The sequence below is a fragment of the Amblyraja radiata genome, chromosome 39, assembly GCF_010909765.2.
Source record: "Amblyraja radiata isolate CabotCenter1 chromosome 39, sAmbRad1.1.pri, whole genome shotgun sequence".
Taxonomy (NCBI): domain Eukaryota; kingdom Metazoa; phylum Chordata; class Chondrichthyes; order Rajiformes; family Rajidae; genus Amblyraja; species Amblyraja radiata.
This window is the reverse complement of record NC_045994.1, coordinates 17,892,923-17,964,092: the sequence shown is the minus strand read 5'-3', so window position 1 is coordinate 17,964,092 and position 71,170 is coordinate 17,892,923. Positions and strand designations below refer to the sequence as shown.

At 40.9% G+C, this 71,170-nt stretch overlaps 2 protein-coding genes across 3 annotated transcripts; one reads left to right on the top strand and one right to left on the bottom strand.

The window, feature by feature from the left end:
• Positions 1-6,897: 6,897 nt before the first annotated feature.
• On the bottom strand, positions 6,898-11,077 carry il1b (interleukin 1 beta). The gene is made up of 6 exons (XM_033014139.1): positions 10,943-11,077; positions 10,283-10,349; positions 9,700-9,964; positions 9,145-9,309; positions 8,533-8,666; positions 6,898-7,462 (listed from the first exon to the last, which is right to left on the bottom strand). The coding sequence occupies exons 1-6, from the start codon at positions 10,996-10,998 to the stop codon at positions 7,250-7,252; spliced, it is 900 nt and encodes a 299-aa protein (XP_032870030.1). The 5' UTR covers positions 10,999-11,077; the 3' UTR covers positions 6,898-7,249.
• A 28,531-nt stretch (positions 11,078-39,608) lies between these two features.
• Positions 39,609-70,704, top strand: LOC116967505. 2 transcript variants are annotated; one of them, XM_033014137.1, is made up of 16 exons: positions 39,609-39,816; positions 43,611-44,723; positions 49,923-50,034; positions 50,141-50,585; positions 53,704-53,895; positions 55,339-55,419; positions 55,547-55,659; positions 56,659-56,717; positions 58,184-58,273; positions 58,768-58,811; positions 59,512-59,687; positions 61,832-61,902; positions 64,595-64,740; positions 65,724-65,868; positions 67,641-67,784; positions 68,504-69,081. In XM_033014137.1, the coding sequence occupies exons 2-16, from the start codon at positions 43,698-43,700 to the stop codon at positions 68,732-68,734; spliced, it is 3,075 nt and encodes a 1,024-aa protein (XP_032870028.1). In that variant the 5' UTR covers positions 39,609-39,816; positions 43,611-43,697; the 3' UTR covers positions 68,735-69,081. The 2 variants fall into 2 exon arrangements, with proteins under 2 accessions (XP_032870028.1, XP_032870029.1); XM_033014138.1 differs by lacking the exon at positions 39,609-39,816 and adding an exon at positions 70,605-70,704 and having other exon boundaries at positions 68,504-68,647.
• The last annotated feature ends 466 nt before the right edge of the window (positions 70,705-71,170 follow it).

The following is a 71,170-nucleotide window of genomic DNA, read 5'->3' as shown; positions in this document are numbered from 1 at the left end:
TTCTTGGAGTTGAGGACGAGGTTATTATTGGCACACCAGGTTGTCAGGTGCTGGACCTCCTCTCGGTAGGCTGACTCATCGTTGTCACTGATCAGTCCTACCACCGTGGTGTCGTCAGCAAACTTAATGATGGCGTTGGATCCGTACTTAGGGATGCAGTCGTGGGTGAAGAGGGAGTAGAGGAGAGGGCTGAGCACACAGCCCTGTGGCACGCCGGTGTTCAGTGTTATAGTGGTGGAGTTGAGGTTGTTGACCCTAACAGACTGTGGTCTGTTGGTGAGGAAATCCAGTGTCCAGTTGCAGAGGGAGGTGGAGATGCCAAGCCCGCTGAGTTTGGTGATCAAGCTGGCGGGGATGACAGTGTTGAAAGCGGAGCTGAAATCAATGAACAGCAACCTGATGTAGGAGTTGTTGTTGTCCAGGTGGGTCAGGGCAGAGTGTAGGGCCGCCGATATGGCGTCCTCTGTAGACCTGTTGGCCCGGTAGGCAAACTGATGGGGGTCCAGTGTGGGGGGGAGGCTGGCTTTGAGGTGAGCCAAGATCAGCCGCTCAAAGCACTTAGCAATGACAGGGGTGAGTGCCACTGGGCGGAAATCGTTGAGGCTCCCTGTGGCTGACTGTTTGGGCACTGGCACGATGGTTGATGTCTTGAGGCAAGTGGGGACAACACCCTGGGCCAGTGAGTGATTGAAAATGTCGGTAAAGACTCGGGATAGTTGTCCAGCACATGCCCTAAGCACCCGGCCAGGGATGCCATCGGGGCCGGCAGCTTTGCGCTCATTCACCTTGCTCAGTGCATCTTGTACAGCAGAGGTGGAGAGACTGAGGGGTTGTTCATTTGGTGGTGGAGCAACTTTGATGGCTGGGGTTTTGTTATCACGGTCAAAGCGAGCATAGAAATTGTTTAGCTCGTCAGGAAGGGTGGCGTTGTCTGGGGGAGGGGTGTTAACTTTCTGGTAATCGGCAAGGGATTTGATTCCTTGCCACATGCGCCTGGGGTCAGAGTTGTTATGGAAGTGCTCCTCAATCCGCCGTTTGTGATTGAGTTTGGCATTCCTAATTCCCATTTTCAGATTGGCCCTAGAAGAGCTGTATCCCTCAGCGTCGCCAGATCTGAAAGCGGCATCGCGAGCCTTCAGTAGGAGTCTGACCTCCCTGCTCATCCACGGCTTCTGGTTAGGGAAGGTCTTTATTTCTTTGTGTGTAGTGACATTATCGGTGCAGAATTTTATATAGTCCATAACTGTTGAGGTGTATGAGTTGATGTCCACTTGTGAATTGAAGGTGGACTGGGTAGCAAACAGACTCCAGTCTGTCTGCTGAAACTGTCAGGCCAGACCTTCACTGTCCTCGTGGTAGGTTTCACACGTCTGATCAGAGGTGTGTATTTGGGGAGCAGGAACAGAGAGAGGTGGTCAGACTGACCAAGGTGGGGGAGGGGGAGGGCTTTGTAGGCTTCAGTAATATTAGTGTAAACTAAGTCCAGAATATTGTTTCCTCTGGTTGGGCAGGAAACATGCTGATGGAACCTGGGGAGTACAGTTTTGAGGTCGGAGTGGTTGAAATCACCCGCAACAATAAATGCCCCCTCTGGGTGAGCAGATAGAATTTCCCTATAATATACTTTGTGGAAAGTATATTATAGGGAAAGTGCTAGGAAGTAAACTTATTAGATCATTATTTCAAAAATCCAACATAGACACACAGGCCAAATGATTTCCATTGTTTTATGATTCTATAATCATACGGGTGTCAAGTGTTATGGGAAGAAGGCAGGAGAATGGGGTTAGGACGGAGAGATGGAGGCAGTCACGGTGGCAGAGCGGTAGAGTTGCTGCCTTACAGCAAAATGCAGCACCAGAGATCCGGGTTCGATCCCAACTACGGGTGCTGTCTGTATGGAGTTTGTACGTTCTCCCCGTGATCTGAGTGGGTTTTCTCCGAGATCTCCGGTTTCCTCCCACACTCCAAAGGCATACAGGTTTGTAGGTTAATTGGCTTGATTAATTGGCTTGATAAAAACGTAAAATTGTCCAAGTTGGCGATATGCAGAGTACTGCCCTGCTGACTACAAAATTCAGAAGGTTCAGAAGGATAGATCAACCGCGATTGAATGGCCAAATTCTGCTTCTATTACTTATGACCGTATAATTTAGCATAAGACTTGGCACTAGGTGGCACTGCATGCTGCCAAGTGCATCAGGTTAGTGAGTGTAGATTTCAAAAGAACAGATCTTCCCTTCGTAGGAGCAATCCAGTTGGTTTAATTCCCTGTTCTTCACCCATATTCATATGATTGTTATTCTTTGAGTATTTATCCAATATCTTGGATAGAGAACTGGCTGGCAGACAAGAGGCAAAGAGTAGGAGTAAACGGGTCCTTTTCACAATGGCAGGCAGTGACTAGTGGGGTACCGCAAGGCTCAGTGCTGGGACCCCAGCTATTTACAATATATATTAACGATTTGGACGAGGGAATTGAATGCAACATCTCCAAGTTTGCGGATGACACGTAGCTGGGGGGCAGTGTTAGCTGTGAGGAGGATGCTAGGTGGCTGCAAGGTGACTTGGATAGGCTGGGTGAGTGGGCAAATGCATGGCAGATGCAGTATAATGTGGATAAATGTGAAGTTATCCACTTTGGTGGCAAAAACAGGAAAGTAGACTATTATCTGAATGGTGGCCGATTAGGAAAAGGGGAGATGCAACGAGACCTGGGTGTCATGGTACACCAGTCATTAAAAGTAGGCATGCAGGTGCAGCAGGCAGTGAAGAAAGCGAATGGTATGTTAGCATTCATAGCAAAAGGATTTGAGTAGAGGAGCAGGGAGGTTCTACTGCAGTTGTACAGGGTCTTGGTGAGACCACACCTGGAGTATTGCGTACAGTTTTGGTCTCCTAATCTGAGGAAAGACATTCTTGCCATAGAGGGAGTACAGAGAAGGTTCACCAGACTGATTCCTGGGATGTCAGGACTTTCATATGGAGAAAGACTAGATAGACTCGGCTTGTACTCGCTAGAATTTAGAAGATTGAGGGGGGATCTTATAGAAACTTACAAAATTCTTAAGGGGTTGGACAGGCTAGATGCAGGAAGATTGTTCCCGATGTTGGGGAAGTCCAGAACAAGGGGTCACAGTTTAAGGATAAGGGGGAAATCTTTTAGGACTGAGATGAGGAAAACATTTTTCACACAGAGAGTGGTGAATCTCTGGAATTCTCTGCCACAGAAGGTAGTTGAGGCCAGTTCATTGGCTATATTTAAGAGGGAGTTAGATGTGGCCCTTGTGGCTAAAGGGATCAGGGGATATGGAGAGAAGGCAGGTACAGGATACTGAGTTGGATGATCAGCCATGATCATATTGAATGGCGGTGCAGGCTCGAAGGGCCGAATGGCCTACTCCTGCACCTATTTTCTATGTTTCTATCTTAATGAAAGCTCCTATAGAATTTGTGTCCTGAACCATTTCAGACAGTGTATTCCAAATCCTCTTGATGCAGCAAGCATTTTTTCCTGATAATGCTTTTGGATGATTTACCATTTACCTTATGTCTGAGCCATCTCATTTTTAACAGGTTATGAACTTCTCAGCTGAAACAATTTTCCATTCCTTTAATCTATCTAAGCTCTTCATGATTTCAACCATGTATCCAATCTTCAGAATCAATTTCAGCTTCTCCAATAACTGTAATCATTGGAACTATTGAAATGAATTTCATGATAGAATCTGTAAACAAAAGATGGTCATTAAGTCCAGTGAATGTATGGGCAGTTGAAAAAGAGTTTTGCAGCCTAATCCTGTGTACTGACACTGATTCAATAGCCCAGGCCAGGCTCTTCACAGCCCATACTTACGTAAAGGCATTGAGCCCTATGTAATAAACAAGAGGAAGCTAACTGAGCCGCAGAGTGTATTTCACCATTCAATGATATCAAAAATCATCCCATCTTTAGCTCCATCAACACTTTCCCCACTCACGCCTAACATCAATTGATTCCCTTGTAGTTCTACCATTTCATTCTCTGCCTTTAATATGTTCAGTTATTCTACATCCACAGCTCTGCTAGAAAATCCCAGTCACAAATGTGAGAGAAGAAACTCCTCCTCATCCCTGACTTAAATGAGGAATTCATTGTTCTGAAAGTATGACCTTTGCTCTCAGTAGCCTCAATAATGGTATCTGCTTGTACAACCCTTTCAGCCAATGAGCTGCAGCCACCTCTACGTGACAAGTGTTTTCCCCATTATTAATCCTTGGAGTGAATACTTTAATTCTCTGCCCACTGATTTTGGACTCATTCTCAAGATGCATATAATTTTATACATTTCAATTGGACCCTACCTTGCACTTCTCCTTTCTGAAGAAGGTAATTCCAGAAAACTAATTTTCCCCTCAGATTATGTTTTTTCAATCGGGCCAGTTTTCAGCAGGGTGGCATTGTGTCACAGCAAGTAGTGTTGCTGCTATCTGGCTTCAGTGACTCAGGTTTGATCCTGATGTCAGATCTGTGTGTATGGAGTTTCCATATTCTTCGTGTGACCACATAGAATTCCCCAGGGTGCTCAGGTTTTCTCCCACATCCTAATGATACACTGCTAGTTCTTAATTGCCATTGATCCTCAGATCAGTCGCTGATTAGAAATATTAGATCATACAATTCAGAAGGTTCACTCAGCAAGTGAAAATTAAAAAAAGACTGCAATTTTGACAAAGGATTTTATGGGGATCTTGCCAGGACTCGAGGGCCTGAGCTGTAAGGAGAGGTTGAGCAGGTTAGGACTTTATTCCTTGAAGTGCAAGAGAATGGGAGGTGATCTTATAAAGGTGTACAAAATCATGAGGCAGGTACTATTGCATTGTTTAGGAAACATTTAGGCAGGTAAATGGATAGGATAGGCTGAGAGGGATATGGTCCAAACGCAGGCAGGTGGGACTAGTGTAGAAGGGACTAGTTGGTTGACGTGGGTCGGTTGGGCCTAATGTCCTGTTTCCACACACTATGACTCTGATCTCTGACCTGAATAATTGCTTTTCTTCCCAAAAATGCAGCCTAACCAGCTGAATGTTTCCAGTATTTTCGGTGTTGCAGGAGGTTAACTCCATGATAGCAATCTTCTTGCAGACTATTACTTGCCTTTATACGTAGTTATCTGCAGATGTTGGTTTAAACGGAATATACTTTTAATTTTTCTATTATGTGATAATTATTTTAATCCCCTGACTATTGCAGTCTCTCCTTTGATCCCGAGGGCCATGAATGAAAGGATCACATCACATTTGTTGTCTCTTCAGGTAGTATATAAATAAAATATAGTATAAAATCATAATTTAATACTATATATGAATAAGATAATTACTGTCAATTAACCACAGAATATACAGTGGTATGCCTGTCTATTGTCATCCAAATTGTTAATGTCCATGGGAAACAGCATGAGTACCAGCACCCAACCCTGTAACACACCATTGGTCACGGGCCTCCAATCAGAAAAAACAACCTTCCACAACTACACTTTGACTCTTTCTTTCAAGTCAATTTTGAATTGAATTGGCCAGCTCGCCTTGGATGGGGAAGAGCTCTGAGTTTATCAGCACTTTTAAAAGTTCTGAAATGTCGTAGACAATCTGACTGGAGAATGCAGACAACATAAATTGTCTAGAGGTAAATCTTGTTTGTCAATGGAAAGGACATTTTCTTCAGAGCCTCTACAATTGCTGACCTGATTTTGTAAAGTTCCCATGATTATTTAAGTCTGGACTTCAGGTTTGAGCAAGTTAATATTTCTTTATGTTCCTATAAAACTGAAATACATAACTAAATATTAAGATATGATTAATTATTTTCCTTAGTGTGAGGATTATATGATTTTGTGTCTGATTGACACTGTTTGAGTAAGCGCAGTTGGATATGTATCTGTACAGTCAGGTTATACAATAAATAATAGAATTTAACTAACATTTCTTGTATTTCACTTTCAATAGCTATCTGTCTCTCTCCACCACTGACCTTTTTAATTCTTCACCGTTTACTATATTCCAAGTTTGTTGGCAGTAGATTTCAAAATCAATTCCTGCATTTATGAAACCTTGATCTTTCAAGGTTTGAGAATGCACATAAATATGAATGAGAATATATGTTTGGTTTTATGCTTCACATGCTTAAATATGTATGTCAGATTGATAACTAAAATGAAAAACCTTCATTTATAAAGGTTGGCCATATTTAATTAACTTCACTGACTAGTAGGTTGTAAATACTTATGTACTTGTAAATACATTCACTGAAAAGTATTAATTTACTTATAAATCATCTTGCATTTTTCTTTATTATAACAATGACGAACTTTAATTATTTTTCTGGGTTGTGTAATGCTTTTGGGCATCCCTAGGCCATGAATATAGGGCGATGATAAGGGGCAGGCATCCTGCATATATTTAATGGCAGCAAACTGAAACAGACCAATATTAGGCCGGCATATTGGCGCAACGGTAGTGTTGCTGCCCTACAGCGCTAGAGACCCAGGTTCAATCCTGACAATGGGTACTGTCTGAACCGAGTTTGCACATTCTCCCTGTGACCATGTGGATTTTCTCCGGGTGCTCCAGTTTCCTCCCACATTCCAAAGACTTACGGGTTTTTAGGTTAATTGGCTTCTGTAAATTGCCCCTAGTGTGTAGGATAGAACTAGTGTACGTGTGATTGTTGGTTGGCATGGACTCGGTGGGCCCAGGACCTGTTTTAACGCTGTATCTCTCGTTTCGTTTAAATTCAACGTGTCAGTGGAAATACTGAAACATGGTTTGGCAATGGGAGAGCTTATTGGACAACAGGACTACGAGTGCTTCACCTTTTTCACTGTTAATTTACAGAAATGTATGAAATGAAGTAAACTATTTGTTTGAAAAGAACATTATTTATTCAACCCAGGAAAGGTTTTCTCCAGTACAGTAATGAATTAAATAATAATAACAATTTAAATAGTAATAAAATATTGAACGTTTATAATAATTAGTTACAAGTTACAAGACACAGCACCATATTTTCATTAATATTTAACTCCAAATAATAAAAAGTAAAACAGGAACAAATATTGCTACCTGTACATCTCAGTAATTTGAAGACAACTCTATCAGTGATAAATCGTATCAATGGTAAATGTAAAAGTCTGTACTCAGTACATACACACACTCTCTAAACCAACAATTCCTGATTTCGGTTCTAAACTGCACAGAGATCAAAATTGCCTCATTTAGTTGTGAAGATCGTGATTCTCTTGTGGTGCTCTTTCACATCCATTTCAACTGGCTGTTTATTCTTATGGGAGGTGCTGATGTACCACCCACGGTACATAGCCGATTCAAACTCAAAGGTGTGGCCAGCATTCGAAATCTTCTTGAAGAACACAAAGCGAAGCAGGTCAGTGGCACAACTGATATTGTGCAGAGTCTGATCCCATTTCTGTGCAAATAAATGGCAAAAATAAATTTAAACAAATTTGTATTTCAAATTTGAAAACTGCAAATAATATTATTTCAATTCCTGTTGACCACACAGAGCAGATTTACCTAGAGCAGATACGTGCCAGTTACATATGTCTCCATTCACCCCTAATATTGCCAAATCTTTTAGTGTTTATATCCTTCTTGTGGAATTCTGCTCTGTGGAGGGCTGGTACACTGTTCAGGCTCCTCATCATTTAACTATATGCAAATTCATAAATTGCTTGCAGTTCAATTTTGGAACTATGCTGACCTGGCTAACCTTGGCTAGGAAGGGGACATACACCTCAGGATTTCAGGATTGGAACAAAGGTGAGGATTGTGAGGATTCAGTAGTGAATCACACTCCAATCTCCCAACAATCCTGTGAAAAGCTTTTTGGTGCATTAGGTAAGGATGAGCTCTTGGGAGAATGTGTTTTTGCAATTGTTCTTATACCAGTGAGAGAGAGAGAGAGAGGCCATTCGGACCATGGAATGGTCCCATTTCCCACTTATTTCTCTGTAGCCTGTTCTCTTTTACCTCCCTCCTGCCATCCATCTACACTGGGGGCAATTTACGGTAGCCAAATTATCTTTGGGATATGGGAGGAATCCAGAGTACTTGAGGAAACTCATGCCAATACTGGAGGGTGGGCAGTCCTTTGGAATGGAAGTTGTTCAAGGGGATTACAGGTGTGCTGAAAGTTATGTGAAGACATTTCACTGAGGCTGTGGAACTAGAATATAAGGGAGGGTACACAAAATTGCTGGGGAAACTCAGCGGGCGCAGCAGCATCTATGGAGCGAAGGAAATAGGCGACGTTTCGGGCCGAAACCCTTCTTATAAGGGACTTTGGTGTACATTTGGAAACCTATGTTTCCAAATCCAGAGTGAGGGAATCATTACAAAACATGGATCAAATAACTAAACTAAACAGTTTGTAGAAAGTACGAGGACAGGGTGGAAGGAGAAGCAAATTCTGCAGAAAGCAATGATAAGGGGCTGTATAACTATCAGTTAAACGTGTGCACATGTGTGATCTCTTACCTCCACCTTCATCCTGGGACTGTCCTGTGGCCCAGTGCAAGAGACAAACAGATTCTCATTGTTGATTCCCAGAACAACTGGCAAATGATTATTTTCACTGGTAGTCGCCTTGTAGTACCTCACATTGAGTGTTACTGTAAGCAAAAGGAAGAATATTTTAGCACTGTAACCAAAATGCATAAATGTTCATGTTGATAAAAGTACTGCAATACAGTTTTTCAGGGTAAATGCTTTAACAAGATCATAACCAAGCCATCTATGGCCATGGGGTCAAGGTTAGACAAATAGCTAATTTCCACAACAGGGGACAGAGACTATCCAAGCTCTTGTAACTGCTCCTGACCCAGTTGTCCTGCAGGTATGCATATTTTGGCTTGGCTTCGTATGCCACTCATGTTAGACTAGCATGACAATACTGGAAGATACATGATCCTGTGAAGAAGTGTTCCAGACAAGGATCAGCACATGTCCAGGATCAAAAGTGAAGGAAAATTGAAGATAATTCCTTCTCCTGTGAGGTGTTCTCTTCCATTCACCTTAATATCTTTACGATTTTTATACTTTTTTCCAATCTTCCCTTACTTTCCCCACTCTGTTATATGCTTTACTCACCTTCATCATTTGGCTGCTGCAAGAACATGGCCGTGAGCTGGAGGTTGTCTGACAACTTCAGGGATTTGTCGTGATCATCCATCACCTGTTGACACTCACTCTGCATGAACCTGTAAGAACCGACTGCCATTTCAGTATCTTCGTAGCTGGTGTAGTTGATAGCTTCTGTTGGCACAATTCAGAATGAGTTATTTACAATTCAGAATGAGTTATTTACAAATTAACAGAGTTTAAACTGGAATAAAATCTTGGACCATAATGTTTCCTTATGAATTGTTCTTTGGATATTGGCAGCTGGAAAATCTGTGTTTATTGACTCTTTTCGATGACTCTATCGATGGTCTTTCTACTCAGATCTTTAGGACAAGGCATTGGCTGCGTTTGGTAGGTAATCTCACGACACTGAATGAGCAACAGTTAGAATTCCGTGTCAACAGAACCACTGGGATTAACAGCAAAATGCCAGCTTTCAGACTAAACAGTAAACACATTGCTGTCAGTTGTAACCAATTACTGCTAACAGAATGGTAACACCAGAAAGAAAATTCAACTCACCTTCTATGAGTACATTGAAGTTCCCGAGCAAGTCGGTATCCTGAAAGCAACTGGCCTCACTGCCCAAGCCATCTCGCCATGGCTGCCTCAGCTTTTTCTTGAATCTTTCAACAGCAAGGGCTAACATGACGGCTTTTTCCAGAGTGAACTTGGCAGAGCTGGCTGCGGTAATGGATGAAGATTTCCCTGTGATTTTCAATTGGTAACTCTCTGCCAGGAAACTGGCAGGTTTCGACTCCATTGATAAACTTTTTTGAAATGGGGTCTGCAAAATGAGAAACCAACATTAAATCACTCAGTGGCTACAGTATTGGAGAACAATGCTAGAGGGACTGATAGTTCGATGTAGCATAATAGATACCCAGGGAGCTCTACAACCTCAGACAGGTGGGCCAAACATCAGGCAGGTTTAAGAATTGAAGCTCTGCGTTTATTTATTTTGAAGTTCCTAACGTCATACTTTATCATCATGAATTCTGGTCATCCCTAGCAGCTGAATATTTGTCGATTTAAGTTTGCTCTAATTTTAACAAAGTGAAATAATTCCCCAAAATATATTCTGGTGTAATCTCAAATGTCTTACCTTGACACGTGGGCAAGAAGTAGGAGAAGTGAGATGAAAATCCACACTATGCTGGTAATGCAACGTTCTGTGGACAGAAGAATTGTTACAATCATTTTATGCGGAAAAGGGTAAATGGAAGTTCTAGCAGATGGTGAACAATAAACACTTCACGTGGTATAAGCATTTGGCCCATACTTTTATCTTAAAAGTACTCAATCTTGTGTTAATGGTATAATCTCTCAGCATTAAGATCCATGCTAACCACCACCAATACTTCTCAGCTAAACATCTATGCCATAAATCAGAAAATGTATCTAAGAAATCTTTACAGGTGTCTTCATATTCAGTGTGAATATCGCCACATTTGATAATGGATATGCAAGTAAATCTCTTTGTTTAACTGTAACATAGACCCTGCCATACATTTAACCCAAGGTCCACTTCCCTCTCAAATATTGCAGAGACGATTGAAACTAGATTATTTCTTCAAATGGTATTTCTATTTTTTCACGATAAGAAAATCATTCTGTAGGTTGTTTTGGCCAGGGATCTGACATATCTAGCAGTTGTAAACATATCTATAATTCAAAAAGAGCTCCACTGTGATAATGCAGCTTGGGTTTAATGTTAAGTAAAATATGTTAAGTAAAATTACTGTGGAGAAAACTGTGGTCTCACCTCAGGGATTCACTCTCAGCCATTGGAATAGATATGGTTCCAACCTCAGTCCGCATTTTCACGAAGCTCTCCGAAGTAATATCAGACTACAACCAAAAGATTGTCAGGATAGTTCTGCTAGAGTTCTGAATGGTGGTGTGCTGACAAACAGCCTCCAGCCCTTATTTAAAGCGCATTCGTCTCCATATGCTCCTCCCTCTAGGGTGTGTCCCTGTGGCTGGAAATTTTATGATTGCACGTATTTGAAAGTTTTCCTTGTCCTTCCTCAGCTTGTTAACCGTGCCAAAATTACAATGCTGTCGTGGAGTTTTTAACATTTCAATCAAAATCGTATTACTGATGCTATGCTGCAAAAGTATTACAAATAAATCTCCATTCTATATATTTATTATTGATTATATCTCTGCATCAGCAATTTGATACTGTTACATAATTATCTTGAGACCGAGAACTACATTGGTATGGTGACAATGCTGGAGAATGTGTCTTGTTACAGACCTGATATGCGGCTCTCTATCCAGCCTGGTCTATTTCAATTGTATGCCAAAAGTAGCCAGTGCTAGTTTCCCCCCTAAAGCCACCAATCTGCTGAACATTACATCTTTTTTCCAGATTTTTGGAATTTTTTGCTCTGTATCCAAACCATCTCAAAGCCAGTGGCTGCAGATCAATAAATTGAGCTGTGCTTGTGATGAATGTGATTTGTTCCATGAAGAAGTGATGTCTCGGGTAGGAGGACACTGCATGTAGGCAAGAATGAATGTGGATAGTTATATGGGACAAGGAGGTTTCATGAATATTTCCATGCTCAATAATGGCAAGCCCAAGTGTTTAGAATTATTATTAAGTTCCCAGTCAACTATGCATCTCAGCTTCCTTATAAGGTCCAATATTCAGCCATTAAAAAGTTGAATTTGAAATGTAAGAGTGATAGCTTTTGACGGTATGAAAATATGCCATATAACAGGTTGATCATTAAAGTGAAACCTATGGGATACAAAGGAGAGAAAGAAATTAGATCTAAAATTAGATTCAAATCCCCCCAAAATTTGGATTCAATTCGTGTCTAGTGGCAGGAAGCAAAGAGTAAAAGTTAACGGGTATTTTTGTAGCTGGAAAACTGCTCCCTCTAGGGTTCCACAGGGCTAAGAAAAGTGCCTTACATTGGACAATATTTATAAATGATTTAAAAATAGAGGCATGATCAATAATTTGCACTTGACAGAACATTTGATTGTGTGGAGGAAAGATTTATACTGCAACAAACTGGATGGTCTGGTCAGTTGGACAGAAAGATGGAAAAGGGAATTTTAAGTCGGAGAAGTGTGAGGTGGCAGGTGCAACGTGATAAGAGAATATACAGTCAATGTGAGGATACTAAGTGGAGTGAAGGAAAAATACCTGAGTTTCATTATAAGTACCATATTTCATTGTAAAAGTAAGAACTTCATTGTTCTGGTCGCAGTGCATTTGACAATTCAATTCTCTTGACTTGACACGACTCTTGGTGTCAATGCTCATCACGTTTAAACTGTACTCGGATGTGTTGTTGAAGAGCCATAACCTACAAGGCCATTGACCAGTCCTGGGAGGTGGGATTATGTTGGGAAACTGCTCTCAACTGGCACATAAAGAGCTTGATCAGGGGCCCACCCTAAACACTTGCTCTACCTTCAGTGGGTTAGTGTACCATCAACTTTAAAAATGTGCCTCAGCAATTATTCAAGGCTCCTTTGGATCTTCTTGCGTATGGTGTGCACAGTCAAAAATTGTAGGTTGACGTTTTATTTGATCTTGTTTCTGCACGTCTGGTTGATTGCATTAATCGAAACAGGGTGGACCACGTGAAGGTTGCAATCTCCCACCCCCCTTTGGATCTGAAAGCACTGCACAAAAGATGGTGGAAGTAGATTTAGTAGCAACATTTTCAAAGCAAAATTTGGAAAATCTCAAGAGAAACTACAGTGCCCTCCATAATGTTTGGGACAAAGACTCATCATTTATTTATTTGCCTCTGTATTCCGCAATTTGAGATTTGTAATAGAAAAAAAAACACGTGGTTAAAGTGCACATTGTCAGATTTTATTAAAGGGTATTTTTTATACATTTTGGTTTTGCCATGTAGAAATTACATAAGAAAATAAAGAAGCAGGACTGTTAGACGAACTGTTTAATTTATATCCAAATACAGAAAAATTAATAGCCTATATATATAACATCATTTTGGATAAGGAGAATCCAATAACGGAAATATATCGTCAAGCATGGGAAAATGAAATGGGATTGGCTATAACAAAAGAAAACTGGGAAGAAAGTCTACAACGAATACACCGATGTTCATTAAACGCCAGACATATATTGATACAATTTAAAGTATTATATAGGTTACATTATTCGAAAACTAAATTAAATAGTATTTTTCCGAATCTCTCCGCTATTTGTGATAAGTGCAAGAAAGCAGAGGCAAATTTAATACATAGTTTCGTTACATGTCCTAAATTGAATTATTACTGGACAGAAATTTTTAAAGTTATTTCTGAAGTCATCAAAGTTAAATTGGACCCTAACCCAAAGCTAATAATATTTGGAATTCCGGATTTACATCTATCACTTACAGTAAATCAAAGAAATTTCTTTGATTACTGTTTGATAATTGGGAAAAAAATCATATTGAAATTTTGGAAGGGAACATTATCCCCCACAACCAAAATGTGGGCAACAGAGATGATGGAGACGTTACATCTGGAAAGAATTAGATTTGTCCTATTGGACAAGTTTAATTCTTTTGAACAGATATGGTCTCCATATATACAGTATTTAGAGAAGTAGCTGTTCTTGGCAACACAGCTCGGCGTGCACCCTGCGGGATTTGGTGAGAATAATTCATTTTTATATTGGAATTAACAGATATGTCTTTATTGATACTATCACTTGTAGTAGTGTTATTAACAATACATATTGTGGTTTTTCAAATTTTTTTTTTTTTTTTTTTCGTTTCTCTTTTCTTTCTTATATATAATCAAATTATTATTTAATCACTCTCTTAATGATTTATAACTGTTCTATTCTTTTTCTATCATTATTTCTAAAAAAAATAGTAGATAAGTATTACTAGTGTTTTACTTAATGCAAATTGAATTAATTTGATATAAAGTTGTTTGAAGCATTGTAATTGATTACCTTTAATAAAAAAATATATTAAAAAAAGAAAAAAAAAAGAAATTACAGCTGTGTTTATACATAGTCCCCCCATTTCAGGGCACCATAATGTTTGGGACATATGGCTTCACAAGCGTTTGTAATTGCTCAGGTGTGTTTAAATGCCTCCTTAACGCAGGTATAAGGGAGCTCTCAGCATCTAATCTTTCCTCCAGTCTTTTCACCACCTTTGGAAACTTTTATTGCTGTTTATCAACATGAGTTGTGCCAATGAAAGTCAAATAATCCATTATGAGACTGAGAAATAAGAATAAAACTGTTAGAGACAACAGCCAAACCTTGGGTTTACCAAAATCAACTGTTTGGATCATCATTAAGAAGAAAGAGCACTGGTGTGCTTACGAATTGCAAAGGGACTGGCAGGCCAAGGAAGACCTCCACAGCTGATGACAGAAGCATTCTCTCTATTATAAAGAAAAATCCCCCAAACACCTGTCTGACAGATCAGAAACATTCTTCAGGAGTCGGGTGTGGATTTGTCAATTACCACTGTCTGCAGAAGACTTCATGAACAGAAATACAGAGACTACACTGCAAGATGCAAACCACTGGTTAGCTGCAAAAATAGGATGGCCGGGTTACAGTTTGCCAGGAAGTACTTAAAATAGCAACCACAGTTCTGGAAAAAAGGTCTTGTGGACAGATGAGATGAAGATTAACTTGTATCAGAGTGATGGCAAGAGCAAAGTATGGAGGAGAGAAGGAACTACCCAAGATCCAAAGCATACCACCTCAACTGTGAAACACGGTGTTGGGGTGTTATGGCCTGGGCATGTATGGCTGCTGAAGGTATTGGTTCACTTATCTTCATTGATGATACAATTGCTAATGGTAGTAGCATAATGCAGTTTGAAGTGTATAAACACATCCTATCTGCTCAAGTTCAAACAAATGCATTAAAACTCATTGGCTGGTGGTTCATTCTACAGCAGGGCAATGATCCCAAACAAACTGATAAAGCAACAAAGGAGTTTTTCAAAGCTCAAATATGGTTAATTCTTGAGTGGTCAAGTCAATCACCCGATCTGAACCCAATTGAGCATGCCTTTTATATGCTGAAGCGAAAACTGAAGGGGACTAGCCCCCAAAGAAGCATAAGCTAAAGAAGGCTGCAATGCAGGCCTGGCAGAGCATCACCAGAGAAGACATCCAGCAACTGGTCATGTCTGAACTATTGAGTAAAGTATGTAAATGCATAAGATAATTTTGCCTCGGGTGCACATTTATGTTTTCATTGTCCAGGAATGTATCGTGATATCAAACAGCTGGGACCCCACCTTAAAACACGCCCAGACAAACTTCCTCTCCCATTTCATGAAGTGGGCTGGGGAAACGTGTAATGCTCAGTATTGAACGTCATCTTTGGACTCTGACTGTAATTTGATGCAATGTTTTCAGCTGAAATTCTTTCATGTGATCATGAAAGTGAACAATCTAGAACAATCAAAACCCACCTTCAGAACACCAAAGCCAAGGTCAACACTCGCAACAACATCCTGCGCAAACTGGTAAACTCAAAGTGGGGCGCTGATCCACCAACCATCCGTGCAACTACCCTAGCCCTGTGCTTCTCCACAGCTGAATACGCGTGCTCAAGCTGGAGCTGCTCCCACCACACCAAACTGGTTGACACAGCCCTCAACGACACCTGCCGCATTATCACGGGATGCATAAAGACAACGCCAGACCCGTGCCTCTACGCCCTAGCTGGAATTGCCCCCCCCCATATCAGACGATCCATCGTCGCCCAAGACGAGTGGAGAGCACAGGAGATCGATACCAGGCACCCCCTGCACGGACACACAGCACCTCCACCCCGACTGAAATCCAGAGCCAGTTTCTTGCAGACAGTCCCACCTCTCCAGACAACCAAAGAAACAGCAAGGACCAACATCTGGAAAGATGAATGGAACCAGCTCAACGCACGAGCCCACGACTGGATGGAGAGAGGAATCACTCCGACTGAATGCCTCGCCAGCGGGCACGACCTCCCATGGCCAACCTGGAAGACCCTCAACAGATTACGAGTGGAGCAGGGGAGGTGCAAAGCACTTATGAAAGCATGGAACTACCAGGCAGAAGACACATGCAGCTGTGGAGCAGTACAGACAATGTCCCACCTACTGGAGTGTGACGACGCCCCCCCAGTGCAGCCCCCAGGACCTGGCTGTACCGACCCGACCAGCTGTGACCTGCGCCAGATACTGGCAGAAATACATCTGAGATTGCAATGGACTCGAAGAAGAAGAAGTGAACAATACAAACGAAATTCAGGATGTAGTGACATATCAGTTCACTATCTCAGCAACTGCATTCACAGTAAACATTGCGAGCTCACAATGAACACGGGAGTACTTAGACTGAATTGGACAGGGTGATGATGTAAAACAGGAGCAGTGGCATACAGGGATTCTGAAGTTCCTCTCGGGTAATACTCAGGCTTGCATATTACTCTTCAGTGACTGAGCTTCTATGTGATAACTATGAAATAAGCCACTAGAAAGCTTCTGGACCTCAAGTGTTATTCTTGTTCACATACACAAATTACTGTAGGGACCATGCTCTCCAAACTGCTGAAAGTATAGGAAAGACTGGAAAACATGGAACCCAGGAAGAAAGATTAAGGGGCAACATTCATTTTTATCAGAAATAAAACTTGCAGAACACCAGATTACCATTGCAGAGTAGGTGGATATGGTGAAGTTCTTGGATCCAAGAATCAGAGGAGGCCATTGGTTCTGACTCAAGTTTGATGCCTGTCTGAAAACTTTACACCCAATGAATCTGGTTTTGGATTCTACCAAGACGATACAATATAAAATTTTGTGATGCAGATTTTGTAAAGGATACACAACTCAATAAAGGTTTAGAAAAACCACAAATCTGTGAGATACAGCAAGTAGACCCATTGTGTCACAGCTCCAGAGACCTGGGTTTAATCCTGACCTTCTGCTGTTTGTGGGAAGTTTGCACATTCTCCCTGTGAATGCATGGGTTTCCATCCCCAAGACATGTGGTATGCAGGTTAATTGGTCACCGTAAATTGCCCTGACTTTGTTGGTGAGTCACAGAATCTAGGGAAGCAACCGATGACATAAGATGGCGGCGGCAGCGGAATAAGGAAACAAAGATGCTTGTAAATGGATCAGGTTCTTACCTCCTGAGTCAATGAGTCTAGATCAAGGCGTCGGTGGAGTGGGTCGCTACAGATCCTGCAGCAGCCGGGAGCTCGATTGGATCTAAAAGGCTGAGCGCACAGATTGGACATGACCAGCTGTGACATGGAGTGATGGTGCAGCGGTAGAGGATACCATCAACTTTGCTTGGCCAGGCCGAACCTCCAATTATGGCAGGACAGCAGGCCTTTACAGCCAACTTAAGAACTCTACATTTACAACTTGGACTTGAATCATGAAGAATGGTGCTAAAAATAGCGACTGTTGTATACAGTCTCAGTGTGCTATTCCTATACACTTGTACTTGACTAAGTTTGTGCTTACGGATGGTAATACTTTTACTGAACTGTATACAAAAACAGAATCACTTTCCTGTGACAATAAACTACCATACAATACAATAACCTACCAATGCGGTGTTTGGTATTTAGTATGAATGGTGTTTGGTGGATGTTGTAGACTTGATGGACATGTTTCTGTGCTGTATCTCTGTATGACATCCTCAAGAATCTGATACAATCTGAGACTAAAGCTGAACACTTTTTTTAAGACAGTCAATACATCAGATTTCTTCACCTTCGGCACAGATTGGTATTTAGTATGGAAGTATTCCAGAACATTCCTTCCCCTTTTATGTTTCACATTTTTTTATTCTGAGACAATTTTTACTGTTAATCTGGCTGGAGATAGGTCTTAGATTGGAACTGGCATTGCATAATTGAGTATTACTGAAACAAGGGGTATATCTGGAACTCAGTTGTTTGGGTAAGATTTCCCATATGTGTTCTCATTACTTCCCAATGGTGAAATAATTGTCTGTTCAGCACAATAATAGATAGAAAATGGAGCAGGGCAGTGTTTGATTATTATTCCTGATGTGGTAAAGATCAGATAATTGATTTCATATTGTTTACCTGATAACAGTAAAAAATATCTCTTCAAATGTAACCCAAAATGATGGAGTGATTCTATGTTTTTGCATGTGGCCTCAATCTAGTTTCTAATGTGCAAGTTTTTGCCTAACGTCAATAATTTACAGTTTCACACAGTTGGGTATCAGGATGACTGTAATGATGAAAAACAGAATGTCCACTGGAGCAGTATTCTCTGCTCTGAATTTCCCCGTTCACAGTCAATGGTATGGCTGAGTGCCCAACCATCAATACCCCATGGGTCTTTATTGACCAGAAACTCAACTGTAAAGGCATATAAATACCATGACAATAAGGTATCTGTTGCAAATGATTTACATATTCACCCAAGACCATTCCACTATTTTCCGTGCACACATCAGGAGCAGGACAGATTACTCTCCATGTGCGGTACCAACACCTTCAAACAGACTCAGCAGTATCCAGATGAAAGCTTGACTGGGACCACATCACCACCCGAAAATTCCTTTCACCGCCAGTGTACAATGGTTGCAGTTTGTTCCTTTTACAAAATGCATTGTTGTTACTCCCAACAGCAAAAAAACCCAGAGGAAAAACACTCGGCATTGTCGCATCCGCTGAGGAAAATAAAAACAGTTAACATTTCAGATGACACATCAGGAGCTCTGTTTCTCTTTATACAGCACATCCCAAGCCCTTGAATTCTGCTATCAGGAAAGCTGTTCTACTCCATATCTCACAAAATATTAGTTTTGGTTGAGAGATATAGAGTGGAAACAGGCCCTTCGGCCCACGGAATCCACTCCGACCTGCACACTGATTCTACTCTACACACTTGGTACAATTCACGGAAGCCATTAACCTACAAACCTGCACGTCTTTGGAATGTGGGAGGAAACTGGAGCACTCTAAGAAAACCCACGCAGTCACAGGGAGAACATACAAACTCTGTACAGACTGCCCCTATACTCAGAATCGAACCCGGGTCTCTGGTGCTGTGAGGCAGCAACTCTACCATGGCACCACCGTGCTGTCCAATATGTCGCCATAGGTTTAATTCCTGAAACTCCCTGGCCAACAGCATTGTGGGAGCAACTTCACTAGAAGCTCACCACCACTTTCCCAAGGATGTGGATGAGCAGTAAATATACTAGATCCAATGTGTATAAGATCCTGAGTGGTATAGGTAGGGTAAATGTAGAGTGTTTTACCCCGAGTGGGGCCATCAAGAACCAGAGGACATAGGTTTAAGGTAAGGGGGGAAAGATTTAATTGGAACCTGATGGGAAACCTTTTTGTACAAAGGGTGGTAGGTATATGGAACAAGCTGCCATATGAGGCAGTTGAGATGGGTACCATCACAAGGTTTAAAAGACATTTGGATGGGTACATGGATAGGATAGGTTTAGTGGATTATGGGTGAAACTCAGGCTGGTGGGACTGGTATAGATGGGACATATTGGTTGGCATAGGCAAGTTGGGCTGAAGGGCCTGTTTCTATAGTACATGACTCTATGAATGTATGGGCACTGGAAAATCCGCAAATGCAAATAAAACTGCTCCGTTTTCTCCCAGAAACTATTAGTCATTGAAAAGGTTTGGGTAAAATAGTTTAATAACGTGAGATAATCTGATGTTTTAATCATGCAGAATAGACGAAACACAGGGTTCGTTACTTCCAAGAGTCATGTGAATTAAGAACTGAAACCAGAGCAAACTTTGAAACAAGGAAGCGGTTGGGCGCTTTGGAAATTTTTGGTCAAACTGTTCAGTCCAAATTCCATTTCATTTCAAAGGTAATTTAATGAAGTACCGTCAGATTATAGCCCTTTCACGTTATGCCAATGTATAACCACACACATTTGCTTGTAACTTGTCGGGTGTTTGTTCCTTTTCTGTGGTCCTTGATTCTCCGCACTTTTCCTTTGATTCATCTAGAGTTGCTCGATCATTATGTTCAATGACTGCAGTTCACTGAAAGCAAAGTGGTTTGCCTTATAAGGAAAACTGATAGAAACAAGATGAGAATTATTTTATTTCACTAATACTCTGAGAGTATCATAGTATCAGTAATTGGACTTTACCACCTTTTCTGACAAGACTTTAGCTTTATTAAACAAGTTCATGCAGTTTGCTAATTTAGCATGCTTAACCAACTGGTTGAACATAGGAAAACAAGCAGGGCATAGTGCATGGTAAATCAGTATACAATGATGAGAAGAGTATTAGTATCATAAATGATTTATGTTGACCTGGAGTTGCACTAAGAAATATTCATCACTTTTTACCAGGTTCATTCTACATGGGGGATTCATATCGGTTAAAATGATGAAGAATGCAAAAGATTCTACATTACAGATATCAGATTAAGGTTAGAATTTAAATACTGGCCATCAGATGTAGTCTGCCAAAGTTCAGTAAACGCATACAAATAGGTTTTTCAAGCATCTGCTATAGAGTGCAAACTCATTGGGAGATACATAATAGTTTGTATTATTGGAATAGTCCCATGCCCCCATGGTTTTAGAACCGTCAGATTATAATCCCTTCAAACTATGCTTTCATATTTCCACAAATTATTCTTTCCTCTATGCTTATACTTTTTCTCTTGTTTCTCTATTTTATTCATATTTCTGGGAGTCATTGATTAATACAATGTGGAAACAGGCCCTTCAGCCCAACTCGCCCACACCGGCCAACAATGTCCCAGCTACACTATAATAATAATAATAATAATTGATGGGATTTATATAGCGCCTTTCTAATATTCAAGGCGCTTTACATCGCATTATTCATTCACTCCTCAGTCACACTCGGTGGTGGTAAGCTACTTCTGTAGCCACAGCTGCCCTGGGGCAGACTGACGGAAGCGTGGCTGCCAATCTGCGCCTACGGCCCCTCCAACCACCACCAATCACTCACACACATTCACACACAGGCAAAGGTGGGTGAAGTGTCTTGCCCAAGGACACAACGACAGTATGCACTCCAAGCGGGATTCGAACCGGCTACCTTCCGGTTGCCAGCCGAACACTTAGCCCATTGTGCCATCTAGTCCCACTTGCCTGCGCTTGGTCCATAACCCTCCAAACCTGTCTTATCCATGTACCTGTCCAACTGTTTCTTAAACAATGGGATAGTCCCAGCCCCAACTACCTCCTCTGGCAGCTTCTTCCATACACCCACCACCCTCTGTATGAAAAAGTTACCTCTCGGATTCCTATTAATTCTTTTCCCCTTCACCTTGAACCTATGTCTTCAGGTCCTCAATTTCCCTACTCTGGGTAAAAGACTGTGCATCTATCCGATCTATTCCTCTCATGATTTTGTATACCTCTAGAAGATCTTCCCTCATCCTCCACGCTCCATGGAATAGAGACCCAGCCTACTCAACCTCTCGCTATGGCTCACACCCTCTTGTCCTGGCAACATCCTCGTTATTTTTTTCTGAACCCTTTCAAGCTTGATAATATCTTTCCTACAACATGGTGCCCAGAACTGAACACGCTTCTCTCTAATATCCAGATTTTGCTAAATCATTATGTTCCATCTCTGCTACTCACCAAAATCAACAAAGGTGACTTCTAAAAAGGACATAAAGTGCTGGATTAATTCACTGGGTCAGGCAACATCTTTGTCGTTTAATTTAGTTTTGAGATACAGCGCGGAAATAGGCCCTTAGCCCCCCCGAGTCCACACCGAAAGCGATCCCCGCACATTAACGCTTCCCTGCTCATACTGGGGACAGATGTTGAGAATGCTATGATGTGACTCATCTACTGACTACCCAAAGACTATCTTCCAACAATAAAATGTAAATCACTTGGAATATTCCCATCTTACGAATGAATGTGACTGAATAATATCAAAGATACCTAAAAGCAACCAGGAAGAAAGTAGCCTCATGACTGCCATGTCACTCCCGTTCACAGTGGCTGCATTATTTGGATCATTATTTCAGCACATTTGTTAGGATCTACCTAATGCACAGTCACCAAGGCCTGTTTATGAACTCATCCCAAATTCACTACCTCTACCACCTGGAATTAAAACACCTGGTGTTTTCCTGGGACACAGCCCAGTCCAGTTAAGGGTTTGGACACGCTAGAGGCAGGACACATGTTCCCGATGTTGGGGGAGTCCAGAACCAGGGGCCACAGTTTAAGAATAAGGAGTAAGCCATTTAGAACGGAGACGAGGAAACACTTTTTCTCACAGAGAGTGGTGAGTCTGTGGAATTCTCTGCCTCAGAGGGCGGTGGAGGCAGGTTCTCTGGATGCTTTCAAGAGAGAGCTAGATAGGGCTCTTAAAAATAGCGGAGTCAGGGGATATGGGGAGAAGGCAGGAACGGGGTACTGATTGGGGATGATCAGCCATGATCACATTGAATGGCGGTGCTGGCTCGAAGGACCGAATGGCCTCCTCCTGCACCTATTGTCTACTGTCCATCACGCAAACCAATCTCCTTTCCATTGACTCCATTTACACTTCTTGTTGCCACGGGAAAGCCACCAGCATAATCACTGAGCAGTCTCACCCCGGTTACTCCATCTTCTCCACTCCCATCAGGCAAGAGGTACAAAAGTTTGAAAACGCATACCTCTGGATTCAGGGACAATTTCTTCCCAGCTGCAATCTGGCAACTGAACCGTCCTCTCACCAACTAGAGAACGGTCCTGACCTCCCATCTACCTCATTGGAGACCTTATAACTACCTTTACTGGACTTTAACCGACGCTAAATATTATACCTTTTATCTAAGCCAAACTAAACCAGGAGGCAGATGGAATAAGGATTGGCCTGCAAGTGCCTTCCAGGTCAGACATCCTCTTGACATGGAGATATTCTTTCATCAACAGTGGGCGAGAAACATACTTATCACCTGCCTAATTGTGCGAGTCCCCGTGTCACATAAATTGCAGCAGTTCAGGAAGAGATTGCAATGAAGACAGGATATGTCAATGACGTCCCACATTCTGTGAGGGAATAAAAAACATCACATCCTACCAAATGAATCCTTCACCTCAGGCACTGTTATTTCATCACATCCCCCTGCCATTCACTTATTAATGAGCTCGTGCAAAGAGATCATGTAATAATATTCACCACACCTGTGTGTATTGAACACTGTTGCAAATTGCACATTTACATAATATTTTGTACACTTTGGCATCTTTTCTCCCATGCCAAAATGTTGCACAAACAGCCAGCCATTCCCAAATGTAACTGCTCTTTCATCTCAACCCTAACTCTTCTGATTTATGAGAAGCTATTGGCTTAACCATATACTAAAACCTCTACCCCACTAATGTATGCTCACAGAATTCTGACGTTTCTCTTGATTTTATGACTATTTTTAATTTTAATGTTTGTTCTTTGTCTGTAATCCCTAAAGCATAATTTTTCATTATTGTTCTATTCTGTCCCTTTTCCTTGTTTAAGAACTGTTATTTAACTTGAAAATCAAGAAAAACTGCAAATGAAAATCTGAAATAAAGAACAGGAAATGCAAGAAGAAGTCAGTATCTATTGAAAGATCTTATGACCACCCTACTATGGATCTGGTGGAAATTGAACCCACTTGCATATTGCAGTTCCTCAGTGTTCCAGCATTGGTGTCAAGTGTGGCATAGAAAAGGAAGTGCTCTTTTCTGCACCACTTCTTCAATCTTGTGACAATCAAATCTTTTAGAAAAAGAGATTCTGTACAAATGAAAATAAAAGTTGAAAATGCTGGAAACACTCAACTGTTCAGGCATATTTAAAATTAAAACATTAACTCTGTTTCTCTTTCTGTACATGCTGCCCATCCAGTCACATCTATCCATGTCTTCAAGAGAGAGTCATACGTCTCGAAAAGTAGTTTAGAGATACAGCGCAGAAACAGGCCCTTCGGCCCACTGGGTCTGCCGCACATTAACACTATCCTACACACACTAGGGACAATTTTTACATTTACCAAGCCAATTAACCTACATAACTGTATGTATTTGGAGTGTGAGAGGAAACCGAAGATCTCAGACAAAAAACCCACGTAGGTCACGGGGAGAACGTACAAACTCCGTACAGACAGCACCCGTAGTCGGGATCGAACCCGGGTCTCCGGCGCTGTAAGGCAGCAACTCTACTGCTGCGCCACTGTGCCGCGATGGTGAAATGATACATTGAACTTCTTACTTGCAGCAGCACATCAAGTTTGTAAGCACGATAGAGTCATAGAGTGATAAAGTGTGGAAACAGGCCCTTCGGTCCAACTTGCCAATGCCAACCAACTAAACTAAACTAAACTAAACTAAACTAAACTAAACTCCGCCATCTAAACTAGTCTCGTATGCCTGCTTTTGGCCCATATTCCTCTAAACCTACCCTATCCATGCACCTGTATAAATGTTTCTAAAACGTTGCAATAGTACCTGCCCCAACTACCTCCACCAGCAGCTTGTTCCATACACCTTGGTGTAAAAAGGTCACCCCTCAGGATCCCATTAAATTTTTCCCCACTCACCTTAAACCTATGTCCTCTGGTTCTAGATTCCAAGTACTTAGGAGATAACAAACAAAAAACAAGTTCAATAAAATAAAAAATATATATAATGCAAAACAAAGTACAAAGTCACTTGTGTATAACCAAGATAGTTTGGAGTTTAGTTGGAATTCGTAGTATTCAGTAGGGTGATGGTTGAATGAAAGAAGCTGTTGGTCAACCCACGACATTAGTTACAATTCTCTACCTTCTTCCCGATGGCAAGAGGAAATGAAAGCATGGCCATGGTGGTGTGGGTCTTTCAGACGCAGGCTGCCTTTTAGAGTTCAAGTGAGTTTATTGTCATGTGTCCCTGTATAGGACAATGAAATTCTTGCTTTGCTTCAGCACACAAACATAGTAGGCATTTACTACAAAACAGATCAGTGTGTCCATATACCATAATATAAATATATACACACATGAATAAATAAACTGATAAAGTGCAAATAACAGAAAATGGGTTATTAATAATCAGAGTTTTGTCCGAGCCAGGTTTAATAGCCTGATGGCTGTGGGGAAGTAGCTATTCCTGAACCTGGTTGTTGCAGTCTTCAGGCTCCTGTACCTTCTACCTGAAGGTAGCAGGGAGATGAGTGTGTGGCCGGGATGGTGTGGGACTTTGATGATACTGCCAGCCTTTTTGAGGCAGCGACTGCGATAAATCCCCTCGATGGAAGGAAGGTCAGAGCCGATGATGGACTGGGCAGTGTTTACTACTTGTGATTTTTCTCCGTGTTGCATCTCCCCCCCCCCTTTGCGGCCTACAACGTGGAGTGGTGGGTGCAGCCTTTCCGAGAGACCGGGCCGGAGCATGGAGCCGCGGGTGCGGTGCGGCGCGGACATACCATCGCGGAGCCTGCGATCTTTTGCCAATTGTCTATTGTGTATTGCCAAAGATTGCCAGTGTTAGTGCTCCAACCGCGAGGCCTGTGGACTTTAACACCGTGAAGCAGCGGTCGCCGGTAAGATGCGGCCGACTCAGGTGCTCCATGCCGCCAAGTGCTCTGATTAGTTCCAAAGTCAGAGTTTCGATCATCCCGACGAGAGGGCCTGAACAGTGGACCATCGGCAACGGCCCTGTTCAAAGGCCTCGACCACGGGTGAACAAAGGAGGAAGATGACTGAACTTTATTGCCTTCCATCACAGTGAGGAATGTGGATTCCACTGTGGTGGATGTTTAAGTTAAACTTTATTGTATTTCTGCTTTTTACTTAGTATGTAATTGCTGTATGGTAACTCACTGTACCTTAATTGGAGCATGTGACAATTGAATTGATTCTTGAATCTTGAAGCCTGACCTGCTGAGTTACTCCAGCATTTATTTATTTTTTATTTTTTTGTTTGTAAAGCAGCATCTGCAGTTCTTTGTGTCTTCTGGAGTCATGTCTTGATGAGTTATGTGCATCATCCCAGGCAGGAATATTAGTGGTCACGGAGCACTGAAGTTGTGTCAAATAATGTCATGATCTACCTTCTCTGCATACTTCCATTGATCTTATAGAATGAATGGCTAGTTTAATGGTTGGCTAATGGCCTCATTAACATGTTATACAGGTGACTCATGCGACTACTGACCATTTCAGAGCTCACATGATGCTTATGTGTCCAACTTCACCTCCATGGTGTAGCCAGCTGTCAAATATGTGGATGTCAGTTATAGCAGCCATTACACTATATGAGATTTTAGTCTACGTTTTGCATAATGAAATGGAAATGAGTTAGAATTCAATTGAACATTGGGTATGACATTAAGATTTCATGCATATTGAGGGTTGACTTCAGAAGGTATCAAAATACAGTACATAGTTGTATTTTTTAAATATTATGGAATGGTGAGGATGTGCAACTGGAACAGAAGCAAAGGTACACAAAAATGCTCAGCGGGTGCAACAGCATCTGTGGAGCGAAGGAGATAGGCAACGTTTCGGGCCGAAACCCTTCTTCAGACGCAAGCTGGGGCAGATCAGCCATGATAGTACTGAATGCGGGCCTGCTCCTGCTCCCATTTTGTTGCCTATAAAATCTGCATTTTAAGAATCTGGGTAATTCCAGTAGTTTTGAAACAGTTCTTGATAGGAAGGGGATTTGACGGTTAGAGATGAAGACACAAAGGGAATTTGTATCACAGCTCAAATGGTACAAACAAGCAGCTTACTGATGGATTAATCACTTGTTTTTGATGGTAGGGTGAGCAGTTAACCTCCTTTGACAAAACAAATCAAAAGGAAGTGAAACCCATGTAAAGTCCACTGCAAAGCATCAAGAAATGAGGTTTGCCTCTCACATCCTCATTTTCTGCCCAACTCAGGATACTTCTTCAACGCAACTTTTGAATGTTATTGTAAAAAATTGATTCACCTTAAATAGAGGCATGTCATCAGTTGCACAATAAAAATAATAATTTCCATTTCATTATGCAAATGTAAAAACTTATGGAAAATTCTAGACATTTAAAATGAAACATAAAATACTGGAAAAACATGAGCCAGGTCGTGTTTTGTGGAGAGAGAAAGTTAACAGTTTAGATCTGAAATATTAATTTTGAATCCCACCGCTGCTGTTGTATGTTGTGCTGAACATTCCCAGCACCTTCTGGTTTTATTTTTAAACAAAGTGAACAAAGCTAAACATAGTGCTCTTTAATTTCTTATATGAGCAGTTGATTCAAATTTTTATCAAGGAGGAATTACAGGAGGAAAGTGAGGTGTTGAGATTTAGGCAGGAAATTCCACAGTTCCATCTTGGGTGAACTGATTAATATAGTGGCAGTCAGGTTCCTAGAACTGGGGGAGTGAAGATAACTTACAGAGTTGTAAGCCTGGACGTTATTAGAGAGATACGGTCAGGTTAGGCCAAAGAGGGATTTGGAATCAAGGACAAACATTTTTAAATAGTTAAATTGCAGCTCATGAAGGCCGTAACCGCGAGCAGAGGTGATGATGGTGATCAGAAACAACAGTGTTCTGAAGATGTCAAGTTGTTGAACGATAGAACTGGGGACGATTGCCAGGAGGACATTGGGATAATCAAGAGGAAACAAAGACATGGATTAAAGCTTCAGCAGCCAATGAGCTGTGGCAACCACAGGGCCAGAGTGGAAAAAAGTGTCACCATGAAAAGGTGGTCTGAAGCTCCAGGCAAGGCAAGAAGAATCCAAATAAGAGTTGCAGAAGGTGGGCAGGGATTTAAATAATTGTTTCAAGGTCTGTAACGGTATAATAACAGGTTTCAATGATTCAGATTAAGGACGGAGGAAGAAAATTCAGACAATATAAAATTTAAAGCACAAGAAGTAATTGAAGCAACGTTAAAGCACCAACCAATGACAGAGAAGATAGCAATACAACTTCAGTTAAAGCAACAATGAAAACTCAAATAAATGGCAGCAGAAAATAGCAAATAAACACTAAATCTCATATGTCTTTAAAAGTTTCATAGATGAGGCCCTCACTCGTGTCTCCTCAGTACACCACAGCTCCGCCCTTGCTCCCTCTCCCCCTAGTCGCAACAGAGACAGAGACCCCCTAGTGCTTACCTTCCACAATAATCATTCAGATATTGTACTTTCATTTTTCTACACTTAGCTCATCTGCCTTATTCAATAGTTCAATGTGCTTTATTGTCACATGTGCGATGTGCAGTGTGCGATGTTGCCATACCATCCCGATTAATAATTGATCTTCTTCAGTAATTAAGTAGATCAAACACACGGATTTTGTACCTGAGTAGGATATATTGGGCAGAAACTTTCCTTCCCCTTAAACTGATGGCAGAGAATATGGATTCAATTGAATTTTCTGCAAGAAGATTCAATCTCAGAATTAAGAGGAAGTAAATGGAAAACATAGGAAGGCAAGCTGTGACAGCAATTTAAAACGCCTACGAGTTACAACATTGCAATTAGGACAAGAGATTATTGATGTAGTGAGCTATGTAATCTTTATTGACATCTTTATTGTATAATTAGAATGATGTGTCGAGTTGGAGCAACTCATATACAGTGAAACTGAACTCAGAAACGGGAAAATTACTCAGGATGTTTTGGTAGCATACGTAACATCCACAGCCTTCATTTTATGACAAAGACCGAGAACTTTAGTCATGTTATGCCAGTTTCTTAGGCTTAAAACAGGGCAAGAAATGCATTTACCCGATCTATTCCACTTATGATTTTGTACACATCTTTAAGGACACCCTTCATCCGTCTGCGCTCCACAGAATAGAGTCTGCTGGTATTTTATATCATCTGCTAGCTCAATGAAGAAGTTCACCTCCCCCCTACACATGAAACACAAAGAGAAAAAGCTTCAAAATCAAATGCTACAACATGGGCCAGCGGGTAGAGTCCTGCCACACAGCGTCAGAGACCTGGGTTCCACCCTGACCTTGGGTGCTGTCTATGTGGAGTTTGCACTTTCTCCCCGTGACCGCGTATTTTTCCTCCATGTGCTATGGTTTACTCACACATCCCAAAGATGTGCAGGTTTGTAGGTTCTTTATTTCTCAATTTAAAAAAATGCTGTATTTTTCAATTAAAAAAAAGGCTGGCATGCAGTGTCCCCCTTCCTCGTGTACATCAGCTGTGGATCAGTCGGGCTCGGACAGTGAATTCTCCAGACTGACATACACCACTGATTCCACTGCCTGCCATTTGAGCTTGATTTGTTCCTGGAAGATCTGCTGGAATAGAAGTAAGTATTGCCTCGAGAGTGCTGGTTCAACCTTCTGATGCCAGCTGTTGGGCTAGGCCTGGTACATTCTAATTCACGGGATATTAGTAAACTACCTGGGGGTTTACAATAATTTGGTACCAGCTCACTCATGGCAAGATTAACCAGCTTTTATTGTTAAGATAGACTGGTAGGCCCTATAAAATTGTAGTCAACAATATTCACCAGGCATGACAGCCAGAGGCTGCAGTGAATTGTTCGATCAGCTCAGAAGGTTGTTGGCTGCAACCTTCCCCCCATTGACGAACTACACTGCAAGGGCCAGGAAGCGAGCGGGTAGGATCATCTCTGACCCCTCTCACCCTGGCCACAAACTCTTTTGAAGCACTTCACTCTGGAAGGCGACTCCGGGCTGTCAAAGCTGCCACAGCCAGACATAAAAACAGCTTTTATCCACGAGCAGTAGCTCTACTCAATAACCAAATGTAGCCTCCTTTTGCTCTGGTATTTCATTTCATTTACATGTTTAAACTATAATGCTTTATTTTTAATGTTTTATGTTTTATTCTTAATTGTTTATTGTATGTCATGTTGTTACTTGCGAGCGGAGCACCAAGGCAAATTCCTTGTATGTGAACATACTTGGCCAATAAACTTATCCATTCATTCTTTCATTGACTAACTTCAGAAGGAATGAGAATAACACTACACATCAGCTGTTTAACAAGAGGTTAATTATTGTCACTATATTGCTCAATAGAAGGGCTTTCCACATTTATTGTCATGTTTTTTAATATCCTGTTCTCTCCACATCCTCTGGAAATACATCACATGCAGCTCATATTATCTTCCTAGCAGGCTTTGGCGATCCGCCCAAATATTCTCTGGTGATGAAATCAATCTGTTTAATTGTAAGAGAGTCATAAGAGACAGCAGGCTAATCATAAGATCCGTCACAATGCATTGGTAGCTGAACACATTGTTTGTAAAGTGTAATAACTGTACAGATAGGAGCCCATGTAACTCTGATAGGCCCATGTACTTTAATAATCAGCACCGAATGACCAACGAGTGGAATGTGACATCTAGAAAATCATTGCTACTCACCAGGCTGTTGCTCAATGATGAAGCAAATTGCACCTGGAGCAGTTCAATGTATGTCTTAGGACAGCTTGTGGCAAGAGGGCAGTGGATTGGATAGAGAATGGTGGGGATGATACAGAGATGGAGGTGAAACAAAATCAGAAGGTTTCAGAGGATGCACGAAGAATCTTTCGGCTCGCTCCAATTAGGATCAAATTGCTGGTGGTATCACCATTACACAAAAAGTCAGAGAAGTCAGGCGGAGGATTCAAAAAAGCAGAAAACCCTAAAACATGAAGAAATGTAGAATAATAAATGTGCGATGTCAAACAGCAAGTGCACATCACAAAACAGCGAGTTAATGTGGGGAAAAAACAGAGAACAACTGACTGAAGTACAAAAATCACACGTTGCAGAGTAGCAAACATCGACTGCAGACACAAGTACAGCACAACCACATTGTGCAAACCAGGAACTAATACATAGAATACAGACACAGTGCAAACAAGTGAATAACACATAGAACAGCAAGAAAGGGATGAGTTGACCAGGGAGTTTCAGAGGGAACGGTTTCTGTGGAAGGCAGAAAGGGGTGGAGATGGGAAGATGTGGCCAGTAGTGGGATCCCGTTGGAGGTGGTGAAAATGTTGGAGGATTATATGCTGTATGCGACGGCTGATGGGGTGGAAGGTGGGGAGAAGGGGCACTCTGTCCTTGTTGCGAATGGGGAGGGGGAGTAGGAGCGGAGCTGTGGGATATCGAGGAGACCCTTGTGAGAGCTTCATCTATAATGGAAGATGGGAACCCCCGTTTCCTAAAGAATGAGGACATCTCCGATGCCCTGGTATGGGACACCTCATCCTGGGCGCAGATGCGGCGTAGACGGAGAAATTGGGAGCAGGGGATAGTGTCTTTACAGGAAGCAGGGTGAGAAGAAGTGTAGTCAAGATAACTACGGGAGTCAGTAGCTTTGTAGTAAATGTCGGTGAATGTCATGGTGAAACCAAAATGTATAAAAATACCCTTTAATAAAATCTGACAATGTGCACTTTAACCACATGTCATTTTTTAATGACAAATCTCAAATTGTGGAGACTAAATAAATAAATGATGGGTCTTTGTCCCAAACATTATGGAAGGCATTGTACATTTATTAGTTTCTGCCTCCACAACTCTTTCAAGCTGTCAGGTTTCAACCCCGCTCTGATTTATTCAGTGAAAACGATTTCTTCCTTCTAACTAACAATTCTATGTGCCCTAGTTATCACCCTACCAAGGAAAACATGTCCCTCCTGTCCGGACTTACAGTTATGATGAGAAGACAGTCTCTCATCATAACTGTAAGTCTCGTATCCTTCATTATCCTCATAAATCTCTGCTTTCTCTCTGGAACTATCTCACCCTTCCTGTCGTGTTGTGAGTAGGACGACAGAAACTAATTGTGGCCCAATGAACAATTAATACAGGCTCAACATGACCCTAATCTTATTTCCAATGTCTTTCCCAACAAAAATCCCTGATGTAAATGCTGAAATGGAATTGGTTAATGGTCGTGCCAATGGAATTTGCATGAAGATGGAAACTGAACCCATGTGTCACGACGATACTCTTTCATAAAAGGGTTTAAATTGCAATCTCAATTCTTCCCACAATTGCTGTATATGTAAAAATAATGAATGGGATTGATACTATGTGGGATAGTGATTAGGTTTTAGGGGAGGGATGGGGGAGGACAATGTGCTGAGAAGTGGGAAGGTTTGAGCAGAGTCTCCAATTCTGCATCCTCTCATATTCAATCAAAAATGAAATAGTGAGGGGTCAGAACCCAGGATATCAAGAGATATCGAGGATTGGATTTTAATAAATGGTGGCTTATGTCATGTTTAGAAAGTTTAAAACTGGAGGTGCCTTCCAGCAATGTAGAATGTGCAGGTGTATAACAGAAAAAAAGTACAAATAAGGACAAAGAGGGCTGCACACAAGAGTATTGGTGGTTATGATAAGGAAAATTCCAAAACATTTTATGTATATTAAGGGCAAGAGAGTAACCAGGAAAAGTACAGAGCCATTAGAGACTCACAAAGGAGCCAGAGAACACAGGCTTAATTAAATACTTGCTGGTTTTTATTCACTAAGAAGAAGGCCATTGTGGCTGGAGGATTTAAAGTTAGGGAAATGTTACAATCAATTCCCATCAAAAATTAGGAGGTTTACAATTGATGTTTTAGCAAGTTTAAACGTGAATAAATCCCAGCATTTAATGAGATGTATTACAGGCTGTTATGGGAGGTAATGGAGAGAATGCTGTAGTTTTGAGAAAAGGAGGCAGAGAGTGATGGTGTAGGATTAATTTTGTGAACTTTGGATCACAACAGGGAGTGGTGTTTGGATCTTAATAGTTTGTTATGTACATTAATGTCTTGGATGTAAATGTAGGAGTTCTAATTAATAACTTTGTAAATGGCATGAAGATTGTTGATGCTGCTGACAATGAGGAGAGTAGTCGTGGGTTAAAGAATGGTAGACACAAATTGCTGGAGTAACTCCGTAGAAGGAATAGGTGACGTTTCGGGTCGAGACCCTTCTTCAGCTAGGTTAAAGAATTATTGATTGATAAAATGAACAGTGCAATGACAAGTAGAATTTAATCCTGGTAAGTGTAAGGTGATGCAGGAGGACTAATAAGGGTAAGGGATGAATGTCAGGGTATTGGGACATGGTGAAACAAAAGGACACTGATTTAAGGATTCCTGAAGGTGGCAGCAGAGGTTGTTAAGATGGTAAAGAGCGTGTGTGGGATATTTGCCTTCATTAGCCGTGGCAGAGAATATAACACCAAAAGGAAATGGGATTAAAGTATAACAATGCCTGATGGATGGTGGGGGTAGGAGGGGGACTGAAGGGCTCATTTCTGTGATGAATACTGATTTGTTCATTAATAAATTCTTTGTATTTACTTAGCTCACATTATTTATTTATTACTCAATGATTTCACTGCTGCACTCTGCTGGAGAGTAGTTTGGGGCAGATCGTTGTATTCTCCTTGCTTATATTTACTGCAACCCACGTTCTCATCACCTGAACTGCTGAGTTCTTCCAGCATTGTACATTTTGTCCTGGTTGTGCCCACATCAGGCATCCCAGGATAACATGGTCTCAACTCTGCTGAAATGTTCCAAGTGAGTCTTGCCCAGGAAGTGTCATCATCAGCTGCAGCCTCCACAATGAGCTACGTTGGAATCGCATGTGTGACTCATGGCAGGATGTGCCTGCTGGAGTTACTCAACTGACATGATTTGACACTGGAATGAATGCAAATGCAATGTATGTTACAGTTATGTAGAGAGACTGCCTTGTCTGACGTGACTGTAATTATGAGAGGGTGGACAGGAAGGACATGTTTTCCTTGGTAGGGTGATAACTAGGGCACATAGAATTGTTAGAAGTATATCGATTTCCAATCACGTAAAACAGAGGGGAAATACCGTGAAGCAATTTCTACGCAAATGAAGTTATGTCTCGATTTATCATCTGTGGCTTATACCTACCTCAACATTACTTTCAATTGTTGCCTTCTCTGATGCTTGGGTAACTTTAGTTAATTCCAACCAAGCAAACTCACATTATGGTCACAAGCTCTGTTATTTAAGAAGTGTACAAATGTGTAACACAACAGCAGAAAGAAAAAGGATTTCAAACCGAAAAGTCATCTATTCCTTTTCTCCAAAGATGCTGGCTGACCTGCTGAGTTACTCCAGCATTTTGTGTATATCTTCGGTATTAATCAGCATCTGCAGTTCCTTCCTACACATTTTGTCTGCTCCACAGCAGAAATATTCCATTTATCACTGAATAGGTGTCCAATCTATTGGTGTGCAGAAATAAGAACTCATATCTACATGTGAAGGAATGCGTGACGTTTCGGGTCGAGACCCTTCTTCAAACTGGTTAGAGATAAGGGAAACGAGAGATATAGACGGTAATGTGGAGATATAAAGAACAATGAATTAAAGATAGGCAAAAAAGTAACAATGATGAAGGAAACAGGCCATTGTTAGCTGTTTGTAGGGTGAAAATGAGAAGCTAATGGGACTTGGGTGGGGGAGGCATAGAGAGAGAAGGAATGCCGGGGCTACCTGAAGTGAGAGAAATCAATATTCATATCAATATTCAGTCTGAAGAAGGGTCTCGACTCAAAACATTACCCATTCCTTCTCTCCAGAGATGCTGCCTCACCCACTTAGTTACTCTAGCATCTTGTGTCTACCTTCAATATTTATACCACTGGGCTGTAAGCTGCCCAAGTGAAATATGAAATGCTGCTATATCTTCTTCTTATCGAGTCCACATCATAAGATTTGAAATTGTTCAGCCGGAGCTGAACACACTTCTCGGCATCTGCAGACAATGGCGTCTTGAGCTTCTTGTACTTGTGCGTAGTGATGGAAAGATTAGTGGAAACATGGCTGCAACTTGAACACTCTTTCCTTGACCTCTGCTGTTATATAAAAGTAATATAAAAGCAACGATGTAATGCTGAGGCCTTATAGGGAATTGGTCAGGCCACATTTGGATAATTGTGAGCAGTTTTGGGTCTAATATCTGAGGAAGGACCTGCTGCCGTTGGAGAGGGACCAGAGGAAGTTTACGGCAATGGTCCCGGGGATGATTGGTTTAACGTATGAGGAATGTTTGATGGCTCTGGGTTTGTACTCGCTGAAGGATAAGAGGGGAATCTCACTCTCAGACCCTCGTCGGAGAGAGGACGATCTCTCATTTCTCTTATGAAGAAGTTCTCCTCTCTCGGTTGAAGTGTAAATCATGACGGTGGGGGTTACATTTTGAGACTGTTGGTGGAGATTAACTTTTGTTTAGTTGAGGTGGGTGGGATAAAGTTGTTTATTGGGGGTGAGGTCTTAAGTTTCAATTGTTGAGTGAGAGGCTCAGGTTTGGTGGATGCCTCGAGTTTGTATCGTTGTGAGATGGTTCCTGAACTGTGGTCACTGGGGGGCAAGAGGCAGTCACAGAAACAGCTCTTCCGCCCATCATTATACTTATCTATACAACTCCCATTTACCTGCATTTGCTCCATAGCTTTCTATACATTAGTGTCATAGAGCCATACTACATAGAAATAGGCCCTTCAGCCCAACTTGTCCATGCTGACCAAAATGCACCATCTAAGCTAGTCTCATTCGCCCATGTTTCACCCTTATCTCTAAATTATTCCTATCCATAACCTGTTCAAGTGTCTTTCAAATGTTGTTCTTATACCTGTCTCAAATCCTCCATCTGGCAGCTTGTTCCACATAAACACCACCATCTGTGTGGAAAAATTGCACTTCAGGTTCCTACTAAATCTTTCCCTCTCACCGACTCCAGTTCTTGATTTTCCAGATGCTTCTTACATGTTATGAGACTATCTCCCTCACTGCATTGGGCAATGTATTCAAGGCTCCAACCACTATATGGACCACAACATAAATCCCTCTCAGGTCCTCTCTAAACCTCCTGCCTCATGCTATATCTTAGCCTTGTTTTAGACAGTCCTAAAAAGTGGTTCTCACTCTAGATTCCTACTTTTTCCCTTATCTATCCCAATTTTAATTTTGTATCCCCGAATAACATTAGGATTATTGAGGTGTCCTTTGTACTGTGGGGTGGGTTAGATAGTTGTGTGTGCGGTTGTGGTTTCTGAATCGTGAGGGAGAGTTGATTTGTGTCATTGCTGGTGGGGACCAGAGGCTGAGCTGTTGGCAGTGAAGGCTTGCCAATGTGATTTGCTGTGGATGGTGCCAGGAGCCACTGGGTTTGAGTCATTTGGCATAAGAACGTTATTGCGATCAGTTAGTTGGGGGTGAGTGGTGCATAAAAAATGAAGTTTTAATAATTAGGGTGGGGGCTGGAGTTTATATGACTGTCAGTGGGGATTGTCTTTTTTATAGAACCAAGGAACTGCAGATGCTGGTTTATACCAAAGATAGACACAAAGTGCTGGAGTAACTCAGCGGGTCAGGCAGCAACCCTGGAGAAAATGGATGGGTGATGTTTTGGGTCAGACACGGCTGACGAAGGGTCCCGACTCGAAACATCACTCATCCTTTTTCTCCAGAGATGCTGCCTGACCCGCTGAGTTACTCCAGCACTCTGTGAAACGTCACCTATCCATGTTCTCCACAGATGCTGCCTGACCCGCTGAGTTACTCCAGCACTCTGTGAAACGTCACCTATCCATGTTCTCCACAGATGCTGCCTGACCCGCTGAGTTACTCCAGCACTCTGTGAAACGTCACCTATCCATGTTCTCCACAGATGCTGCCTGACCCGCTGAGTTACTCCAGCACTCTGTGAAACGTCACCTATCCATGTTCTCCACAGATGCTGCCTGACCCGCTGAGTTACTCCAGCACTCTGTGAAACGTCACCTATCCATGTTCTCCACAGATGCTGCCTGACCCGCTGAGTTACTCCAGCACTCTGTGAAACGTCACCTATCCATGTTCTCCACAGATGCTGCCTGACCCGCTGAGTTACTCCAGCACTCTGTGACTATATTTGTCATTTGTATAATTGTGGACACTGATGTACAAATCAGAGAATTCCTGAAGGTGGCAGCAGATCTAAATAAGACGGTAAAGAAAGCATATTGGATATTTGCTTTCATTATCCAGGGCCCAGAATAAAGAGTCGAATCCCTAGCCACATGCACGTACACTGAGATACAGGTACAATTAAAATCTTGCTTGCAGCAGCATCATAGCAACATAGATTCAGACAAACATATGAGAACATAAATTATGTATAAAGCACACGTTCAAATTCTGCTAGACAGTAAAAAGAAATAAGGACTTCCGCAAAAAATATCATGTTAGTAGTACAACAGCATACATGTCCATGGTAGTACATAGTGCCATACAGCACGGAAACAGGCCCTTCAGCCCAACTCATCCATGCTGACCAAAATGCCCCATCTAAGCTAGTCCTATTTGTCTGTATTTTACCCATATCCCTCCCCATGCACCTGTCCAAATGTTTTATAAATGTTATTATTGTAACTGCCTCAACTACCTTCTTTAGCAGATCATTCCATATACTCACTACCCCTCAGGACCCTACTAAATCTTTCCTCTCTCAGCTTAAACTGTGGTCAATAATGTTCCATTGTCCAGGTAGGATTACACTTATGCAGGTTGATTCAAGAACCTGATAATTGTGTAAAGTAGCTGCTCTTGAACATGCTGGTATGGAACCGAAAACTAGAGGGCATATTTTTAAGGCGAGAAGGGAAAGTTTTAAATTGGACTGGAGCCATACCCCCTGAAAACTCCTCACAAATGGCATTGGTTATCAGGACTGGACAACACTCACCATCATTCCCCAACTAATCAATAGTAGCCCAACTCACTGCACAGTCCACTACTCACAGCATATGTGGCAGAAACTGTCTCCCCACTCAAAGATCCTAAGATAGACACAAAATGCTGGAGTAACTCAGCGGGACAGGCAGCATCTCTGGAGAGAAGGAATGGGTGACGTTTCAGGTCGAGACCCTTCGAAGCCTCACCCTTTCCTTCTCTCCAGAGATGCTGCCTGTCTCGCTGAGTTACTGCAGCATTATGTTTCTAGCTTCAATATAAACCAGCATCTGCAGTTCCTACCTACAAAGATATTCCTGTCTGTCTTCAACTAAATCTATTGGCATAACGCTCTATCTCCTTCTCTGTCATATGTTCATAGGTAAGGGAATTGAGTCGGGAAGTCATTTTGCAGCTTTCTAGGACATTGATCAGGTTGTATATGGAGTATTGTGTGTAGTTCTGGTTTCCCCGTTGATGTGGAGGCTTTGGAGAGGGGGCAGAGGTGCTTTACAGAATGTTTCTTGGATTAGAGAGGATGAACTCGAAAGAGAGATTGCACAAATTTGGACTATTTTTTCTAGAGCATCGGAGGCTGACAGGAGGTGTAATAGAAGTATATCAAATGATGAGAGGCATGAACGTTCTTCCCATGGTGGAAGTGTCAAAGAATAGAGGGCAAAGCTGTAAGGTGACATTTAAGGAGATGTGCAGGGCAAGTTGTTTTTTTACACAGAGAATGGTGGGTGCATGGGAATGTGCTGTCAGAGGAGGTTGATAATGAAAGTAGCATTTAGGAGGCTGTGGATATGCAGGGATATGGACTATGTCCAGACAGAGGAGATTAGGTTAACTTGGCATCATGTCTGGCACAGACAGTATCAGCCGAAGGGCCTGTTTCTGTACTGTGCTGTTCCAAGGTTCCGATGATAGTAATGTGGACACTGGGTCCAGGCTAAGTGAAAGTGGCAGATTTTAAGGAGTTAATAGGAGCTAGAAATTACAGTAGGAAATTTCCATAGCATGGTCATCGATTTAATTATGTGAAAACTGAAGTTCCAACAAAGAATCCAACCATAAAATATTAATTTTCATTTCTCTTTTCAAGTACTGATGCAATTCCTAAGTTTTTATTTCACATTTTTACTGGCTAAATTTAAAATAAAGTACGACCACAGGACCTATCATTTGCAACAATCATCCATTCAGAATTGCACCCAAAATTACGATTCTTACATATTTAAATATCTGCAAAACAGTAACAAGATGAACTATTCTGCACAATATTTGGCACTAGGTTTGAAAGAGTTAAATGCTGAGTTGACATGTCAGCTCCAGGCAAATGATGATTCCAGGCTGATTCATTTAAATACATTTTGTTTGAAGTAGTGTAATGTTCTACTGCAGCAGGTGTTGGATTGTCAGAGTTGCATTCACTCTCCTATGTCTTTCATACAAGGGCATTTGATCATATCAGGACAACGGAAGCCTTTTAGATTGTCACTGCTGGTAAGAACCATTTTTAAATGGGGGAGCCGCAGAATTGTTTAGGAGAATGTACGTGCTCTGGAGCATAGATTGAAGGACAACACATAACACAGCATTTCACCCGTTCAAATTTCCCTTTGAATCTCCTCTTCCTGGTAGTTGTTCAGCAGCAGAAATAAATCATTTTAACTTTCCTTTATCTTTATTGGTTACTGTGGATCCTCCCACTTCACTCATTTTCTGTCAAACGTTGAACTTGCGGAAGGAAGTGAGCATGTGTCAACTTGAGCAGAGGCTTTGAAGAAAATAGAGTTTGTTGGAAAATATGACAGAATAAAAAGCTCTTGTGTCCTAACTCAGGCCACCCCCACCACCCCACCCACCCCCCACCCACGCCCCCTGTGGACAACAACACTGGCCAACTTCTCAAGGAACTGGCTTCATTCACAGGCAGTGACATATGGTAAGTTCACAAACTTTACTTCAAACCTGATCGAATCAGTGAGTTCATGCAAAAGCAAGGCCTGTTTGCTATAGTTGGTTTAGTTGTCTTGCTTATTTTAGGAAGTCTCAGCTTAAATACTCTTTGTGGAGTCTGTATCAATGTTAATAAAACATATCTCATCCAATTCCTTGTGGACCGAACACAGATGACGCTAGATGTAAAAATAGAATTCATTTGTGTTCAAGTTGGCTTATTGCAAACAGAGAGGTATTCTCCACGCCACTTTTCACCAAGCATGTGGGTTAATCCTTTGAGACAGGTGGTCCCTATGTACAGGTGCCATGTCAGGAGGCTGAATGTATGCAGGCTCAGGCTCAGTAAATCCCCGTGTAACACAGTCAGAACTGAAACAAGTCCTTGCCATTCAAGTACTTCTCAAACACATAATGGTCAAATATTATGTCTTAATTACAGAGCACAGTCCAGTTTCTGTCTGGGATTCTCAGTTAAATGTTTTCTGTGTTTCTTAAAATTCTCAAGCATAAAGACAACGCTATCAAACTAAAAATGACGTTATTAAATCAGACATTTAATTAATATTTTGATACAATGATTAGAAATGACCATTGTATAAAAAACATTTCACCTTTTCTTCAGACCGAGAAAATATAACTAACACAGTAACCAATAACCAACTTTATCTTTACTGCATTTGCAATCCAAGTGCAATCTTAACTTGTTCTGGTATTAATGGCGATATTGAAACAATGCACAGAAATGGAGGTTACCTTCAACAGGAAGAGAAATTATACCTTGTCAACACCAAACGTGAGGATATATGTGGTGGAGACTGAAAATAAGTTTTTTTATAATTTCCTATCATTTATAAAGGGGTGTTATTTTAGATTATTTTATATTGTGGGAAGTGATGTTATTACTAGTACTCTTGCAATTTTTTACCTTGTTAGAGGAACTTGCAAGAAAGCCACGGTACCTCAACAATGGGAAGTTTATTACCCCTGTTTCTAAAACAGGTCCACAGAATCAATCAAGTGAGCAGCACTTTTACTTCTAATGTCAGAATCATGAAGTCAGAGACACTCAGCACGGAAACAGGCACTTCGGCCCAATTCATCCATGCTGATCAAGTTTGATTATTCAGCTCATTTCATGTGCCTCAGCTTGGCACATACTCCCCTAAACCTTCCTGCCCATTGCTACTGATAATACAAGCAAAGGCCCAAATACCCTACATTCATTGAATCTTCATAAAGCATTAACTTTACGTACTTGTATCAGCAATATTCTTTCTCTAATTTACAATTATATTATTGATCAATAAGATTAACTAAAATTAAAATATAACCCCAACTAAACACAATATTGAGAATATAAATATTAGTGGTAAGTACAAAGATAACATAAAAGTCAGAACTCTTAAAATAAAACTTAGGGGGATTATTTAATAGGGGGTATTATAATTTTTGAGGAGATGAAAACTGAAAGGCAATTCCACAGACTGATGAATCAGTAACAAGGCAGAGACTGAGTTAACAATAAATAAACAACAGTTAGTAGAATTTGCTCTAGAGGGACAGAATGTTTCATCATAAAATGCTATTGCAGCAAAGGTTGACGTCATTTGAACAAAAACTGGATAAATACTTGAAATGAAAGAATACCGAAAGGTAAGGGGCAAGGGCAGGGAGATAGGATGAGAGCAGAGCTCACCAGGTGAAGAAGGTGCAAGGAATTCTGTGCTGTAAGCTTTATCGACATTATTTGAATTCCTGAAGGAAATGGATGATATAATATTTTTATTTGAGCATTCCGTACCACAATTAAATTAAATATTCTGTAGCTTGTTGTATTTTTAATTTACTACAACTTTACACTATCTAGCACTAACTCTGTCTGATAAAAGATAAAAACTGTTCAATACAATATCAACAAGATGAACCAGGTCAGATATGGTCTTAATACCTCAGGTCCAATGTTGCCTTTCTGTCATCTGTACTTGTATTTCTTAACTGAGCATTTAATATTATTACAAATCATTCATCAACAAAGATGTTACCATTCCCTTAAAGCATACAAGATTTCTATATTGCAATTTTGATTGCATTTCTAAAATACTTAATTGTCAGGACATCAGACCAACCTAAGGCTGTGAAATATATTATGTAAATTTATGCAAGTTATTATTTTAAGTTAAAAGATATATATTTTTAGTTATTTTTGGGCGGCACGTTGGCGCAGCGGTAGAGTTGCTGCCTTACAGCGCTTGCAGTGCCGGAGACCCAGGTTCGATCCTGACTACGGGTGCTGTCTGTACGGAGTTTGTACATTCTCCCGGTGACTGCATGGGTTTTCTCTGAGATCTTCGGTTTCCTCCCACACTCCATAGACGTGCAGGTATGTAGGTTAATTGGCTTGGTGTATGCGTAAATTGTCCCCAGTAGTAGGATAGTGTTAATGTGCGGGGGTCGCTGGTCGGTGCAGACTCTGGGCCGAAGGGCCTGTTTCCGCAACGTATCTCTAAATGAACTAAACTAGCTTAGTTTATTGTCACGTATACCGTGGTACAGTGAAAAGCTTTTGTCAGATGCTATCCAGTCAGCAGAAAGGCATCTACTTTTACCTCACTATTTTACTGGCATTATTGATCTCCACATTCTTTGTGACTTCTTTCTGTGCAGTTTGGGCCCAGCCTGCAGTCAAATGCTGGAACTCATTTTGTGCTTGTCATACATTAATTTTTAAATTAAAATATTCAACGACTGGTGTAAAATGTGTTTGAAGGAGCAGATGTTTAGATGCTGATGAGTTGGCACTAAGCTTTGTGGTCCACCTATTTAACACTAGACAGAAAGTCACTTAATATGTACCATTTACTGAGCAAATAAATAAAATAGCTGTGTGTCCTCCCAAGGCTATTTTCATCAGATTATATATAGGTACAAACAGTCATTGCCTTAAGAAGGGAGTTATTTAATCACAAGGTCAGGAAAAATGTGGCCTTTATCTTGAATTGCACTAAATAGAACAAGTTTAAACTCAAATTTCATGCACGAAAGACTCATACAACAATATGATAGTTGTCCTTTATCATTCTTCTCATAGAATGATAGATCTTTAAAGTAATTCAGCCCACCTTATCCACGCCGATCAAGTTGACATATTGGGCTTGTGCCATTTGCTCATTGTCCATTAAACCCCTTTTATCCATAGATTTGTTCAAACATCATAACAGCTAAATTCCAAATATGCAATGAAAAAGTTGCCACTGATGTCCCTCTTAAATCTTACCCCACTGAATAATGAAAGGCCTCACTAGAGTAGATGTGGAGGGGATGTTTCCACTAGGCCCAGCGGGCACAGTCTCAGAATAAAAAGACGTAAAGAAAGAAGGTGTGAGGAAGAGGGTGGTGAATCTGTGGATTCAACACCATAGATGGCTGTAGAGGCCGTCCTTGGGTATCTTTGAAGCAGAGATTGACTAGATCATGATTAATAAGGGGTCAAAGGTTACGGGGAGAAAGCAGGAGAATGGGGTTGAGAGGGAAAGATAGATCACCCAAGGTTGAATGGCGGAGTCGACTCGATGAGCCGAATTAAGTTTTAGAACCCTGCACCCTCAGAATCCTCTGAGCTTCCATTTTAACCACACTTTATTATGCAGATCTTATTACTAGAACCTGTGCAAAATCTTAAAATGTGAGAATGTTTGGCAGAATTTATGCAACTATAATTCAGGACAAATTGAAACATTTACCAGTCATTTTGCAATCATTCAAATTATTTTTTTACAGATCATCATGGCAAATAGCTGACTACAACTTTGAGGAATCCATTGAAATTAGAACGGATCTGTTGTAACTTCTCTTTAATATTTGAAGATGGATCATTTTGATTTCCTGATTGACATGGAACAAACATCCTGCTCAAAAGGTTTAGACGCTGCAGAAGGCGATGACAACATTGAAGAAGACAATGGAATCAGTGCAGAAGATGTAGCTCCTCTCCATAGCGATAACTCTGACTTATTAAGGATTTCAGAGCCAAATACACAAGATGACAATACAGTCTTTGCAAGAAACCTATTACAGATCTCAGCCAATCTGGGTAATGAAATGGAGCAAGGTAACATCAGATATGCGGAGGATGTTGATGAAGAACATAAAACTCATAATGTTATTGCCGAAGGTTCATTCTTGAGTTTTAGTTTGGAAAACAAAAGCACATTTGCCTCGAATGAGAATTTAGATTCAGGACAAACTGAAACATTTTCTACTGAGCTAACAAATATGGCGTTTATTGAGGATGTAGACAAATTAGATGCTTCTAATCGATCAGAAAGCGCAAGTTCATTGGAAAGTAATGGATCTACACCATGGGTGCAAGCAATATTACTGACCAAAAGGACCAATGAAACAGGAAACTGTGCTGAGGAAAGTACTGAATATCTATTTAATAAATCTGATGGGATGACGATTGAGAGTCCTGGTCTGTCGGAGCCTTTAACGCCCTCTGTCCATGAAGAAATGCCGAGGGATAAATCTGAAGATTTCGCCCAGGTATCTGATGCAGCCACAACCCCTGATGAAATTATTATGGATCCATCAGATGTTGTTTTTTTGCAACAAGATGTGTGGCATCAGAACCAAGCATTTATTCCAATTTTGACCACAGATATTGCCACAACTGAGGAGGAGTTGGGTGAAAGCAGTAACGCTGATCCAGTGGTAATGCCCATGAACTGTGAGCCATCTAGCAGTGAACTGAAAATCCATATGGTCGAGGAAGTAATTGCAGAGAGTTGCAGTGCAATAAGCATAGAGGATTCTGTATCCACGTTACCCTCATACATTCCTTCAGTGCACAAGGAGCTTGTGGGATGGAATAACCAACTAACGGAGAGTGAGGTAATGGAATCTTTTTATAATTGGAGACACAAAGATGGACATTGAGCACAAATATAAGCATGAGTGACAGTCCACCTGAACAACTGCTCCTCAAACTTTGGAGTTTACGCTTTTATGAATTGGTAATTTAGATTTATCATTGGTGGATTGAGTATTAGTAGGTGACTGAAAATTATCCTCTGCTGGCGCCAGAGTTGGTGCTAGTGACAGACTGTGTCAGGGGCTGGTGTCGGGAGAGACTGTGTCAGGGGCTGGTGTCGGGAGAGACTGTGTCAGGGGTCTCTGCCGGGGAGAGATGGTCGTCCAGGTCGATTGTTGAGGGTGTTTACGGTTGAGCACGGACGACGTGGGAGTCGGTGGACGTGACGCTGGGAACAATAGAGGCCCCAGTGTGAGGGGATGGCTGTGAAGGGGGGAAGGGGGTCAAGGGTTGACCTGGCACAGGATACTTTGTAATTTTGTCAACGCCCTTTATGTGGTGGCTATTTGCATACCTTGGTATGCAAGCAAACAATTTCACTGTGACTTGTCACATGTGACAATAAAGTATTCAATTCAATTCAACTGCACCAGGGGTCAGTCCTGGGAGAAACTGTACCAGTGGGCATGCAGGGAGAAACTGTACATGCAGGCATGCAGGGAGAAACTGTACCAAGGGTTGGTGCTGGGAGCATCTGTCAGTGTTGGGGTTCTGTGACATCTGAACAATGCTGTACTTATTTGTCAGAAAACAAAAAATTGTGCTAATTTCTGGCAGCGTGTGTTTGGGGCTACAAGCTCATGTTAGTGTGGATTTGTAGCAGCACAAAGCGGTCTGTACTGGGTTCAGGCAGCAGCCAGTGTTGCACGGTTTTGCGGTAGCCTGATAGTGGGACTAGCATTTGACAACAGCCACTTGAATAATCTCCCCAATAAACTGCAAAAGCCCCGAGACCACAGCATGAACCTGGACACCATCTGTCAGAAGCATATCCAACGCAGCAAGAGTGAATATGGACATGATTCTCACACCAGCAGCTTCTGAATCAAACAGGCAGATAATCCCTAATGAACAAGCTGTCAAAGATCCATAATTGTGAGTTTCTTACCATTTGAGAAGTCCCAGACTACCCAGACCCTGTGGGTATTTTCAATGCTCTCTGTTACTGGCTATGCGTTACTCTTACACATTTATAGAACTTTAAACTGCACTTACTGAATTTTATGCAACTTTGTTAAGATCATAATATGCCTTTGCTTTGGACGCTGCTGCAGAGGTAGCTGGCACCCATTTGGAGGGAAGATTTTAGATTTGCTGACCAATACCCCAAACCTGCTCATCACAAACTCCAGTTAGTGAATTGTTCATTATTTATCTCTTTATTGATAATTCAGAATGGAACATTTTGTCAAACAAATCATTTAAAGTGTTCTGATCAGCTTATGTCTTGGAAAATGTAGTGGTAAGCTCTACAGACTGGTCGAGCAGGTTTGGTTGATTTCAACCCCTTGATAGTTTCCATTTTGTAATATTCTAACCACATTGCTCATGTTCAATTCTTTACTTCCTTACTTCTTCAGTTCTTATTTGTCAGCCAAGGGCAAAATGGAGAAATAGATGCAGGAAATGATTGAGAATGGAGATGCAACGGTGAATCTACATCAATGTAAAACCACAGAGGCAGTGCATTTTAGTCTCAACATCATAGGAAGGATGTTGAGGTGTTATCGAGAACACAGAACAGAGATAATACTGAGGAAAGATTAATGCAAAGGAAACCTTGAAACCTTGGGTGATCATCACTGACACAGATTATGGGGAGTTCAAGTAGTGAAAGATTATGAAAGAAGAATTTTGAAATAATGAAGGGGTGATAAATATAGACCGTTGAGGCTGGAGGATCAGGAATAAAAATAATAGATGAATCAGAACTGCAGAAGGTGAGAGGTCTTGAATACATATTTTGTGTTTGAAGGAGAGATATCAGTATCTAAGGATGAACTGAATAGATAATAGGTAGCCATGAAGTAGAATGGGTGATAGAATTAGATCTCCAACTTGTAAAACACCATCCAAGACTTAATGGACTGGGTAACCTGTTTTTGTTATTTTAAAACTTTCGGCTTCTTTGTAAATAGGCTGACTATTTCTATTTCACTATAGTCACTAGTTACAATGACTATTTCCATTTATATAGAGTTTTTAATGTTGCAAAGCTGCTCAGCAGATGTGAAGTATTCACATGCATTCTCTGGCTCCATGTCGTTTGTCCCTTTGTCGACGTGCCTCTTACTCTTTTCATGGTTAGTCTCTTTCTCTTAATGTACATAAAATACTTGCGTATTTTCCCTAATCTTGTCTGCCAGTGTTAATCCATAACCCTCTTTGCCTCCTAATTTAATTTACAAGTACCCCCTCCCTGTACCATAAATGTTTCTCCACTCCTGTCGGGCCTCCCCAGTCTACAGGTGGTTGAGTGAAGGCACAGAGTTTGATCAAAGCTCATTGTGGTCAAAAATAACATCAAGCTGCTCCCAATCTGTTTCTGGCTAAAGAAATGTTGCAAAAACGTTGAATATTCTGAGATTATTCTGAAGGGAGCAGATGATTAAAACAAATAGTTCTTCATGTTGTGGTTTGTCAATGAGAATATTTACAGCAGAGGTCTACGAGGCGAGAGGTTTATAAACCACTGACTAGAAATCAGAGTTAATCCTGAACATGTGCTTGCAGCATTGTCACGCAATCTGATCCTTCACAAAAAGTAATCTATTTGGCCAAAATACGTTGAAAAGTGACGAGAGGGTTACATTTACAATGTGCTTGTTAAAAATAGGATCTGTGGCGTTGTTAACAGGAATAGACTCAATTGCATGCAGTTTATAATAAGTTAGTTTTAAAGCACATTCTATGTGGCAACCTGACACCAGTGTGAAGGAGAAAGAGGATCCAGGAGAGATGGAGAGGTTCCCCAGATTTGATTGATTGATACTTTATTGTCATGTGTACTTGGCACAGTGAGATTCTTTGTTTGCACACAGAACAAGTAGGCAAGAGTTGTCACGTAAGGAGCGCCTACTAAGTTACTAAAGTATTCAAAAAGTACTCTTCCTCCTCCCACCCCCCAGTCCCTCATGCCGGGTCCCACTTTGTTCTTGCTGGCCCCTTTAGTGAAATATAAACTTTGGTGAGCGTTTGATCGCTGGGAGAAACACCAGGGTGGCGGCCCTGTTCACTAGGGGAAGGGAGGGACAGGAAATCCACTGGGGCCCCTGTAGGAAGTGGCCCCAGCATCTCCTCCAGACTCGAGAATCCTCACTCATTCCATCACAGACAAATTTCACATCCTCACAAGATAGATCAACTACAAAAAAAGCAGTTTGGAGTGAGACATTTCAGAAACTGGATCAGCTATTTTTAATTTGTGTATTATGATTATAGGTGGTCCTATATTAAAAAAAAGAATGGGAAAGATTCAGTCTGAAGAAGGGTCTGGACCCGAAACGTCACCCATTCCTTCTCTCCAGAGATGCTGCCTGTCCCACTGAGTCCCACTGAGTTACTCCAGCTTTTTATGTTTAAATCAGTGTTGTGTGTAATTTATGCCAAATAAATATGCTGGGTTTAGAATGTTATCATCGTGAAGGATGTATTTGAAGGAATTGAAGGAATTGTGTAACTGTGATCCAGAAACCACTAAGCACCATAAACCACAGTTTAGAGCAGTCTTGCTCAACATTGTAGGTAAACAGGTTGGAGTGAGATTTCACCCTTGGGTGTTGATATTTGGCCTCTCAGTATCTCAGCATTGAGTGTTTTGTTCTTTAACTATATTTGTAAAGAAGTGACAAAATGTAACATTTGATCAAACACAAATCATCGGTTCATTTTACATAAAGATCTTGCTGGTAAAATACACCATGGGTTAGTGTTTGTTTGCACAGAACGTGACCAATTAAAGCCAATGAGAAACGAGAAACGGGAACAGGCAGACCACATGGCGGTAGGTTATGCCTGAACATTTCTGCTTTTGTTGCCAAAATATACTTTAAAAGCACATATTTCATGTAATGAAAACCTCGACTGGCCTGTTTTCCTATTTAAGAGATAATATGCGTCAGAAAATAGCAATTAAAGCATAAAGTACCAAATTACATTTATTTAAAAAAAGGGAAATGCTCAGCAGGTTGGGCAGCATCTGTAAAGAGGGAACCAGTTAAAGTTTTATCAGAACTAGGGAGAGAGTAAACTTTATTTTTACGGAGCTGAAAAGGTGGAAGAGAGATGGATAGAATGAAGGAAATATTTCTATTAAGGTGAGACCAGATGGCTCTCGAACTAGTCAGAAGCAAATATGCTTCTGGGTTTAAGATAGGCCATCACTTGCAAGATTGCAGATCTTCAGGAAGAACAGAATAATTTCAAACATGGTTGGAAATGTTACAAACTCTCATTTCCTCAGAAATAATGTTATTTATCCTATTGATTCTTCATGCCCTCCAAGACGTGAATCAGTCAGTGATTAAAATTACCCCCACCTTCCACCTGCTCAGGCAGGAAATCAACTCATCTGTGCCATTCTCTAACGGAAACTCGCCTTGAGTCAATAATCCCAATCTGCCCATTCTTAGAACCAATTCTTACTTTGTGTCTTAGCTAAGTATGGATCATATTTAAAGCTATATTTAAGAGGGAGTTAGATGTGGCCCTTGTGGCTAAAGGGATCAGGGGGTATGGAGAGAAGGCAGGTACAGGATACTGAGTTGGATGATCAGCCATGATCATATTGAATGGCGGTGCAGGCTCGAAGGGCCAAATGGCCTACTCCTGCACCTATTTTCTATGTATCTATGTATCATATAACTAGACAATTAAGTGAAATGTATCTGCAAGTGTCCTGGTGGAAACTCGTTTCACCAGGAGATAAAGGAAAACAATCCAAAGTCCTCCCCCCACTCCCACCCCCACATAGTGGCCAGAGTCAGCCCTGTACAACAGCACAGATAGATGATCCACCTGGGTCATTCCAGGTCTTTGTGGTTCAGTTCACTAAATTATCAGAGCCTTCTCTAAATATTTATGTCAATTGACACCTTACTCTTTTACAACAGTTGATCGATTGTCCATAAAGAGAACATGTACAGCACAGGATTCAGGAGCTTGTTAAGTCACAGATACAACTTGGTCACATGTAACTGATGGCCTTTTCTCTTGTGTAGGACTCCAGCTACTTATCATTTGGAAATCAATCACCCTCCAAAGAGGTGAAAATAACAAGCAATGAAGAATCCTTGCCCAATTATTTCAATGCCAAGGAAGCATTCTTTCCTGGTAAGTATTTGCATCCCACCCCGCTGGTTCTTATTTTTTCATCTGAACTGTTTTCATACTCCTTGTTCTTCCCAGCAGCCTGTAATTATTTCTCTGTTCTCTCCAGATATAAAAGAGACCACCGGGACCAGCTGCATCACAGCGATCTCTGAAGCAGTGCTTTTCTCTGACAATCAGCATACATCAATGATAGAAACTTTCAGGGATCACATAGATGATGTCTACCAAGAACAAGAAGCTTCTACTGAGACAGAAAACGCCAGCCAGACGTGGAACTCAGTGAATACCAAATCATCATTCCGCGATTGCCAGGTAATGAACCAAGCAGCTCCTATGACCGATCAGGAGATATGGAGCGAAACCATGAACAATCATACAGTGTTGCACATAGACCAAGAACATTTGGAATGCACAATAACTGGAAAGAAAGGACCAATTAATAACATCTATGATAATGTTGATCCAAACATTGAAGGGATGGAACTGAGTGACTCACCTCGACAACTGGAGAAAGATGAGAATGAAGAAATCACAGACCTGGTCATTGAAAAGTAAGTACATTCTCACTCAAGCTGACTTGTATAGCACGGCAGCACTTAGCAATGCTGGATAATTAGTGATCAGCACAAAATAATTACCTTTTACTATTGTGAAATGAGCTGAGTAACAAACAATATATGTCTGAAGGTATGTATAATTTAACATAAATTATAACCATAAATTGAGAATGTATAACAGTACATAATAGAAGGAGGATACAAGATGCTGGAGTAACTCAGCGGGACAGGTAGGATCTCTGGAGAGAAGGAATGGGTGATGTTTCGGGTCGAGACTCTTCTTCATAGAACTTATGATTACTCAACCCAAAACGTCACCCATTCCTTTTGACAAAGATGCTGCCTGTCCCGCTGAGTTACTCCAGAATGTTGTGTATACCTTTGGTTTAAACCAGCATCTGCAGTTCCTTCCAACACATAATAGATGGAAATCATTTCACCCACTGGGTCTATCCCAGCTCTTTGTGAGTTAGATTCATGTAATTGCACTTTATTTTTCTCCATTAAATATCAATCTAAATGTATTTTGTGGGCTTCACTGAATCTGAGTCCATCAACCTATTTGATATTGGATTCTAACTTGTTGCAGAAGAGTTTCCTGACAAGTTTCTAGTTCTGTTAGATAAGGACTTGTCCAAAAATGGAACTAGTTATTGCTCAGACAAGTACAAATCTGCTGACATAGCCATGCACTCAAAACCACAATGATCAGCCAAAGCCTCAAACTCCTCCATCATCTTGACTGATGGGATACAGACAAGAGGAGGTACCATCTCCTCTATTAACATTCTTGCAGCACTGATCAGAAAAGGCACACACAGTGTGGTTATAAGAGCAGGTCGGGGCAGGTGTTCTACAGTGAATGATTAATCTCCTAACTTGGCAATGTTTGTCAAACATTGATATACTATGTTATGGAATACTCTCCAATTGGCAGCACTCAAGTCTGGCAACATCTAGATAAAAGAGTCCAGTTGATTAGCACCCTATCCACTATTTCAAACAATCATTCCATCTATCACTGTTGTACCATGAACTGCAGTGTGCAATTTCCACAAAATAAACTGCAGCAGCTCACCAAAGCTTGATGGATGCCACACAATAAATGTCCAACCTCTATGACACAGAAGACAAATTATAACACCTGCAGGATTGCAGCTTCCCACATCACATATCAGTGTGACCAAGAATACAATGCCATCCCTTCACCATCATTTGGACCAAAGGTTGAGTTCTCAACATAGTGGTAATAGCTCTTAAAGATAGCAGAGTCAGGGGATATGGAGGGAAGGCAGGAACGGGGTACTGATTGTGGATGATCAGCCATGATCACATTGAATGGTTCGAAGGGCCAAATGGCCTACTCCTGCACCTATTGTCTACTATCTATTGTCTATAATATCTTCATCACATGGTTTGCATTGTTGAAGAAAGTGGCTCAATGTCATGTTCTCAAGGATAATAGGAGATAGGCATATAGACATTGGCATTAGTCCAATTCACACATGTCCAACGAAAGGAAAAAATCTTTACCTCAAATAATATTCAGTACTCCTGTTTATCGATGCAAATAGACCAACGATATATTTTAGTTTTGTTTTATTCTTAAAAGTTACTTTTATGATTTATCTTTAATTGAGCTTCATGAAAAATTATGCTGTGTTTTATTTTTAAGGCCATTTGGCTACCACCCACTCTTCACCGAACAAAATTTCCTCAGCAATGCTGCAAGTTGCATATTGAATTATCTGGCTTTGCATTTAAAACAGCCAGGATTTCCTAAATCTGAAGCAATTACAGTATGCAATGTCCTATCTATCTATTGCCCTGCTGGCACCTGTATGCTCAGCTGCTTGTCCAGTTGTTGCTTTCTAGCCTTACTGCCCCTCCTCACCTCTCCTCCCCAACAGCTTTGAAGTCATTACTTGTTTCTTGGGCATAGAAATCTTAAGATCATAGCAGCGGCTTCCACATAACCTTTATATGGAAGCTTTTGGGCACTATTCTCATGTTGGTGTTGTGCCATTTATCTTGCTCTCATTGATCTTGCTGCCAGAGAAAACAGTGAGGTTTCCTATTAATTTGCTTGACTGCATCTAGTGCAATCAGTAGGTAGCCAGCCACAAAGCTGCAAAGGTCCAAGCTTCTACAACTGCTTGGACTTCTGTTACTACTCAGATTTTAAAAAGCTGTGGTATTCCTGTTAATAGTATTTGGCACGTGATGCCAGATGTCATGCAAGGATATGTGACTCACTGTGTAGTTATTCCGTTTTCAATCTTAAAATATTTGATGATCTAATTACAATGCTATTTTGTATCAATAAAATAGTCGTCATAGATGTCACTTTTAACAAGTATAATACAGCAACGATTTACAAAAACAGCAATTAAAGCAGTTGCTTCACTCTGCTCTGGTCAGCTGTTCTTTTAGAACGCTGCCAAAGGCAAATTCACTTCAGGGCCAGCCTTCGTGTCAGAGGTCAGAAACCAAAGTAAGGATCATATATGCTAGCCCATTGGAGCCAATGCAAGGCTACTTACTGCTAGTTTTTCTGCATGAAAACTGTGTAAGAAGGAACTGCAGATGCTGGTTTAAACCAAAGCTAGACACAAAAAGCTGGAGTAACTCAGTGAACGGGCAGCACTTCTGGAGAGAAGGAATGGATGACATTGTGGGTCGAGATCCCTTTTCAGACTCAGTCTGAAGAAGAGTCTCGACCCGAAATGTCACCCATTCCTTCTCTCCAGAGATGCTACCTGTCTGTCCCGCTGAGTTACTCCAGCTTTTTGTGTCTATTTTCTGCATGAATACTGTGGGAGAATGACGAGCTGTGATCCATTCACATCAGATCCAATCAGCAGATGGGAAGTAAGGATACCTTAGAGATCTTATTGTGGGAAGAAAGGAATTACAGAATATGCAGCTGATATTTCAAAAGGATAGGTTTGTTAGGCCTAAGAGATGTTTCCTATTCCTAGAATGTTCAGGGCCTGAAGTGTTGTGGGGTTATTCCAGTCCCGTGCTGAAATGATGGTGGAAGAGGAGAATACCACATGATTACAGCACTTTGTATTCTTAACAGACTGTTATTTTATTTGCCTTGATACAGTGATGTCATTCAGAGCAAGCAACAACCTCAAATTCTGCCAGAAACAAGCATCACAAGTAAGCCAATGGACTTTGAAGCTCTACTGGCTAATGGGGATAAACCAGACCAAGAAGTTGCCATTAGCTTGGCTTACAAACTCTACCATCTGGATGGATTTAAGAAGACGGATATTGCACCCTACATAGAAAAGAAGTACGTCCATTACACAATCATTTCCACAATAATGTTTTGAATGAATGAATTAATACTTTAGTGAAGTCAGTGAAATTCTTTCCTTGCATACGCAAGGTATGCAAAAGTCGCCATATAAGGGTGCTGGCAAAGTTACAAACTATACACAGTATCTGTGGCAGGTCCCCCTTTGTTCTCCCCTTCCCCCACCCACCCACACCGATCCCACACACCGGGTCCCCATTGTCCATTGTTCTCCCCCTACCTCACGCTGGTCTCCCTACACCGGATCCTCCTTTGTTCATTCCCTCAGCAGCGGCCTCCTCACTCCACGTGTCTGACCTCGTCCGTCTTGCACATTTTTCAGTTTTACAAGACATGCCATTACTTCTGCTGAAGACATGGTTTATAGCCAGGCTGGTAAAGAATTAGTTCTCAAATCTGCTAATTTAAAGCTTAAATAAAATTATAACATGCAGACTGTTAGCAATGACACTGATAACAATTACAAACTGATTTAGTGTAGTCATCCGAATCATGCACCAAATTCTTGTGATATGCTCCCAAGTACAATATTGCAATTCAGAGACCATGCCTGATCACAGCCAGGTCCTGTGAATCACAATGTCTTCACAACTAATTGCCGAACTATAGTCTGACAGCCCTGGGACGGAGTATAGATAAATATTAGGGTGTTGCCTAAACTGTGGGACTTTAGTTACAGGGATGATTGGGTTTGTTTTCCCATGGAGTGCAGGAAGCTGAGAGGTGACATGATAGAAGTACATACTATTATATGTGCCAGAAAGAGACTAGATGGTCATAAATCTTTATTCCACAGTGGGGGTATTTAAACACAAGGGAACATCGTTTTAAGGTGGAAAGTAGGAGATTTAAAGGGGGGGGGGGGGTGTAGGGGCAGTTATTTTTTAAACAGAAAGTAGCTGATATCTGGAACATGCTGCCAGAGGATGTATGGAATCAGATTCACCTACTACTTGTAATTATTTAGACAGATACCCAAGTAGACAAGACATAGAAAGACACTACATAATGCTGGCAAATGGGATTAGTGTAAATGGGCAAAATGGTTGGCATGGACGTGGCGGGTCAAATGCCCGGTTCTGTCCCTAATGTCAGTTTAAACTCAAAGTTATTGAAACATATAAAAAGCCACATTTAGGGGCAGATTCTTAACATTTTCATGTTTACTCTTTTTTTCTGCAAGTTTGGTTGAATTTCATTGAATTGATGACCTTTAAAATAAGTCAGCTAATGTTTCTATTAATATGTCTGATGGAATTGCAGAAATATATTCACTTCTCTACCATCATTGACAATGTTGGTCTGCATAAATATTCTTTGGCTAAATTAACAAAATTATTAAGACTATTTGCCAAACTAACCCTTCTCGGAAGAAGCAGAAGCAATCTTCTCAGATTTCTCTCCTTTTTTATCCTTTAGTAATGAATTCAGTCAGATGGTAGCTGAGGAATATCTGCAACTATTTGACTTCCGAGAGATGACCCTTGATCAGGCACTAAGGTAGTCTTGGATATCTTTTGGATTTGTTATGGGTCGAATATTATTTTGTAATAAAATATTTAATAAGCTATTAATGACAATGTTAATGTGCATCTTTTGTGAGATTCTTTTCTGATTTTGTCCACAGAAAATTCCTGTTGGCATTAGCACTGACGGGAGAGACGCAGGAACGGGAGCGAGTGTTGCATTGCTTCTCCAATCGTTTCCAGCATTGTAATCCGGACATTATTCACAGTCGAGGTACGAGCAACTATCTGGAGCAGCCTCACTGCACACCAGCTTTACTATGTTATCCATATGGGCCCAGATTGAGATCACGTGTCTGTCCAATAAATATACTTTCCAATTACTTAACAGAAGGTTATCATCTATTATTTGTATTATATGTAATTTATTCCCATCTAATTTAAAAACAGCAGGCAAGTGTATCTTGTTTTTGTTTACTTTGTTGTGGACAAAAAGACCAGTCATTCTTTTAAACCTAATCTATCAATAAGAAACATGAAGGTAAAATTAGCACATATCTATGACTGGTATCTAGATAGAAAATAGGGCCAGTGGCCCAGTTTAGGGCTCGGACCTGCCCCACTTGGAAAACATTGAACATGTGCTCGCATTATACAGGTGTTTTTGACAATAAAATAAAACAAGATCCATCAAAATGACAAAAAGGCCCAATTGCCAGTTTCAATATCCTTTTTGTAATTTGTCCTATTCAAATTTTATTTTGTCATTATATACCCACTGAAAACTGTCAATGACAAGCTAACAGTGAACATTGTTTAATCTGCAGTCAGAAGGAATAGAACTGCTTCCTCAGCAGGAACACCATGGGCCTTTACAACTGCTTCTCCAGCACTAGACCAAGCAGTCCATGGACAACTATACAAGTCTGGAGACCTCGAGTTTGTGACCCAGCATAAGACCCAATATTAATTGAGTCTGATGGTGAAAGTACACACAATGCTTTCCATGTCCAGTTTTACTGAGCATTATGATGCAAAACCATCTCCATATCCAAGTAGTTTCAGCAGTCTGAGATTATAGTTCCATTTAATCCCTGTATATTCTAGATGTGACAATGCAATGCCAGCAATATAAACAATTGATCAGTTCTTAATTGTTGTTTCTGTTTCCAATTATATTGCATTTTAACTTGAAATTAAAAAGGACAATGATAGTTAAAACAAAGAAAAGAGCTTGTCTGATCTTATAACGTTTGCTCCTTATTCTCTGTAGATACTGTCCACACCCTCATCTGTGCAATTATGCTTTTAAATTCAGATCTTCATGGAAAGGTAAGTTTCCTCGGATCCTGGCTGAAGTTAGAAACAAGGTGAATTAAACGTGTAATATATAAATATGATGGCTGGCTACTTTTATGATAATAAGTACAACATAGCTATGGCAGTTTAAAATATAGACTGCCGTTCGCGGAAAATGCACAACATTGTTCAAAAATCAGACGTTTCCAACCAAACAGATATCTGTAAAGAGTCTCATACGACCAATGCCCCAAGTCTTTGCAGGAAGTGTTGAAATAGTGTTTAATCTTTCCCAAGGTGTCTAATGGCATAAACATACTGAGGCTGCCACTGGTTCTGCAAACTGCCTGTGGATAATGGAAACCAAAGTCATCAAAATATATCAAAAATGTAGTATGGTGCTCACCTACTGAGAAGCAAGTTGTAATCTGGCCATTTTGTTTTGTGACCGATTTTAACAGAATAATCAGCAATCTGATGAGAATCAATTCATGAACAGTTAATCCTAAATAATTCAATTAAACATAACTATATTATCGATACTTAAGCAAATAATAGTACACTTTACAAGCACTAGAAGTGTACGTAACTTACTATATGAGAATTTGAGTGCTGCACATGTACAATCAGACAACAGACTGGAATTTGCTGCAAAATGCAAAATTTGTCAGCAGGCCACAGAAGTTAGAGCAATCTGCCTATGTACAAGCAAAGCTATTTTCTATTTGCATTTGAATGAAGAATCAATTTTGTTCATGTTGTGTTGCATTTGTTCTAACACAAACTCACAACCTTTTCAGAACCTTTGCTGGGTTTCTGACATGGCCAAAAGGTCATTGGGTGACTTAAGAATTCACTCTTATTACAAAACGAGTTAGATTGATGTGTACATTAATCAAAGGTGTGGTATTGAAAAGTAGGATAAATGATACTGAAAGTGGAAGACAACATAATGATGCCTGTGATGATGATCCATACACTACAGAGTAGTGTGTACTTCCTTTAAGCTTGAATAATACAAGTAGCTAACTAGCTAAATGCAAGTCATCGTGTTGATAGTATTCCGCTTTTTACTTTGACAATGTCAGACGTTTTAAGAGAACAATCCTGATCTTTCCTGACATTTGCATAAACAGACACCCGACAGTAATCTGACTCAGGCAGCTTTCTCTATTTGATTCTGGCAAGTCCAGGGTCAGTAGGAACCATTACAGCCTTTCTGCTGTTTTGTTGTGACGATTAGCTACCACAATGCATTGAGACATAGTAGGAACTCAATTAGATGCTGTTTGCTGTGCTTGGCATTCACAGACCACTAAACACATGGGAAACTGAAGTGTGTGCATAGCCATAATATATTCAGCTATGTTTAGTCTTGGCTTTACTTGAAATGTGTGCTCACATTGTACCTCGTATCCAAAAATCAACATGTGAATTCATCCTTACCCCAATTTCCTTATTACTGTACCTTTTCACCGTTGTTTATTTTGGCACTTTAGAACATTGGGAAAAGTATGTCTAGTCAAGATTTCATAACTAACTTGGAAGGCATGAATGATGGGAAGGATTTTCCAAAAGACTTTCTAAAGGTACCAATTTAAATTACTTTTCCCCTTCAACAATGTTTTCTTCCCTTTAATTGATGATCTTGACCCTGTTGGGATAAGATTTGTATTACAGTCATCTTCTGGCAAATATTTTGTGTATATGAACTCAAGGTAGCAAGTACTTATCCAATAAAAGTTCTTTCCAGCAAAGGTAACGTGACAGTGATGGTAAACCTCGCCTGATTTGATCCTTGCCACTCCGGGGCATGAAGAAAAACTCTGTAACAAAAATCTACATGCACCATGTATAATATCTTGAATAACTGATATCTAAGTTAACCTGACCTTGAAGTAAATCTTCCATTGAAACCATAAACAAAGTAAAAATCAAATAAATGTACTGGCTAACAATGCAAACTGGACTTGTAACTGCTGCTTATGAGTAAACCATAGTCAATGGTGTATTTATTCCAAACTATCTGCTCACTGGCTGTCTCTATTGAACATTCAAAGCATTCCCTGTTTCTGGTTTCCAGGCTCTGTACCATTCAATAAAAAGTAAGAAGCTCGAATGGGCCGTGTAAGTACCTAACACTTAACCCTAGCAACTGTGTTACTTATTTCATAATAAAAGCTTCCTTGTCTGACTGGATACATGGAGAAAGTGAAAAGAGGGACATCAGATCAATCAGGAAATACTGATAAACATGAGTTGTATACAGGAGCCAATGAGGAACATCAGATAGTGGGGTTCATGTGGACATGAGATCTGGACAGTCACTACACTTGTATCAATACAGAACAAAGGGGCAACTGATCCATACTGGGGCTAAGAGGGATCAGGTTCACAGAGAATCTGATGTTGGGCATCAGGGCCATAGCGAGCCTAGATTGGAACGTTACGTCTCCATCAAGCTCAGTCTACATGGTGTTGGACATCACATTTATGCAGAACTCAGTATTGAGCCATGAGTCTAGAGAGAATGCAGTGAGGGACATTCAGTTAATACAAAATCCATCCAGTAAAGTTTTAAAAATGTATCCAGAATCTAGTGAGAAACTTCTAAAACTCAGTACGGCCGAGCCTGCCCACTTGGGGACAGGAGGAATAGTGCAGTCCGACCACCATTGGAATTATGCATAACATATCTTCATGCTAGTTAATATGGCAGCATGCTGGTGGGTCTGAATGTTAACAAGCCACACTAATTAATATTAAAAATCTAACTTCATACAGAAATTAGATTAATATCCATCCTCTTTGCTATTAATTATTCCAGGGATGATGAAGAGCTGCAGAAATCTATCATGCCAATGTCTGAAGATACCATCAACATATCAGGCACGACGGACAAAGGCAGCCCTTTCCTGGAGGTCCTGCATGATCACAAAGCCCCCACCTACAAGCAAGGATTTCTTAGTCGCAAATTCCATGCTGACATTGATGGCAAAAAAAGTTAGTTATCTCTCCCACTGCATTTCCAGTTGAAGGCATCCTGGGACTGTGCACTACCACATTCTCTCTTTCAGTGAACAGAGTGAAGGGAGAATAAGGAAAAAATAAAAAGAAAGGGAAAAAAAAACAGATGGAGAAATAAGAAAGATGCTTCAGTTAACATCGTGACATGTGTGTCTGTACTGCACTGGTGATAGTCCGTACTTTGTGCTCATGTCTCAACCTACAACATAAAGTTGGAATCAGTGTGCTACACCTGATAGCTGTGAGGGAGAGAAAGCAAACACATAAATCCCAAGGTTTATGAAGGAGACAAAACTTTGTGCATGATGGGGCAAGGTCTTAGATAAGCAAATCACAGAGATTAAAATGGGGCAAGGGGCAGAGAGGAAAGAATGATGCATATGCTCTACTATAAGTGGCACAAGAGTACAACACAGTTGTTATAGTGCAGGTCAGGTGTAATGTACTAGAGTCATTGAGTATTACAGCAGAGAAACAGGCACCAGCCCAATTCACCCCCATGTCATCCAAGATGCCCCATCTACGCTGTTCCCATTTGCCTGCGTTTGACCCATATCCCTTAGACCTATCTTATCCATATTCATCCCAAAAGTCTTTTAAATGTTGTTATTGTACCTGCTCAAACATTTCTTCTGGCAGCTCATTCCAAATATCCTCTGTTAAAGACTTGTCACTCAGGTCCCTTTTAAAATGTTCCCATCTCACCTTACCCTCCAGAAAATGATTCACCTTATCTATGACCCACCTGATTTTATACCCCTCTATATAAAGCCACCTTTCAATCGCCTACAGTCCAAGGAATGAAGTCCAACCATGCCAAAACTCTCCCTTTTACCCAAGCCTGCATATCCTAGCAACATTCCGGTAAATATTCTGTGCACTCTTTCCAGTCTAATGCCATCTTTCCTATAGCAGAGTAACCAAAACTAAATTCTACAAATGCTCCCTCACCAAGATCTTGTACAACTGCCACATAACATCCCAACTCCTTTGCTCATTGCCCTAACCGATGAAGGCCAGCCTGCCAAATGCATTCTTCACAACCCTGTCTACCTGTGACGTAGCTTTCAGGGAGCTATATATTTGTTCTCTGCTCTGCAACATACTCTATGCCCCATCTGTTCGCTGTGAGCCTCGCACCAAGCTTTGACTTGCCGAAATACAATACTCACACTTATCCTAATTGAACACCATTTGCCACTTCTCGACATAATAACCTAGCTGATCAACCCACTCAAAACATCATCTGTCAATCTTTTCCAGAGATGCTGCCTGACCCGCTGGGTTATTCCAGCACTTATGGGTTATTTTAATCAACCTCTTGAGTTGGATCAAATTACTATCATAATTTAAACATCCCAGGACCTACATAATTAGTTGCCACTGTGCTGTCTGCAGAAATATTAGCAATCAACAATTACTTTTAATAACAATTTGAGAACTATAGTTGCAGATAGCCAAACAAATTTACCTCTGAGTTCTCCAAGTCCTTGGCATGGCAACATTAAGAATCTACAAGTTATAGAGGAAGGATGTGGGTTAATGGGTGGTTGCATGCACGGTGACAACTTGACTCCCTCTCAGGGAGCTCTTTCCTCTCAGGGAGCTTGCAGTCAGAGAATGATTGCTTGCACAAAGTTAGTCAAAGGCAATTGTGACACAGCAGCGTATGAGAGGGGTTTTCTGATGGAGATAGGAAGGTGGTGTTAAAAATGACTTTTTGTATATGGATATATATATTTAGAATTCCTTACCCATCCTCTTGGATGATCAGCCATGATCACACTGAATGGTGGTGCTGGCTCGAAGAGCCGAATGGCCTACTCCTGTACCTATTGTCTTTTGTCTAATCACTAATGTCCTCAAACCTGATCATGCATCCCCACACCCAACTGAATTCTGCCACTAATGCGACGATGGCAGGGGTAGCTGAAGTAATGCCTTTCTATGGCCAAAGGCTGAGCCTTGGCTTGTATTCCACAGGGCCTCTGTAAAACTAGTGTGCTAGAGAGCAGCACCATTTTAACATGCCTTTTTTAGATCCTATGCAATTTCTAGTACAGTAACATTTGTTCCAGTGCAGTAGCTATTTCTAATTCTTGCTTTCCTATGTTCCATAGCACCATGGGGAAAGAGAAGCTGGAAAACCTTTTACGCTGTGTTAAAGGGAACTATCATCTATCTGCTGAAGGTAAACTCACAAATCTGGCCTTCAGCATCTTCCAAACAGAGCCTTTCTACATTTCATTTATACTCCGCTTTTCTGTATTCTAAATGTTCAAATCACCACATTTGCTCCTAACATTCCTTCTTAGTTTCATCCATAAAACTCTTTATCTTCTCATGCTCCTTCTTGCCGTAATTGTTAAAATCTGCACTTTAAGTAAGTAGGAGTAAGCAACTCTTATAAATCAATCCAAAATCATAGATTAAATACAAAATTCAATTGCAAGTTGTTGGTATATTTGAATTGTTAGTTATGAATGATCCAAATCATATTGGATTATATCTAGGTTCTAGCCATTCAGATTTAGTGTACATTTTCTGGCCAGTTGTGATGACAAATCTCATGCAAGAGAAAAATAAATATATCAACATGGAGTAATGGTGCTCAAATAATGCTGCTCTCTGCTAGTTTTCTTTCTACAAATCTATACGGATATAATCAATCATTCCCTAAAATACCTTAATCTAAGAAAGTAATTTGTTCCATCTATTCAATAAAATAAATCCCAATCAACAGGAACAAATTAATTTGGGAAGGTCAGAAACTCTGATACTAGGTAAGCCAAACTGTCAACTGTTGTGGCTGTAATTCTCATGAAGCGATCTAATAACGATATCCCACAGTGTATAAGACCATGTACAGCGAAGATGAAAACAAATGCTTGTCTATAAATGTTAACTTTAACGCTGCCGAGCTGCTGGTGGGCAATTAAAAGCAAGCCAGCTACTTGCCAGCTCAGAGTGTGACCATTTCAAGCAAGAGCGGAACTCACTATCAAAACATGGAGGGGACGGGGGACACCATTTTTTGGCGGCCAAGCGTGCATGCGCACACTCACACACACGCGCGAGGCTTCTGAGGCTCAATCCAGCGCTAAAAGCGGAGATTTTAAAATCGGGATCACAAAAACTTGGGGGGGATGTCCCCCACCTCTCAAAACATGGGGGGGACGTGTCCCCTCTGGCCCCCCCGGGTTTTCCGCCCCTGATTTCAAGTGCTATTCGGGGTTTTTGTAGACAGTTGGTGCAACCTCCTGAAATAAGACCTGAAGATTTATGTTAATTGGATCCTATTACATCAAGACTTTGATACAGTTTTAACTGAGGCCTGAGTACTACTTGACAGAAAAGTTTGCATCGGATTTAAAGTCAATGGATGACATCACGGTAACTCTAAAACCTTGAAGGGATGTAAAGAGAAAGGAGGAGGAAACTTTTTGGCAACTCTTGCACCCGAGCAAACTCAAAATCTGTATGGTCTCTAGTGGTCTTAACTAAACATGTCCTCATTTTGCTGCCTGATGTGAAATAGACAGCCCTTGGCATTGTAGCGTTCCATGAGCACCACCTAGTGTCTTTTAGGGACCAACAGAAAACTATATTATAACTGCAAATCCTTTCAACATACAGTTGGATCATTAGGAGGAGCTCACAGATCTATAAACTTCTCCACTATTGTTATTTAAAAAAAAGTTCTATTGTACAGGTAATATTTGAGAATTGAACATGGGCTGGTATGATTTTCTGACTGGACCCAAGGTTAATTAAAGATAGACACAAAATGGTGGAGTAACTTAGCGGGTCAGACAGCATTTCAGGAGAGAAGGAATCGGTGACGTTTCAGCAGACATAGATCTTACACACATCACACTCACTAACACCATTTTGTAGTGTACTTAAACTAATCAATAATAAATGAGAATGAACATTTAAAAACAGTAGACTAAATAATGTTATTTTCAACCATACTTGATCCAAGGGGTTTAAAGTCAAAGAACTATACAACATGGAAACAGGCCCTTCAGCACACTCTGTCCATGCCAGTCGAATTGCCATTCTGGGCTAGTCCCATTTGCCCACATTTGGTTTGATTTCTCAAAACCCTTCCTTTCAATATAGTTTCCATTTCTATAGCTTTCTCTGGCAGCTCATTCCAGATATGAACTACCCACTGAGTGAAAAAGTTGCCCGAGGTCCCTCTTAAATCTCACCCGTCTCATCTTAAGCCTATGCTTAAAATCCTCTGCAGTGGGAAAAGGACCTTGAGCATTCACTTGATCCATGCCCATTATGATCTTGTACACCTCAACAAGGTCATCCCTCAGCCAACTATGCACCAGCTGGCAAAAAGATACCAGCCTATTCAGCCTCTCGCTATAACTCACACCTATAAGTTCAGGTAACATGCCTCTGAGTCATTAGGTACAATTTGCATCTACTTTGTTCTGTTGACAAGGTGCTCTCATCTCATCCCTATCCCAGTACCATCATCTGGCAATGGGAAAGGGCCACACGGTGGCGCAGCTGTAGAGTTGCTGCCTTACAGCGTCAGAGACCCGGGTCAATGCTGACTACGGGTGCTGCCTGTACAGAGTTTTACATATTCCCTGTGTGCATGGGTTTTCCCCAAGTGCTCCAGTTTCCTCCCACACTCCAAAGACATTCAGGTTTGTTGGTTATTTGGCTTGTGTAAATTGTAAATTGCCCCCCAGTATGTAGGAAAGTGCTAGTGGACTGGTGGGCGTTGCCCCCAGTGTGTAGGAAAGTGCTAGTGGACTGGTGGGCCTGGTCTGTTTCCAGGCTGTATCTTTAAAGTCGAAATAACCAGCTAGTCATTCAAGAAGCAATGAAATGTAATATGTCATTACTCTTCCTAGGATGAATACAGGCTTGATAAACAGTCGTCAGAGGAGGCGATCAGCGTTCACCACTCACTGGCAACCAAAGCTGCTGAATATAACAAACGCCCTTACGTTTTCCGTCTGCAGACTGCTGACTGGCGAATCTTTTTATTCCAGGCTCAGTAAGTATCATCTAAACTTTACTGTAACAAAAACTTAGAATGACAAATAGTACCAACAGTACAAGATGGGATTTTATGACAAACTGGTGACAGTAAAAATATTCTACTGTAAACAGAATCACAGTTCTTAATTGGGATTAGTTTTTATCGCTGGCTAAGTTAATTGCTTGAATTTAAATTTCCCAGCTGACATGTTCTACGTTCTATGACACGGTGAGATTCATATTTCTATGTCTCAAAATCAGCGTCTAGAACTCTGGATGCTAATCTGGTATATTAAGCACTATGTTGCCATATTCTCACATCCACCAGATGCCCCTAGAGCTCTGTAACAATGCCAAAAGCTTCAAATCTAATGCTTGAGTCTCCGTCATTCAGGAATAGCATGACTGTTCCACTACATCAGGTTCACCTTCCTCATCTCCACATCCTTTGATTCCGTGCCCAAAACGTTTAACAACCTACCTTCAATCTGCTCGATGACTGGGTCTCCACGGGCCTCAAGGGTGGAGAGTTACCTCATCTGGAAATAATAACTTTCTCTTCATCTCAGTTTTAAATGTGCCAAGAATTATGCCCCCGGGTGAAAAAAATGCTTAATTTGACCTCCTCTAAACTTTACCTTAAATCTGTGTCTTTCTCGTTGCACCACTTATCTGGCAAAAAGTTCACGACTGTCCACCCCACTATGCCCCTCATGTTTGTACCTCTTCATCAGTCCCCATTGGTCTTCTCCATTCTAAGGAAAACAACCCCAGCCTATCCAGACTTCCTTAAACTGAGAAAAATAACATGTCCTGCTACCTTATCTCTGCCCCTTTGTGGACTTCCTGAATAAAGTAATTGCACCAGTTTTCGTTTTGTTATATCCTCTCACTTAGTGTTTGCTCCCCAACCAATCAGCTAGGCAAAAATAATTTGAAAGTAATCAGACTTCAGTTCCTCAAAGTACATCAATAATGCTGTTTTTTTAACTCCAACAGAAGTGCGGAACAGATGAACTCATGGATCACCCGGATCAATCTCGTGGCCGCCATGTTTTCTTCACCTCCATTCCCAGCAGCTATTGGTTCAAAGAGGAAGTTTAGTCGACCAATATACCCAGCCACTGTCTCTAAACAGAAAGAGGTACATTGACGTATTTTAGTTCCACTGTGTTATTCCTACCAAAATATCTCCTTCCAAAACAATAATAGTAGCTATGAAATCCACTGAGATCTGGTAATAACTGGTCAATTAGGTAACATTGGTCGGGTACAAACATGTCGACTTTCCCTTCTAGAGGACATCTCTTTGTAAAATGTCACCTTTCCCACTGTTTTTTTATCATCCATTACAAGATGCTTGCTATTAATAGGTATATCTTTGACCCTCAATTATTTCTTCCCTTAGGTTAGTTTATTTTTTATGTGTATGCTTTTGACATATTGCATTGTTCTTGGTCACTACAGATCGCCCTCTTCCGTTCTTTGTTTAGTTGTCTTCCTGTTTCTGGCTCCAGAGCCAGGCAGAATCTCAACTCTGAATCATAAGTTAGTGTAAATTAAGCAGATCACTTTCGGGGACCATCATGGTGCTGAGATTAAAATCCGACAGGTGGATGTAAAAAGATCCAACTCCACTTTTGAGAAAGTATTTGGGGAGTTATCCCCAATATCCTGGCCGATATTTATTCTTCAAACGCAGGTAGTAAAAATGTTTCAGCTTCTGACATTAATGAGTTAGGATCACTAGTTTACAAACTTCTTCTTCCATAATTTTGCTTCATTCTTGTTGATGCTTTGTGAGTGGAGCTGAAGCAATCTTCAGCAAACCTATTGTACGGGTTAGCTCATTTACAGGTGCCCCCCGCATTATGGATGGTTTGTATCATGAATTTCCACAACTCAAAGTCACGTCTTCGGCATGTGCATCAAGAAATGCAAGCTGAATAAAATTAATTTGGTATTTATTTATTTACTTTTTATCAAATAAATTCTGTAGGAATCTGAGTTTTACTCGAGATTTCATTTTAAGTAGGGATTAGTGAATTCTGCAAGGGTGAATTTTCGCTACCTGAACGCTCACAACACAAGGATTACCGATGCTGGGATCACACAGAAGTCAGAAATCTCTACAACATCAGTTTTACTACTTATAATAAGCTGCCTCGGCAAGGCCAGCAGCATCATCAAGGACCAGTCTCACCCCGGTCACGCCCTCTTCCCCCCTCTCCCCTCAGGCAAGAGGTACAGAAGTATGAAAACGCCACAGCTCCAGATTCAGGGACATTTTCTTCTCAGCTGTTATCAGGCAACTGAACCGTCCTCTCACCAACGAGAGAGCGGTCCTGAGCTGTTATCTACCTCATTGAAGACCCTTGGACTATCTTTAATCGTACTTTACTGGATGTCATCTTGCACAAAGCATTATTCCCTCTATCATGTACATGTACACTGCAGATGGCTCAATTGTGATCATGTACTTCGGTACACGTGACAATAAAATAAACTAAACTAATACAGTTAAAGAGGACAAAGCACTCCGAAAGTTGACTATCCTCATCTACCCTGCCCGTAGAATGGGCTCCTTTATTTCAGAAAGACCAAGCTTAGGCTGAGCGATCGTTTGGCTGAACACTTACACTCAGTCCGCCTTGGCCCACTCAATCTCCCGGTTGCCAAACATTCCCATACTGAGCTTTCGGTCCTGGGCTTTCGCCACTGCCACAGTCAGGACACACACAAATTGGAGGAACATCGCATATTTCGCTTGGGCAACTTACATCCCAGCAGTATGAACATTGATTTCCCTAATTTCAAATAAGCCCTCTCTCCCCCCTCCTGCCCCCACCCTAGTCGTCTTCCCTGTATCCCGAGGCACCCACTTGTCTCATCAATGAACTTCATGCTTTGTTTCAGGAGGCACAGCTTGAATCTCATGACTCCATGTTGCAGTCGATTTTAGATGATCTTGATGATCACCAGCTGAATGTTCCAGACAAGAAAAGCAAAGCAAAGGAGTTTGAGGAGTACAAAATGAAGCAGGAATATTTTGAATATGAGGTAAGGTTTTAAAATGTGGGCATGAGCTGGGTTTGTGATACATAACAATGACGGATTGGTTGGGTAGTAAGCTTGCAGACAACACAACGCCTGGTGGAGTTGTGGACACTGAAGAAGGCTGTCACAGGATAAGCAGGATATAGATCAGTTACAAATATGGGCAGAGAAATGGCAGATGCATTTACAAACTAAAAGTATGAATACTCCACGTGAGAGAGAGAGAGATGTTTCATCATTGCTGATCTGACCTGGGTACTGTAAATAGAGGGAGATGAATGAGAACAGTTGGTGACTGTGAGATGCCAAAGGGAGCAGTTGGTGGAAACATGAAATGAAAGATAATACTGAACAGATCATGTCGCATCAGGAGAGAGTAAAAAACAGGTGTGGGATTTTACATCAGAATTACATCATCTGGTTAATCTGCAACTGCATTGATAGTGAAATTAATATTAGAGTGTTTAACTTCAGGAAAAGAGGAATGGAGAGAATAGGATAGGGAAAAATGGAAGAGCAGTTTTGGGAGTAGTTTTTATTAGCGGGAAGCTTTTGAATCCTCAAATCTTTTCTGCACCCTCTTCAGCGTTATCAAACCATCGTCCAATGTGGAAATCAAACTGTACATGGTATTTTGGTTACTCTTGTGTGATGCACAATGTGCTTCGATCCTTTCCACCAAACTAGGCTTGATGATTTTCAAATCCGTTTACTTTTTGCAGAAATGCCGAATTGAAACTTATGTGAAGCTTTTAAAAATTAAGCTGAATGAAGGCACTGATGATCTGGACAAATTTGACACCTTGGAAGGAGAAGGATGCAACTTAAAAAAATCACATTCCAGTCCATCTCTCAACCAAGAACAGGTACCGGTTGTCAAGGTGAAGAGAAATGTATCAGAGCGAAGGACCTACAGGAAAATTATTCCCAGCAGGCATAGAAAATTAATATAAAAATAATCGTATATAAAATACATTGATAAAAAAGGATTGAGTGACCTGTGGAAACCTGACTCCGGTAAGCAAATACATGAAGAAAATGGTCAAGAAAAGATGAGGTAAAATTGTAGGAACCAACATGGGGAGGGGGGGGGGGGGTATTTTATTTTTGTAATCTCTTTATGAATTTTAAAGGTCATTTTATTATGTTGCACATTCCACATTTGGAGCCTCCTGGCTCAGTCATGTGTTAGTTTATTATTGCCACGTGTACCGAGGTACAGTGAAAAGCTTTTGTTGTGTGCTAACCAGTCAGCGGAAAGACTGTACATGATTACAATATCCATTGTGTACAGATACATGATAAATAAAATAGCATTTAGTGCAAGGTAAAGTCCGATTAAATATAGTCCGAGAGTCTCCAGTGAGGTAGATAGTTGCTCAGGTCTGCTCTCTAGTTGGTGATAGGATGGTTCAGTTGCTGATAACAGCTGGGAAGAAACGTCCCTGAATCTGGAGGTGTGCGTTTTCACACTTCTGTACCTCTTGCCCGATGGGAGAGGGGAGAAGAGTGAGTGACCGAGGTGAGATTGGTCCTTGATGATACTTTTAGCCTTGCCAAGGCAGTGTGAAGTGTAGATGGTCATTGGAAGGGGGGTTGGTCTGAGTGATGATCTGGCTGCGTCCACAATCTAAGTAGAAGACTTCAAAAGAAACGTCTTCATAATTCAGCAGAGGTTTAGGGTGAAAACACTGTCTAGCGATACACTGCCTAGTGCATCATGATCTGTATGGAATGACTGGAAGTATCAAACTAATGTAGCAAGGATTTCAGCTGGTGATTGTTGGTTACAAACCTGCTGGAAAATGTATGCTTTTTTGTGGCAAACTATGATGAGAAATTGATGAAAGACCACCTCTGCTCTGGTCATATATGTGTCTAGACAAAGTGGGATGGAAGACAATTCCTGTTGAGCATAAATATCACAGATGAGTTGAAGCAAATGGCCTGTTTCTGTGCTGGAAGTTCCATCTATAGACAGGCTTTGGGTAAACCCTCCATATTTTGACATATTAGCAGACCTCCAAAGATTTAGTCATTATGAAAAGCAACTGTAGTCAACTACAATCTCCACTCTAATGAATATTTGCATAAAGAGTAAAAAAGAGGAAGAAAAACTAAATTAAAAATAAACCGCTATGAAAAGCCAAGCAGATGTTGCAAGGCAGAGCACCTTAGGACTACAGTTGAAATATTGTCATAAATTGGCTCCTTTTCATAGACCTCCACTGGGTTAAAAGATCATTAATAGAATGGAAAAGGAACAATGCAATAACAAAGCAGGTTGTGCTTTTTCTTTGCTTTTGGTCCAGTTCTCCATTATTTTACAATTACTCTTTGTGATGCTTGCATTTTATCAAAAGCAAGTCAGAAGAGATATCTCAACTTTGCACAATAATGTTAGTCAACAGCCCATTTTATACTCAACAGCTTCCATGGAAATAATTATGGGAATGATGTAAAATGGGCTGCAAATTCAACATCTGTTTTATACGACTGCATAAATTCCAAACAATCCCTGCACATGCTGTATTTTTACTTTCTTTCCTTTTTATTTAAGGCAGAAACTAGAGGTTATCATCGTCTAAATGATGTAGCTACTGAGTAGATAAGGCCAATGAGCCTCTGACAAGCCTTGTTAGCCTGTCAATTGGAGCTAATGTACACACAGAAGGAAGCTGTGTGGAGATTTATTTTAAGGCATTTAGTTGGTGATTCAAAGTAACAATGAGGATTAATGTGGTCACTCATAATGGGAGTGATAAAAGGGAGTTCCCAACATTTAGACCAATCATAACTTCTCCATCAACTTTGCATTGACAGGTTGACTGAGAGTAGGACAGCTTTTGCACTGGAACCAAATTGTAATCTGATTACAATGAGTGTATCACTCCCGCCATGGAATGTAAGTGTTTGCAATGGAACCAAATTGTAATCTGATTACAATGTGTGTATCACTCCCGCCATGGAATGTAAGTGTTTGCACTGGAACCAAATTGTAATCTGATTACAATGAGTGTATCACTCCCACCTTGGAATGTAAGCTTTTGCACTGGAACCAAAACCTATCATTAATTTTAATGAAATATTCACTGTTAGCAAAATGAAATAGATTTCAGAATTTCTCAGGAAATGCACTGTAGTTACTGCCACATAAGTTTGGGCAGATATTAGCAGGTTTTTATTGGTGTGTTACTGGACATCACTCCACAAACTCGAACAAAGAGAAATAAAAAGCTAAAGTGAATATGTGAATCACTCCAAGCGTTAACCACACAGAGGATTTTATTTCAAAACTGGAATTATTTCTGCAGTTTCAAGTCCTTTAAAGATTTTTTATGATGAGAAATACCCTGTGAAATGCCTGTCCTAAAAAAAAAGCCCATATC

What these genes read in the sequence shown, in the direction of transcription:
- il1b (XM_033014139.1), bottom strand. Translation starts at nt 10,998, where the DNA reads ATGCGGACTGAGGTTGGAACCATATCTATTCCAATGGCTGAGAGTGAA. An exon ending in GCAGCAGCCAAATGATGAAG is followed by an intron (nt 8,667 to 9,144) that starts GTGAGTAAAGCA and finishes TTTTGCTTACAG; the next exon opens with TAACACTCAATGTGAGGTAC. An exon ending in GTCCCAGGATGAAGGTGGAG is followed by an intron (nt 7,463 to 8,532) that starts GTAAGAGATCAC and finishes TTATTTGCACAG; the next exon opens with AAATGGGATCAGACTCTGCA.
- LOC116967505 (XM_033014137.1), top strand. Translation starts at nt 43,698, where the DNA reads ATGGATCATTTTGATTTCCTGATTGACATGGAACAAACATCCTGCTCA. An exon ending in TGACATTGATGGCAAAAAAA is followed by an intron (nt 59,688 to 61,831) that starts GTTAGTTATCTC and finishes TATGTTCCATAG; the next exon opens with CACCATGGGGAAAGAGAAGC. An exon ending in CTATCATCTATCTGCTGAAG is followed by an intron (nt 61,903 to 64,594) that starts GTAAACTCACAA and finishes TACTCTTCCTAG; the next exon opens with GATGAATACAGGCTTGATAA.